Below are 72,089 nucleotides of genomic sequence, written 5' to 3' on the forward strand. Positions count from 1 at the left end.
GATGGAGATTCCACAACCTCCCTAGGCAATTTATTCCAGTGTTTAACCACCCTGACAGTTAGGAACTTTTTCCTAATGTCCAACCTAGACCTCCCTTGCTGCAGTTTAAGCCCATTGCTTCTTGTTCTATCCTTAGAGGCTAAGGTGAACAAGTTTTCTCCCTCCTCCTTATGACACCCTTTTAGATACCTGAAAACTGCTATCATGTCCCCTCTCAGTCTTCTCTTTTCCAAACTAAACAAACCCAATTCTTTCAGTCTTCCTTCATACGTCATGTTCTCAAGACCTTTAATCATTCTTGTTGCTCTTCTCTGGACCCTTTCCAATTTCTCCACATCTTTCTTCAAATGCGGTGCCCAGAACTGGACACAATACTCCAGCTGAGGCCTAACCAGAGCAGAGTAGAGCGGAAGAATGACTTCTCGTGTCTTGCTCACAACACACCTGTTAATACATCCCAGAATCATGTTTGCTTTTTTTGCAACAGCATCACACTGTTGACTCATATTTAGCTTATGGTCCACTATAACCCCTAACCCACTATAACTCATGCAAGTATGGAAAACAGTTCAGCATGCATTAAACCTCCATTTCAAATTCTGAGAAGGATGTAATGTTTGTAGTTGCATAGATTTTCTGTTAAAAATGCACAATCGTGAAATCTAGGCATTTTAAAATTAGAAGTAATTTCACTAATTACACTTTCTGCTGAATGCCTTTTATTTATTTCTAAATGTTTTGCCCCTATTGCTGTCAGACCCTCAAAGAAACAGGGCAAACTAACTGCATAAAGGGGAAAGAGTGAAATTGACACCACACACACGACAAATACAGGAAGCTCTTTACGTTTGTTCTGTAAATATTCAACTTATACCAATTAGCTGTTATTTGCAACAGTAGGTAATGTGTATGTTTAAGTACAGTGTCCCTTTAAGTCTAAAAAGCTCTGGGGCTGTTTCAAACCAAGACTGCTACTAGCCAAAACCATTTACAGGAAAGGAAAACCATTTCTATGCTAACCCATTGGAGCTGCTGTTGAAGAACTACCAATAGGAAACCATCTCCTCAAAGAAGGAATGCTTCCATTGTTCAGATGCCAACCAGGAATAACATTTTGCACAAAGTATCAATTTTAATTTAATTAGGATATACTTCCTGGTTAACATTTATCCTTAAGCTCAGTTTGCTTGAACAGTCATTAATCAACAATGTTACTCTGCATTTTAAAATGTTCATCCTACATCTTAAAAAAAATATCCACAAAGTTTTGCAATCTTATTTGGTTATTCCTGAACTTTATTTTGAAACATGGTTAAGGATACAGAATTTAAGAATATTTGAGAGTTACAATTTGTAAAGTAAGAATAGTAAAAAGTTGAGCATAACAATCGATATTTATATACTTTACCATTTAAAGCGCTTCTTTAAGGTTTAATGCCAATATTAGCTAAACTTGGTTTTCAATTGGCTTTTTTTTGCCAACAAGATTACTTGAACAAAAAGTACACTACCACTAAAATAGTCAATCTTCTAAATATACTGTTCTAAATATATGGTTACAAAGAGAAGGCAATAAAAATACTTATTTGTCCGAAAAGGAACATACAAAGAGCAGCAATATGTTCTAAATCATGGATAACTGATACTATCACGTGCAGAAGAAACATGTATTAGTTTCCTTTAGTTGCAATGGCTTATAATCATAGAAACAGTAGTAAACTAGAGTAGCATGATCCTACAGAAAAAGAGATCAGCAGAACTTTGTTGAAAATTTCACATTTGTAAAATCAGCATTAGACTACAAATAAGTCTTACAGTTGTATGAATAAACAAGATAACATGTTGAACTGTAACATTCCCAGCCATTATATATAATGTAAATGTTCAATGCAGCATATCTCCTCTTGGCCTCAAGGAAGGCTCATGTGCAGAATCCAGAAGTTGCTGAGCAGAATAGCCCAAGATTAGCCGAGTTCTCATTACAGATGCATATACAATACAATGGCTTTAAATTTAGACTTCAGGGATTGTATGGTCCATCAGACTTTTCATGATGCCAGAAGCCATTCTGGGGGAGGTGGAAAAAACAAGTCTCCTTTACTAAGTTTAAAAAAAAAACCCAAACCCTTACTTTGTTATTAAAAATAATGCAAAGAAAGCAAAACTAGAGAATACATGACACAGTTTTAAATCAAAGCGTTTTGTCTTACTAGAACAGAACATTGCAGCAAATGATATAGAAAACTAGCAGGCAACTGTGCTGTTGGCATTTTATTCTACCTTGTATGTTACCAAAGAAAATAGAATATTCTAATATACCTTGTATATGGGTGCAGAACTGGGAGGTGTATTCTGTCGGATGTCTACTATAGAGACACTGCTAAGTGTAACAGATAAGGATAACTTTTTTTTACATCCTCAACATTGAAAGCAATACGTTTTTGTCATACTGCAACCAGAACAGGTGCTCAGGTAGTGGCAGTGGCTTAGATCACTAATGAAGAAGATGGCAAGAATGTCACACTTTTACATAGAGAATAGTGGAGTCTAGTCCAGCTTAACAGAACACTTGTCAGCTGAAACAGCTCAAAAAAATTAGATTAGGGATCTTGGATAGGGAGTTTCCTACTGGAGTTGGGTTCTTGGTGCATAGCTGAAATCATATATACTCAAATACTTAACAGAAGCTGGACTAGTTTTAGTGCATCACCATGGTCTAACACAGCGGTGGGCAAACTTTTTGGCCCGAAGGCCATATCTGGGTATAGAAATTGTATGGTGGGCCATGAATGCTCACAAAATTGGGGTCAGGGTGTGGGAGGGGGTGAGGGCTCTGGCTGGGTGTGCAGGCTCTAGGATGGGGCTGGGGATGAAGTGTTTGGGGTGTAGAAGGGGGCTCCGGGCTGGGACCGAGGGGGATCAGGGCTGGGGCAAGGGGTTGGGGCATGGAGGGGTGGCTCAGGGGTGCAGGCTCCAAGCCGCGCTTACCTCAAGTGGCTCCCGGAGGCGGCAGCAGCAGCAGCAGGATGGCCCCCCTCCGGCTCCTACACGGAGGCACAGCCAGGCAGCTCTGCTGCGCACTGCCCTGTCCACAGGCTCCACCCTTGTAGCTCGCATTGGCCATGGTCGCGACCAATGGGAGCGGCGCATTGGTCGGGGGCAGTGTGCGGAGTGGAGCTCCCTGGCTGCCCCTATGCGTAGGAGCCGGAGGGGGGACATGCCGCTGCTTCTGGGGGCCACGCAGACAAGCCCCAGACCCCGCTCCCCAGCAGGAGCTCGAGGGCCAGATTAAAATGGCTGGTGGGCTGGATGTGGCCCACGGGCTGTAGTTTGCCCACCCCTGGTCTAACAGGCAAGTTACTATGCAACAGGATTCACACCCCTCTAGTGCACACTGCCTCACTGTGTAGGCAAGCCCTTTCTATTTATTGGACAATCCTGTTAATACACGCCAGAATGATGTTAGCCTTTTTCACAACTGCACCATATTGTTAGCTCATATTCAACTTGTGATCCACTATAAATCCCAAATCCTCTTCTGCTGACTACTGCCTAGCTAGTTATTTCCTATTTTGTAGATGCACATTTGATTTTTCCTTCCTAAGTGTAGTACTTTGCACTTATCTTTATTGAATTTCATCTTGTTGATTTCAGGCCAAAATTTTACAATTTGTTGAGGTCATTTTGAATTCTAAACCTGTCCTCCAAATTGCTTGCAATCCTTCCCAGTTTGGTGTCATAGGCAAACTCTCCACTCCATTATCCAAGTAACTAATGAAAACATTGACTAGTACTGGACCTAGGACTGACACGGGTCGGATTCCCAAACTAATACATCTCCCAAACTGACAGCAAACCCCTGATAAATATTTGAGATTTCAAATACATTGCTATATTCAAAAATCCATTACAACTCTGAAATATTATTTGGCTAAATTTCAAAGAGGGCTGTTACTTTGAAAAACGTTAATGAAGCAGAAAGTTACATATTACAGATTTTTTGTATATGAGATGTATGAGATCTTTTAGTCTGACTGGGTTAACAGGATTAAAGGCAATGATTTCCCAGTCCCAAAAGACTCCATTTCAGGTTTACAATTGTTTGAAGTAAAAGGTATTTCTCTAATCAGCTACTCTAACATTACACATGAACTCTGCCTGAGTCACAGCAGGACTGAAATGAAATACAAATACTGTTCTACAATAATCTGAGATCTAGTCTAAACTGTGGGAATTTTTTTGTTATACACTTCCCCCATAAAGCTATTTCAGTGCCCTAATTCCTTGCCACTAACTTCTTCTGTAACAGTTTACTCTGTTTTGTTTGCAGAAAACAAGTGTTCAAACTTTTGTCTTAAAAGGATACCATGGTCATACCCCACAAATTGAGATTTAATATCTTTTTAGTGAACTGAAACATTACAGCAAAGCCCTTAGTGTAAATGCATTTCCACAGCATGCCTGATGCCAGATTTGGCATTTTCTTGACTCAAACACATAAAATGCATTTGTGTTTGAGAGTTAAAATTTACCCTAGATCCAAAGGAGTAATCGTCCATTGGAATATTATTTCCACAACACTTAAGAAGCAGATTTGTGCAACTAATTAGCTATTTTTAAAAAATGATTCAAAGTTTTCTTGCTTACCTCTTAATTATGTGTTCAAAGATATATGAAGGCATGATAGTAATTGTCACAACATTCCCAGCTGTTGCCAATATATCTGCAATTTGGGAGTCCTGTTAATGAAATACAAATGAACAAAACCTCATGATCTGAATCCGTGAAATCCTTCCGCATCTGCCTAGCAGCTACGAACTATAAACAGGGCACAAAGAACCGTTTCAAAATGTCTGCAAGGAAGCACTAAGGGAAGATATCCAATGCAGACTAGGACCAAACAATAGCTTTTACCATTATTAAAAGATCCCTGGTCTTGGAACACAAGGGTCAGCATGTACCCTGACACAAGAAGGAAACCCTGGACTGGAAGCCATAAGTTTGCAGGGCAATCACTGCCAATGTTGATACTGGCAAGTGAACATCTAGCAAGCTGTACCTCATGTCTCCAGATGGAGCAGGAGAATAAATACCATGCACACAATTCTTAGCGAAGCTATACTAAGGCAGAGAGTTTAAGAAAGTTGATGACAAAAACCTAAGGATAAAACTAGTTAAGAGCCTAACTCTATTTATAGCCATTTCTACCTGCTAAGACACACAGTAAACTGGAATAATCAGATAGAAGACCCTCTGATATTGAGATGTTAAAATTTTGTTGAACACTCTTGATTACATTGACTGGTAAAAAGTCACATCACTAAGTGTTCAGAATGACTCTCTCATACCATACTTGAGATCTTCTAAAAGCACCACTCCCCTCTCAGAAGAGTACGAAGATAGGACTATTGTTACGCTGAATTTGTTTTTGTAAAACACATTACTTTACCTTCAGTCCAATTACGTTCTGGCCATTTATTTCACACATGTTGTGCTCTGTAAGAAGTCCATTTCTAGCAGCAGAACTGTCTTTTACTATTGAGGTTACTTTTCCATTTTTGAATATGAAACCAACATGACCTGTGCTGTCCTTATGCATAGTAAGAGTTCGTTCAAAAGGCCTGTAAGAAATATGTTCACAACATATTATTGTACTATATTCAGTAAGTATTCAACATATACTGAACAATTCCACAAGAGATTAGAGTTACTACTAAAAACCTGCAGAGCTGTTAGTGCATCCCATAATATATTATAACATTTACAATATCTTTGACCTACAAGTATTCCTTTTGTCTGAAATGTCTGTTCTCAATATTGGTACTATCCACCTTGCTAGCTAAAATATTTATAAAAATTATACAGATTAAGATCAATACATTCACAGAATTCAGTTTTGATTATTCAATTGTATGAGTAATTGCCATTTCAGTTTCAAGTTATGATTCTAATACAAAATGCAAAAAAAAAAAAAAAAAGTTCACTTCAGTATTGAAAGAGACTATGGTATTTTAGGTGACTAATGTACTCTACACACCCTTACATTCAACTAGATGCTGAAACATCTTGATATAACCAGCTACTTCACTTAATTTAAGCTTATTTTTCCACTCAAGCTATAATCATTGTTCATTGGCTTTTTACCGATAGTCCCCTATGCCACAGGAAATACGTAAGTTTCCCACCCTCTTTAACATATATACATTTACATTTTAAATTACATGTTCTTGTAGAATGGATTGGTCTGCAAGTGTTACAAGGTAACTAAAATAGCATTGGCACATATCATCGATTAGATCACTGGTCTCCTTTCTGAAGGCCTAATACTCGCCCACATACAAACTTGCACTGGTGTGTTTTTAAACCAGTTTAAGTTAACAAGTGCAAATGTGTATGCAGACACTTATTTCAGTTTAACTAACAGTGTAAAAAACACACCGCTAATTAAAATGGCACAAGTTTGTATTGCTAAAGACAAAGTTAAAGGAGAACTTCAAAGCTTTCAATATGAAAATTAAGATTCCAGATCAATACCAAAATACTGTATGCGTTTATATGTAAAGACATATTTTAAGGCAAAAATCTTGGAAATAATTGAATATCAGTGGCTCTGCCATGAATAGCTCAGAACTTTGAACTCAGGACTAGACAGATAGTAAATGAAATTGTCTTAAGATACTTGTATACTTTTTTCTATTCAAAAGAGGCCTAGACCAAAGTAGCAAAAACCTAAGCAGAATTGCATTGGCAGAGTTTGCGAGAAACTTTGCATAATACCTGCCTATGACAGAGTTAGCCCTTGCCAACAGTCTTAATTTAACAGATTTACTCATGAAATATTAGACATGAAAAGGAAGCTTCTGAACTACTTAGACTGTAAGCTCTTTGGGGCAGGGATAGTCATTGTTATGCATGTTTGGTGCTTAAACACAGAAGAATCCCATGCCTGGACTAGGGGCCCACTGTGCTACTGCAATACAAATAAATAATAATGAACAATCACTTTCCATTTTTACTTGATAGTTTTACCTGTCACGAATGATCATCGAAATTCTCTCCCCTGAAGCCTGCTTGAGAACTTTATGGGATTTCTCAGAGCTCCATCCTGCACAATTTTCACCATTAATTTGCAGAACTTGGTCCCCAAACCTCAGACCAGCTAAAGATGCTGGAGAGTTGGCTTGTACTAACTGGACAAATATACCCTAAATGGAGTGATAGAAATTTATCATTATTCTTGAATATTAACAGTCAGAAAAAGTTCCCAGTGCCTATTTTATACATTACATAAAGTATACATAAACAGCAAGCAGAAGATGGGTTGAACAACTGCAACTTTTAAAAATACAGATACACTGCAGGAGATGAATAGGCAATTTTTTTTAATACATACAAAGGTGACCTACAAAAGCTAAAAAGCTTATTAATCCTTTTCTGATACAATGAAGGCCTGAAATCTTGTTTTTCATTTTTAAAAATGAAGTATTACCACCACAGAACTATCAGGAAGAGATAGATAGAACTGCAGGATCTCTTGGCATCTCAAAGCAGGTTTATTGTGAGCTTTAAAGACTTACATTAAGTGGTGAAGGACGGTGACTCTTTAGCAATGGATTTTACGTATCTCAAATGCTAGTCTGAGATAAACAGGTGTTAACACAGTTGACTGAAAACCCCTTCCTCTTTCAACTACTCAGCTTTGATTCCTGCGAGCTTGTTTTAGTAGTGCTTCAGGTCATCATGGACCCTGTCTACAGTTAGAAAGGAAAACTAGCAATACTGGGAGCCCTAATGTAGATAGGGTTGTGTCTGCAATTATGGTTATCAACACCATGCTATTAGACTTGCTCCCACTTCACTTTCATGAAAGGGTGCTGAATGCTAAACCCCACCTGTGCTGGGGCACACAAAGATGCTAACACCTGTTCAGTTGACAATAGTGGGATGTTTCCGAAATGCAGACAAAGCCTTAGAGACTTCAAGGTAGACCACACCAGAATTTCTAGTTTAAAAAAAGCCATAAGATAATTAAACTTTTGATACCTTGGACACAAGCCCAGTTTCTCCTGATTTTGCAGGTCACTTTTTAAGAATGCGACAAGTTAACATGTCTGTTTCACAGTTGGGAATAGTCAGAGGCCACAATAAGGAGAGACTGGCTGCAGAGAAGTTAAAATGATTTCTTTGCACCTTTGGTCACCACAAAGGAGAGTAACAAAAGCAAACTTTGGCGTTACTCTTTGTAGATAGTGTAGGCCAAATCAGAGCTTCACTTTACCTAATGTTCCCCATCAGTAGTATATTGTCCTAATCTAAAGGTGATGCAGGCACTCTTACTAGTGGTTAATAGCACAATGAGAAATTAAACTACAATGTGTTACCCATTGAAAGTTTAGGAATAAAGCCTAAAGCTACTGAGCTAGTGACCAAAATGCCATTTAACAAGTACAATAGCAGATAACTGAAAGGTGTCCAATATCTGTGTGACACTGCACCCCGTATTCTTCATAGTGATATTATTATTATCTGATTATAGCATAGTTACGATGCATTTTGTACAAGATGGGTCATGTGAGGTGTCATTGGAAAAGTTATGATTTGCTGAATATGATTTGTATGCATGTATCATTTTTGTATCTAAAATTAGGAACATTGACTACGTATCTGTATTTCTGTCGTGCTTACTTTGGGTGAGACCCACAACTAGCCTTTCAAATACAACAATGAAGAAGCCAGACGGGGGCTGATGGCTTATCAGCAAAGACAATGGACTGTGAAATAGATTAACCTTCCTGTGGGCATTTTGGCCAGCCTGTAAGCAATGGCTGTTATAACACTGCAAGGGCATGCGACCAGAGCACATGTCTCTGGACTCCATCTTGGATGTCAGTATTTTTCCACAAACCAGTCTGGGAACCAAGTTTTGAAACAAAGGGTTCCCCGCCATATGCTAAAACTATATAAGGTAGAGGAGTGACATCATCAGTGGTTCTTTGCTCCCCACACAAGACAACTCCTGGAAACACCTGAGCAACAAAGACTGAATTGGGGGAAGTGCTGGATCCAGGCTAAAGGGATTTCTAGCCTGTATATGAAACTGGGCATGCCAAGTTGCAAAGCAAGTGTCGACTCTGCAGCCCGCTTGTATCATCTGTAAGGGTGAGATACTGTTAATTCAAATCCTATCTTTCTGGTATGTTAAGCTTAGTTTGCATTTTTGTTTATTTACTAGGTAATCTGCTTTGATCTGTTTGCGATCACTTATAACAACTTAAAATCTATCTTTTGTAGTTAATAAATGTATTTCATGCTTTAATCTAAACCAGTGAGTTTGGAGTGAAGTGCATGGGAATCTTAGCTCAGAGGGGCTGTTGCATTTCCTCTCCACATTGCGGGAGGAGGTGAACTGGATAATAAATTCATACTGGGTTGGGGTTTGTACCAGGGCAGGACAGTACAGCTCTGGGGTCCTAGGCTGGGAAAATGGTGGTTATTTTGGCTGTAGCCTCTCTCTTGTTGGTTCACATGCAGTGGCTGGTCAGAGAACTGCAGCTGGGAGTGGTTCTACCTGTGTGAATGCTGGTGGAAGTGTAAGACCGGGAGCATGTCTGCAGCTTGTCACAGCAGCACAGTGTGAGAGGGAGCCCAGGCTGGTGGGGCTCAGTTGTACCCCAGGGGGAGGGAAACCTGTCACAATCTGTACTTACTATATAAAGAGGTGCTATGTGTAAACTTGGGTACTAAATGTACAAGTAGTACATAATGCCAGTTGCTTCTATACATTATATAACAGTAAATCATTATGTAGTACTTAAGTTTAGATCTCTAATCTATTAGTATATTTTGAAAGCGTTAACAGAAGACAAAACAGCAGCCATAGATAAAAAGATACTAGAAACGTTATATACTTGGTAGAAGTTTACCCCATTTTGTATTAAACACAAATACATGCCTTTGCATCAGCAACTTCACACTCCCATACAATTTAATTTTGATTACAACAGGATTCAGTTACTGATCTACAGAACCAAGTTTCCATATACTTACATTGTCTATAGATTTAAGACGAAGTCCAATTTTTCCATCCTGATCTTTACACACAATTATTTCACGGATGCCTTGTTTAATCTCTGCTCTGCGAATTCCAACATCATTTCCAGTTACTGGAGCCACCATATAATTCACACTGGAGGGTCTTGTTACCAGCTGCTGATGATTAAAAACCACATAATATCAAACTACTTAGAACAGCAGCTTGTGTACAAGCTGAACAAGACATGTCAGTCAAAATGAAATCACATTTTCACACAAATAAATGAAATTTTAAGATGTCTTACTTCGTTATTTTGGGGATAATAAAATTGTTAAAGTTTAGTAAAAATGTCTTTATACAAAGTTCTTACTGAAAGGTAAACTCTAGAGATGGAATGACTTAGCATCTAAAGATCATTAATCCATCACTGGTTAACTATGGTAATGACCAGAAGTATAATTCACTAAATAGAATATGTGGAGTCCTATTTTTAAGAGCAAGTTATTTTGTTAATAAATATCCTGTCTCTGTGTTTTCTAAAAACCAGGTTTACTTGAATGGTACCTACCCCCTGAGATTGTGTATCTGCAACCAGTGGCAAGTTTTTCTGTACCTCTTCTTCATTAAGACTCAGACCCATGTACTCAGAAAGTTCTGGGTATAGTCTGGGATAGAGGCCTAGTGAAAGAAAAAAAATGCAAAGTAAATGATTCACTATTTAGAATATAGAAAATGTTTATTCACTAAAATACTAAATATTTACTGATTTACTAGAAGGACACTGTAGATTATGTTCCTATATGTTACTTGTCTGTTCCAGTACTTTACCTCACGGTCAAGTGAATCAATAGCAACAAACTTTGCCTCTGAAAGCACATGCAATATCATCCATTAGAACAGTACTACTATTTTGTCACCCATCTTAAGATACTTGGCTACTTCCACATTTTACATAAGACACTCTCCATTGTTCAGGTAATTTTTAGCCTTTTTTTTTTTTTTTAATCCCAGTAGAATCTATTTCACACCATTTTTAGTTTCCAGTGATTCATGAAAACAAGGGTGAAGGGATTTGACATCACAGACATGAGGTGAGAAACCACTTAAAAGCTCTGGAAATCTCTGAGCAGAAGGCATGCACTTGTGTCTCCCCAGGCCTGTGCGGAAGTGGTGGGAGGGGGGACCATTTCCCTTTCACCCCATTCCCAGGACTATATGAGGGACTCTGCATTGGGAGGGACCCAATCTGGATGGGCATGCACATGTTGCAAGGGAGCAAAGTATCAGATCAATAGTTCTCTCAGAGACTCAGGGACGCCATACAGACTATCCTTGCTTTTTGAAGATCCCCAGGTACCTGTGGAGTTTTGGAAGGCAAGAGGCCATAGCCATATCCTGTCAACAGGGGAAAGAAGACTAAGCCTAAAGGAATTCCCTCCCAGTATACCTCTTTCCACAGGTTTTACCAGAAGCATGTCCAGTGTGACCCTCAGTTATTTCAACTTTCTGGGGTGGTTGTACTGAATATGAGTAAGCAAAGGTTAGAAAAGCATAAACTATTCATTCTCTTCAATACCTATTTGTTTTATCACTTAAATTAGTTGATGCATAAATTAAGATTGAAAAGGATGATCTGTCCTGAACAATAGTAATCACATTTTAACTAACTGTGTTGTCAATTTCCCTAGGGCAACAAGGTATTTTAATTACTTAAAATATTTTAAGTATAAATTCAGTATTTTAAATTACTGATGAGACTATTAAGTACCCAGATACACAGTGTGTAGTACCAGCAAGTTAATGGCACTATGAAAATCTTCTGAATTTCCTATCTTGCAAGTTCAAAATGCTGAGTGTTACACAAAGGATTTTGCATTTAAAGCTACTGTGAATTTGCTTTTCATTGTACAATGTTTTAAGTGTTTCACTGTACTTAGTGATTAATATATTTCTGCTTTCAATAGTATCAGCTGACAGTAAACACATCTTGATAGTTTGCTCTAACACAATTCACTTCTGACAGCTATATGAAACCGAGGCACACAATCCACTTTATAAGACGGTGTTTGGCTAAATCTTTCATGGGAATAAAAGCCTTCAGAAGGGCCAGAAAGCTATTAGTTGCAAGTCAGTTTCTGTGGAATAGTAACATCAAGGGAGCAGAATGTGCTTTCCCACAGAGCAAACAGGTATTATTACATCATGGCAAAAACTGGAAGAAGTTATTGCTTTATTACAACAAGAAGAGTGTCAGTTTTGTTGATAGGAAGTGGTATAAAAATATTTTAATATTGTGTTGTTGGTCACTGAAAATTTCAGGAAAGCCATGAAGATGGTTTTTTAAATCAAAAAGAACGGTTCCAAGACATTTAACACTTAATAGTTTAAAGCCATAAAACTGTACTCAACTATGATGGAGAAAGCGCCAATTTTTTAAAGAATAGTTCTGCTCAATAGCAGTGCAGTTGGGTGACCAAAAAAAAAAGGGCAATTAATTATGGTGGAGCAGCGGCACCTCTATAAGGTTGCTCCACAATATCTGTTTAAAGGTTACCTTTCCTAAATCCTCTAAAATTGACATGTTTAGTCAGATCTCTTTGAAATTTGGTATGCCTTGGGAGGGTGTAGAGCAGGACTGGTGACCCAAATGGAGTCATTTGAGCCCACGGTGCAGAAATATAAGTCCGCCCGCAAAAAACAGCAATATTTAAAAAAGTTTCTAGGTGGGTGTTTTTTGCCCAGAGCTAAAGAACTATTGACAGAAGGCGGGTCAAAATAATCTCAATCTGTCAAATCTTATCCAAGATAGTGCATGGCACCCATGAAATCTCTGGGGGAAGACCCAAACTGAGAAAAGTAGTAAGAAAAAGCACCAATACAGAAAAAGTGCTAGATTTCCATTACTGCCATTCATAAGCTTTGAAGCTCCACTCTTGCAAGTGCTCTCAAATTGAAACAGTTAACCGGACTGCTCTGAAATTTGGTGTGCCTCATGGTGGCGCGGGATAGCATTAGGTGATACAAACTTGGGGTCACCTGACCAAGGGATTCCTGCATTACAGCCCCCCCAAAATTGTTTCCTTTTGTTGCCCTATACTGTTAAAGTGAGAGGTGCTAAGGATGGGATGAATCAACAGAGCTCTGGATGGCTGTGAATTCAACCTTCAGTTAACAAAACTAAAGATAAGTTAATCACAAACCCTCCACCTAAGACAAAAGAAGTTATGGATGAGTGGCTGGAGGTTGTTATAATCTGAGAGTCACGGATGGCAATTTTATTTTGGGGATAATGTAATCAGTCACTGAGTGAAAAACTTAGACATGAGAATGCTTCCTAGGAGGGAAAGCGTATTAGGGAGGAGAGGAATAGAGGGGAAAAGGGGTTAGGGCTGCAGAAAAGAGATGAGGGTTATGTGGATGGATGGCACCTGCAACTCTGCCAGTACATCCCAAGCCCTGTGCACCACTAATACTGCCAGTACATCCCAATCTGGATGGAATGCTATGAGTGACAGTGAACAGGTTGTAAAAGGAGACAAGGTGCTTCTGCATTTCAGGAACAGTGGGGTGGGCAGAGAAAAGGTGTGTGTTAACAGGGCATACTGGGGCACTGCTGAAAGAGAGCAGAGTTAAGGTTGCATGGGCAATCTTAACTCTGCATTTCCTAGTTTTCAGAAGTTTGAGTTTTGCTCAACTCAATGTTCTGCAAGGTAACAACATTCCACCAAGCAAACTTAATGCTGCATTAAAATATTTAAAGCCATTGAATCTTATAGTGACTAGTTCTTCAAGATGTTGTTGTTCACATGGATCCTATGTTCGTGAAGTCAGAACCTTTGAATAGCAGTTTCAAAGCCATCCTTGTGCATCCCCACCAGAGGGCTCAAAGGCCAGAGTGGCTACAACCCACCCTTAGTTTTCTTTACCTGGGATTTTGAAATGGCAAGTGAACGCCAAAGAAGCGGGGATAGGGTTTGTGGGATCTATGTGGACAACAACCCATTCTCAAAGAATCAGTTACTTTAAGGTAAGTAAACTGTTTTTCCTTTGAGTGTGTGTGCACGTGTGTGGACTGCACTCTAGTCAGGGTGACTAATAAGCAGACATGCCAAACCTGCAAAAAAAAAAAAAAAAAAAAAAAAAAAAAAATGCAGAAATTGGCTTGTTTTTGACTTAATTGGCTTGGGAGTTGCTTGTTGTTTCTTTTTTTTTTTTGTTTGATCGGCTCCTAGCAAGCGGGGCAAGGGGGGGCAAGAGAGTCAGGGGTGCACTGCAGGCCCACCATAGTCCCAGACAGCACACCGGGGGGATCTAGTCATATAGAGTGTTGGGGTTCTTAGGGATTGGCTTGTTTTGAAATGGGATTAGCTTAATTTGGGGCTTATTGTGAAAATTGGGGTGCTTATTTACCACAACTGTGCTAAAAAGCAGTATGGAAGATGGGACTGAGGAGTCTTAACTGCCACTAACAGTGCCTACCAAATCTCACATCTGATCTCATAGCCAGGAGAAGGACACAGTTTTTAACAAAGGTAAGGGGACTACCACAATTAGCTGCCTTGCAAATTTTAGATATGATGATATGTCCAAAGCATGCACAAAATGCAGCTTGTGCAGTAGTAGAGTGAGCTTTAGCATTTGAAGGAAAAGGTGTATCAGCCACATTACTGCAGACTGAAATACATGCATAATTCTTTTTTATATTCTCTGGGAGACAATGGGTTGACGCTTAGGAGTACCAGAGATGACAAGAAAAAGATGGGAAGTCTGTGTAAAAGGCTTTGTCTTATCAAGATAATATAACAAGATCTTTGAAACATCCAGGATGTAGAGTTTCTTTTCTTCTGAAGAACAAAAGAAAACAGGTAAATTAATTGTAGTTCAAATGAGTGTGACAAGTTTGGGAATAAACTTGCAATGAGGTCTTTACACCAATTTATCTCTGTGGAACGTTGTGAGAGAAGGGTCAGCCATAAAAGACTGGAGTTTGGTCACCCTTCTGGCTGATGTAATGTTGACTAAAAAGACCATCTTGAGGGTAAGGTAGTGTAAAGTACACTCGAAGAGGCTTAAAAGGGGGGCTTGTAAGGACAATGTGGAATCTTAGTTCTCTAACTGCTGGATAAGTATGGAGTAACTACTTTAGAAATCTAGGTACTGTGGGGTGAGTGAAAAATGAACATGATGGTACAGGGGGATGGCATGCTGAGAACACTGCAAGGTGGCTTTTGATAGAACTGAACAAGAAGTCCAGTGCTTTAAGTACCAAATATATTATAGGTTTTGGGGTTGTTATTTTTTGCATTTTTCCCTTTTGTCTGGAGGTGGTCTGGGTGCATATACAATGCATCTGTGATTAATGTCTTTGTAGGAGGAGCAGAGAAGGGAACCTGTCTGAATATTTTTGGGGTCTAACCACCCATTCAGTGCCAATAAAATATGTGTCCTGACACTACAGTCACATGCTCATTTGATGTCCTGTAAGGTAATATACTAGGTTTAATCAGCCTTTTAATGGACCCAGGTGAAGTCTGGCTAATAGTGTCACATAAAAGCAAGGTGATGTGGGCTAAAAGTTTGAGGCAGTTTTCTTACTGTAGTTGACATTCAATTTGACACTGATCATCATATGAAGAGAAAAATCTGCCTTCGGTAATATATGTTTTTGCGGATTTGGAATCCACTACAGTTCTTATAAACTATCATTTATGATGGATTGAGACACAATTTTTCATAAGTTACCATGAGGCCCAGCTATCTGAACAAGACAACATAATTTAAGGCTGTGATGTCTCCTCAGATCAGCCAATCATCTAGTTATGGGTAGATGTGAATGCCCTGTCTTCTTGGATGTGCCACCACTACAGTGAGGCATTTTATAAGGCCTAAGTGCTATAGAGAGACTGAATAGTAGAACCTTGAATAGGCCCTACTGTGCACCAGTGGATGGCACTATAGAAGAATGTGTCTTCAAGGATGACAGCCAACCAACCAGTTTTGAGCATGAAGGGACAGGATGATGGAGGCAAGACGCCATTTCTTCCTTTAGGCGATTTTCATTAAAGGACAAGAAAGGGGATGGGTAGGGGTTAAGGACTGAAACGGGATGGAACAGCCATGGGAGATAACTTCTAATACCCATCTGTCTGTTATCATGCCCCAAGTCTGATGGAAGAACAAAAGCCAGCATCTAAAGACAGAGTTTGGAGATGGCTTTTGAGTGACTTTAGTGTGGTTCTTGACCCTCACATCAAACCTGCTGTTCTGGAAGCAGCTGTAGACGGCTCAACAAACAAGGAAGATTGTCTTGTCCAACAGAATCTCAGCTTCTCCCTGGTTAGGTACTCAGAAGACCATTGTTGAGAGAAGGCAAGTGGTCTTCTGCCTCGACTGACATCCTAGTATCTGAAGATCTTACAATTTGGGGCTGAGGTGTAGATGCCCCCAAAAAACTGTGTGTAGCCCTGGAATCCTATAAGGAGTGTAGTGATTCATCTGTATACAAGTTAAATAAATCTGTGCTTTCAAATGACATCCTCAATTGCATTTCACTGAATGCCAGAGGCTTGCAGCAATGAAGCTATGGGCAGTTGCCACAGCAGCCACAGATCAAGCTGTGTCCTATTTATTTGTTGCTGACTGTAACAATGTTTAAGCCACTAGTCCTCTTCAACTATGCCTTTCAATTCCCCACTCAAGTCTCAGAGGAGTTTAGCTAGATGGAGAATACCTGATCCCACGTGAGATATTTTGCATTTAAGCCCTGATGATTAGCAACTCATAGTTCCAGTGACCCTGGCAAATAGGCTTTTCTCCAAAATAAATCTAATTTCTTGGGTGTCTGTCTTTTGGAATGTTCTTAAATTGCTTGGTCTTTTCATGGACCACATTAATCATCAACAAACCCAATGTTGGATAGATCCAGAACTGTTCAAACCCCTTTTAGGGTAACCAATGTGTCTTTTCTGCTGTCTTAGCCAGAAGAGGCAGTATGGCTGGTGCCTGTCAGAGTCTTTGCTGGATCTAATATGCCCTCATTAATTGCTGTCCTAGCCAAAACAGAAGAATGTAGAAGACCAAAGAGCTTGTGAGCTTTTTCTTCTATCACGGATGTTCTATCTTGAGAGTCTCAACACTGAAGGAGAGCAGCTCCAGCCGTGCTCTAAAGTCATCAAAGGCTGATACATGAGTTGAAGAGAAAGTCTCATCAGGAGAAGATGAAGATGGGTCCCTGGGAGATGGTGTGTTGCTCAGGGGGCACTAATGCCCATTCCTCCTTGGCCAGCTGCTGATGTTCTTCCCTGTCTGCAGATAAAGATCAAGACCCTCTATACTTCCTTCTAGATCATTCAAGAAGGATCAGCCCCTGGATGCAGGTCCCCGGTGTGCCTATAGGTAAGGCTTGTCCCTATAGGGTTGACCAGGCCATTGCCCTGCCAGACAGGAAGTCCCTGGTCTGTAGAGAGAGACCTTAGTCTGATCGATCAGAAAAAGGTTCCCTGCTGGATAGTGGAGAGGTGGTATGTGCTGGAGATGAAGAAAAAACATCTTCTAGAGGCAGTGCCAATCTTCAAGATAACCTCAGTACTGGGAGGTCAGAAATATGCACCAGTATTGAATGTAAACACGGGTGCTAAGGGTGGTACTGGGGCATAATTATCTCCTTCAACATTGAATCAGGTGGTAAATTTAAGGCCTTCATTGACAGGGCTGATGTTGGCACGGGTGCCAACGTTCATGCTGATGTTTACTAGTTACCAGTATTTTCAGGTATGGGTACCAAATGTGACTTCAGTTCAATGGCCACTGCTATTCAAAGATTTTTGACCTGAGGAGCATGAGGTTCATGCAAAATTAGATGGGATCCATGTGGTCACATACTCTAAGAAGAAACATGTTTTTATCATGAAAAGTGGCAAGTCAGTTTGTATCAGTCTTTAACACACGCCACCTCTCCAAAACACGGATCTTAAAACATCAGCAGGAACTTCATGCAGAAACTTCATACTGTCACACTATTCCACTTTCCAGGCCTCTCCCCAGTACTAGAGATAGGATCCCTGCCCCGTCCCAAAATTCCCCCTCAGTTTATGATTGTGTGTGCAGGGACAAAAAATATGCAAAGATAATGCTGACAGCCCTCAAACTTGCAAATCTCCCACGGATTTCAAAGGAGATAATGGCACAAAGAGCAGGCATCCCACTAACTCCCCAGCTTCGGAACTGTAATCACTTGAAAGAGGTATCCGCAGTGAGGGAAAGGGAAGAAAATATTTATTAACCACACAACTCCCTCTAATTACTTCATTTTTTAAAAATTCTGTAGACTACCAACCAAATATTTGCATTTCCAGAGGACACAGTTTGACCCTTAGTTAACAATGAAAGAATTATTTTGTTCTCCTATACAGTACAGTTTGACTGTACTTCAAGCTCCCCTTCAAAAGAGTGTTTGTTTACAAAATTTCAGGATTTTACAGTTTTTTTCAAAACATCAACTTTTTGTGTAGTACATAAACTTACTTCCATCTTGAGGGATGGGAGCGGAGGCTTCAGACAAAATTGCTGAATTGGCAGGGTTTGAAGAAAAGGCAGTCTGGGCCTAACAGGAAAAAGGAATTCACATGCATTATTCTGTACAAGAGAGACTATTAGATAGTTACTATGCAGTTGCGAGGTCAAATGTTCAGGTTTTTAGAAAGTACAGTTCGTTATATTAAAGGACAAAACTTCGGAACTCATTCTTGGATCTGAACACCAATTAATATGGATCGGAACACTAATTCATATAAATGGAATCTTTTTCAATGGTGTTAAAATTGGTTAATTAAATTAAATATCACTTGTCAAAACAGCTTACAGCTGTGACTTTCTACAGGGAAAAAGCAAGGGCAACAGCATAAAGAGGTAGTACCTTATAAAGAAAGAGGGTTGGTAAATTTATTAACTGTAAATATACTTACTGAAACAGACTCAGAATTTAAGACATTTACACTAAACTTCTCATCTAGCATACAAGAGACACTAAGAAGTTTAAGATGTTCTGAGATGGCACTGTTTAAATGCAATATGAAATTTATAAAACTTCTACCCCGATAGAACGCTGTCCTCGGGAGCCAAAAAAAAAAAAATCTTACCACGTTATAGGTGAAACCGCATTATATTGAACTTGCTTTGATCCGCCGGAGTGCACAGCCCCACCCCCCCAAGCACTGCTTTAAAGCGTTATATCCGAATTCGGGTTATATCGGGTCGCGTTATATCGGGATAGAGGTGTACCCAAAATAGTTTACTTTAATTCAGTGATTCATAAGCACCTTCAGAGTCTAGATGTGTCAAACTCATCCAATCACACCTACCTCTTCTTGTGCGACCTACAGGGATTAATTGTGACTCAAAGCTAAAATGTCAACAATCCTTTAACATTAACAGCTCCTATTCAGAGAAGCAGTGAACCTTCTAATTAGATTTGTATACAGAACTCAAAGAAGTGGGTTATTACAAGAGAGGACACAATGTTTACAGCAAATGCCCCCCAAAATACTCTATTTATAAATTAGTATTTGCTAGTCACTGGAAGAGAGTAAACGATAAGCTTATTTGTAATGCTAGGTATTTCCTTCCTTTTCAGTCTCCCATCTTTTGGTAGTTTTACAGAACCTAGCTAGGTTTTCTACGCCTCTGAATGCAAGCCAGGTACTACTGACTATTTAAAAATTACCTTTAAATCAAACTAGTTGCCACAGTTCATGGTTATCTGACATTTTACAATAAAGTTAAAAGAACACAGGCATCAATACAGTGTAATGCATTATGATTTAACAACCTAATGCAACACATTGGTCAAATTAACCAACAATTTAAGAAAACATTTTAAAAAAATAAGCCACCACTAATAATGCCTTCTCTAGAAAGCTGTGGATTAGAAGTCAAACAAGTTGCATTTGAAAATAAATTAAAACAATTGTAATGGTTTAATACGACAAGCCATTTAGGGGTTAGTTTCCAGTTTAACTATCCCTGTTGTTCAAATCTGTCCGTTTAATCTATACTCACTGGCTGAGACTAGAGAATTTGCGTTTCTTCAAATGAAATTATTGATTTGGTTGTAACACCAATCACTAACATGGTTACAGAACCATCACTGGTAATACAAAAGAAAAAACATGTTCGAACAAGATGCCTCTAAGTGTAAAAGACAACCAGGCTACTGCATAGCTCAACTTCTAGCGTGGACAGGCCCTTATAAAGGCTGGTTAGCAGGATTCATTAAACTTAAAACTTTACATCAGACCACATGCTGGAGCACCAAATAGTTTAATCTTTATCACTGAGAGCAGCAGTGAAACTGGAGTGGTCCAAACCTAGAACATTAAGCTCAATTAACTGTCCCAAAAAGAAACCACATATTTGTTCAACACAATATTCCAGGATGCAGACTGTGCTTTGAGATCAAAATTTCAAGTGGGGGTGGAAATAACAGTACTTATAGTCAAGGGGTTGTTTTCTTTATTACACACACTTTAAGTGAGACGTGAAAAGTGTGTCTACTGACCTATCTAGCAGAGTTGAATAAAAGTTTTAGTTTTGTTCTAGGAAGAGAGGCAGTTTTTAAATCAGAATTTTGTTACTCAATGGTTTACTGTATGATCTAACTTTTATTTGCTGCAGCCTTTATCCTTAAAATAAAATGTACATCTGTAATCTTTAAATTGTCATTTTGATATAAGCAGAGAAGTTGCTATCAACTTTTAGATACCAGCAAATAAACAACTATTTGGTTAAAAAGGATAAGTGTTCCATATGGATCACATAAGATTTACATTGAAATATTTGTAAGAGCAAGCTCTCCTAATTTAAGAAAGTATTAATATCCAATCCATCCAAATAGGTGGCAAAGTACCCAAAAAAAATAAAGACTTTATAGTAATTTAGTCAAGTATTAAATGTAGTACCCACACATTTAACATGAGAAACTTGTTTTAGAAATGAAATTAATATTAATTGAACTGTTCATTTATAACTAGAATTCATCTCAGAAAGAAGTCTATATATTTCACCATACCTGAATTACCTTGTCCACTTTCAGATCTTCCAGAGAAGGATAGAGAGACATTTTTGTGCAATTTCCACTAAAGAAAAATAAGAACATTATTTTAAATAATCAAGTTATTTTACTCCCAACAGTATAAAATGCCAAGTAAAGCTTGGAAGTTGGCTATGTTAAAAGCTACTGTCCAGAAAAGTGAATTTCTGTTAGCATCAAACAAGAGTAAATCATGTTATAGAAGAAAGATGAAACCCTCAGTTGATCTGTAGTCTAAAGTCTTGCTTAATGTTGAACAAAAAACTTCAGGATAGATTGATGCATAGGAGCATTACTAACATTATCATCAGACTTCTATTCTACCAACCAAAGAACCTCCAAATGTTCAATTTTACTGAAAGATAGATCTGGAATGTAAACAGAACTTCTAATGGAGATAACGGTGTTCCAAAAGAAATATTTTATTCTATAAAAGGTGGATTTCTAGGAAGCCAGAATTCATAGAACCACAGGTTTAGATGGGGCCAGAAGGGTCATCTAGTCTAACCCCCTGCTAAAATGCAGAATTTTGTGTGTCAAAATCATCAAAGACAGATAGCTAATCCAGCCTCTTTCTGAAAACCTCCAGCAAAGGAGATTCCACAACTTCCCTAGGAAGTTTATTCCATTGTGCTACTGTTCTTACAGTTAGGCAGTTTTTCCTGAGATTTAATCTAAATCTGCTATGCTGTAGTTTGAACCCATTGCCTCTTGTCCTGCCCTCTGTTGCAAGAGAACACAATTATTCTCCATCTTTTTATGGCAGCCTTTCCAGTATTTGAAAACTGCTATCATGTCCCCCCTTAATCTCTTTTCCAAACTAAACGTACGCAGTTCCTTCAGCCTTTGCTCATATGGTTTGCATTCTATCCCTTTGATCATCTTTGTTGCTCATCTCTGGAATCTTTCCAGTTTCTCTATATCATGATCAAAATTGGACACAGTAGTCCAGCTGAGGCCTAACCAGCAGCAAGTAAAGCAGTACTATCACTTCCTGTGACTTGCGTGCTATGCCTCTGGTAATGCAACCAAAAATTGCATTTGCTTTTATTTGCAACAGCACCACATTGTTTACTCATGCTGAGGTTGTGATCCACCACAACTCCCAGATCCTTCTCAGCAGTGCTGCTGCTGACAAGCCAGTTATTCCTCATTCTCTATTTGTGCATTCGTTTTTTCTTCCCTAAGTGTAGCACCTTACATTTGTCTTTATTGAATTTCATTTTGTTGTCTATAGCCCAGTTGTTCAATTTAAGAGCCCCTTGAATTTTAGTTCTAGCCTCCAAAGTGTTTGCAACACCCCCTCCTCCTCCCAGCTTTGTATTATCTGCAAATTTAATCAATTAATTAATCTAAAAAATAATCTCTATTCCTACATCCAGGTCATTAATAAAGAAGTTAAATAACACCGGACTGAGAACAGATCCCTGTGAACCCCACTTGAGACCTCCTTCCAATCTGACATTCTATTAATAGTCACTTTTTTTGCAGCTGGTTAACCAATTATGTATTCACTTAATGGTAGTTCTATTGAGCCCACCTTTCTCCAGCTTACTTATGAGAATGTCACATGGGACGGTGTCAAAAGTCCAGGTGTATTATGTCCACTGCATTCCCTCTATCCACCAAACCAATTACTTTGTCAAAGAAGGAAATCAAGCTGGTTTGGCATGACTTCCTTTTAGTAAATCCATGCTGGCTGCTAGTGATCACCCCTTCACCCTCCAAGTATTTGCAAATTTAATGTTTTATACCCTTGCGTAGCTTCACAGGTATCAAAGTCAGGCTGACTGGTCTATAGATCCACGGCTTCTTCTTTCTCCCCTTTTTAAAGATGGATACTATATTGTCCTGGAGGACTGGAGAAGGGTTCTCTCCTGTCATCCATGAGTTTGCAGGGCTACAAGATTTCTTCAGCTAATTCCTTCAGCACCCTGGGGTGAATAGTATCAGGCCCTGCTGAATTGAATTCATTCAAATTAATCAGAAGATCTGACGTGTTCTTTACTTATCCTTATCTGCATTCCTTCCCTTTTATTGTCTATGATAACTTTGTCAGTAATCCTGTCATGTTATTTTTTATGTGAAGACTCAAGCAAAGTAGGTATTCAGCAGCTCTACCTTATCTTCCATAGTCAGCTCACCTTCTCCACTGAGTAGTAAACCCACACCATCCCTGATCTTTCCTTTTTGCCTGACATATTTGTCAAAACCCTTCTTAGTCTTGGCTTTCCTGATTTTATCCCTACACACTCATGCTATTCGCATGTATATTTCCATAGTTACATGCCCCTCTTTCCATTTCCTGTATGTATCCCTTTTGGTTTTTAGATAACTAAAAAGCTCCTTGTGCTGCCACACTGGTGTCCTGTGGCTCTTAGCTTTCCTCTGCATTGCAATAGCTTGATGCTGAGCCTCTAGTATTACATCTTTTAGGAACTGCTGGCCCTCTTCGACACCTTTTCTTCTTAATTGGTCTCTCCCCAGGACCTTGCCTACTATTTCTCTGAGTTGAAGTCTGCCTTTTTGAAGTCCAGTATCCTTGTTTTGCTGTTCGTGTCCTTGTTTCTTTAGGAACTTGAATTCTATCAGAGCATGATCACTTCTTCCCAATTTCCTAACCACCTTTGCATTCGCAACTAATTTATCCCTGTTGGTCAAAACCAGATCCAAAATGGATGACCCCTCGTTGTTTAGTCAACTTTTTGAATCAGAAAGTTGTTCCCTACATATGGTAAGAGCTTGCAGGACATATCATATTTTGCTGTATTAGTCTTCCAACAGCTATCAGGGAAGTTAAAATCCCCCATTAATAGAAGCTTGTGTATGTTAGCTAATCTTGTTACCTACTTGAAGAATGCTGAATTAGAAGTTGTGTCCTTCTAATTAAGTTGAAAAAAAATGTAAACATGAAATTCCAGAAGTGCCACCTTAAGTGCAGCCCTATGAAATCCATGTTAAGGAGAACAGGGACAGAATTGCTGAATCAAAACAATAACACCGAATCCAGGCTCTCCCTGGCACTAGGACCACAGCACAGGCAGGCAAGGTGGGCTGCACAGCTGAACTATGCGTAGCCACTGGAGGTAATAGAGCATTGGGCACGGGGTGGGGGAGTGTAGGGGCTAGGGGAGAAGTGCTAACATCTGGGATTTAAGGGCAGCTTCTGAGAACTCAGTTCTTTGCTGTGTCAGTTTCATGTCAGGAGTTGCAACTCCTAGGCAGACTCCAGCCATGCAACAAAACATTGATCAGTACAACAAACTACCACCTCCCCACACAGTTCTGGTGAGGGGTGGAGAACAATGGTTGGTGTTTCTGTAAACCACTCAGAATGAGCCCACCTCAGATCCATGGGATCTTTGCGCTTACTGGAAGGTTATGAAGGGACGAGTGCCTAAAGTAGCAGAGGTTACCCTACCTTACATCTTCCTTGTCAGCTCTGTAGACACAGAGAGAAGCTTTAGTAAATATAAAAATCTACTTATAGACAAGAGGGAATCACTTTCTGAGGAAAACACTAAAAGGCTAACCATAATGTATCACAATGGAAATGTCCACCAGAGATGGCAAAAACAACAACATTTAAGTTTATGAATTTGTAATGCTACTCAGCAATAAACTAAATTTCAAACTATCAAATCAAATTTAAAATTAATTTGAGCAGGAAGGAAGGAAGCTTAAACGTACTGAGTTTAATTTAAAATGGCAACAATGAATGCTGCAAGGATAGATTATTTTGTGTTTGGTACTTTTTTAATTTTTTAATTATTCAAATATTAATTCAGTTAAATTGACAGTGTACGAGGCTCTTCTGTGGACTTCTTGTGCTACTGTTCACCAATGTCAGTTTGGTCATATTACCAAGTGCTACTTTAAAAAGCGATTTAAAATGTGTTACTTTTACCATATACTGCATATCTGCAGGATTTGTTTAAATTGTACGCTTTTTTCCTAAAGTTATTTTTTCCCATTGCAATCCAATTCTGAACATTTTAATGTATTTATTTATAGTAGGTCCACTTAACTGTTGTCAATGCAAACAATTTTGATTAAAAATCAAAGACAGAATTTTTTTTTTAAATGGAAAAAACAAAATCAGAAAATAAAACCAAAAACCCACAATAATAAAATGGATTTCATAGGGCCCTGCTTACATATTTCCATAGCTTCTGATTCCTATGACGTTTATAAGGCCAACTCACTGAATAAACAACTGGATTCTACTATCCATTAAAGCCACTTTGTGCCACATTAGTAATAGTGAGTGACCTTAAAACAACCAGAATTAGTCAGTGGAGAATTCCCCTTATGTAAGTGAACTTCACCACGAGTGGAAAGCTGGCAGAAGTGGCTAGACCGGGGGTTCTCAACCTTTTTCTTTCTGAGCCCCCCCAGCATGCTATAAAACCTTCATGACCTACCTATGTCACAACTGATTTTCTGCTTATAAAAGCCAGGGTTGGCATTAGAGGGTAGCAATCAGGGCAACTGCTTGAGGCCCCATGCCACAGGGAGCCCCATGAAGCTAAGCTGCTCAGGCTTCAGCTTCAGCCCCAGGTGGGGAGTATCAGGGCCTCAGGCTTCAGCCCCATGCAGTGGGGCTTCAGCTTTCTGCCCTGGGCCCCAGTGAGTCTGATGCTTGCCCTGTTTGACGGACCCCTTGACACCTGCTCACGACCCCTCAGAGGGGCCCGGACCCCTGGTTGAGAACCACTGGGCTAGACCTCCTCTTGCAAAACACCCCCTTCACCCACAGGCTAAGGATAGGAAGGGGGCAGGTCATTGACTTTCCAGAGCCTCATTTCACCACATGTGATTTTCCAATGGATCTTATGGAAGTTAGAGTAGGACCACCTGCAGCTCTAACTTCTGCCAGGACTAGGTGGCTGAAGATCAGAGAGCCACAATTATTGCATATTATCTGCACATGAACTCCCACTGAAGTCAAAAGGAACTCCATATAAAGTTTGGAAAAACTGGACCCTAAAGTTATTTGTGCTTTCCTTTCTTAATAAAAAGTATATGAACTGTCAAGAAAAAGAGGGTTTTGCCATGTAATCTGGCATGCATGGTTCAAAACTTTCTGTTCTCATTTATGCAAGTATCAAGTGCCAGTATTAAGTATCAAACTTAAAAGATAGGATTTAAATCCTATCAGGTCATTAATCCATAACTTGTTGATTAACTTGGCTATTTACAGAAGTTAAGTTCCTTGTCTGCTTTTAAACAGATTACTTGTATACATCTTCTTAACACTATCCCAAGTGCATAGCCTAATTTTGCAGCAATACAATAGACATGCCTATGCCAGTGTCATTCCAATCATTAACAGATTTTTGTGATTCAGTTAGCTACCTGACAGACAGCTCCTACAATGTCAATTTGCACTATAATCAAGCTTTAGAAAAAAATGCTTAAAATTCAATATCCCTGTGCACTACATGGTACAATATGTACAGTAATATCTACCTATTTCTAGGGTATCAGTAGTGTATCTAAATGCTACATCTGTGTCTAACTGTTTATGGTTTAAATTAAACCAACAAGGAATTGGGATTGAGCCTATTTCCCAAATCTCTAGCTCAGAGGACCCCAAACTGTGGAGCAAGCCCCTACAGAGGGGCCCAGGCCAGTCCCCATGGGGGGGCGGGGAAGGACCACCAACCAGCCCTGCTCCGGCCCCGCCCCCAGATGCTGCCCAGCTCCCAGCCCTCCCTCAGCCTTGGCCACTGACCATGGCCCAGATGTACTCGGCCCCGCCCCTAGTTTCTGGCCATGGCTCAACAGGCCACATTCCCATCCCAGCCTCAGCCCCCTTACCCTGCCCTGTCATCTCCCCCCCCCCCCCCCGGGAGCCACATCCCCAGTCCCGGCCATAGGGGGGGGGAGAGCACAACACTGAAAAGTTTGGGGTCCAGTGCTCGCTCTAGTTGTTCCAATTGAAGAGGATGTAACTTCAGCATTAAGGCCTTAAATTCACTGAGCCAGTGTACATTTAACCAGTTTAGAACTCTCTTTAAAACCAGAGTTAACCTGAACCAGTTAAGTCTTCTTTTCCCCTCGCAGCCAGAGTGGATGAGCTCAAACAAAATCCTGCAAAATCCTTACTCATGCAAGCAGTCCTTCAGACTCCTGCTTGCACCAAGTAAGCCAATAAAGAGAAAAAGAATCTCAGCTTTCTTATAATTTTTTTTAGCAATGTTACCTGATCACAAATAGGAGGGGAGATGGTCCCTGCAATCACAAAGAGATGGGAAAATGGCCTGAGCAGCATGCTGCTAGAATGAGGTTCGCAGTATGGAAGAGTTTGAGAATTTCTTATTTATAAATGTAAATTTGCAATGATGAGTCAAAACGTAAAAACCTTAACTGCAACCACAACATCAGATAACAGTAATCACTGAATGTCTTGGTCCAAGCTTCTAAAGAAAATTCTACTAAGAAATGGCATCTTTAGTAATACTGGGTAGTCTAATGGACTAAAAATTCCAATTATTTAAAGAAAAAAGTCACGTATTCAGCTGAAATTTATCATTAAATGGTCAGATTTATACAAATATTAAAAGCCACCAAGATGAAAAATCTTGAAAAAACTCCCCACTGTAATTAGCTATTGCAGTACATTGTGTAACAGCAGACAACTTCTACCACAGACTTAGTAGCTTGTAGCTAGTTTGTTAGTTAACATATCATGACAAAAGTATGGACAGAAATCACTACCCTATTATTAGAGCTATTTAAAGTTATGAGAAACACTGAGCAGGAAAAGGATTCTGTCTCCTCACACAATCACTTAACTTGATTTTTGTACATTGATGACTCAGTCCATTTTTGTTTATAAATTCTTGCATGCTGGTATGGGCTGCAAAACCCAACAAGGGGGCGGGGGAAGATTAGAAAAGTGACTCAAAGACAGGGGTGGGGGGAGAATGGTAACTGAACTAGTTTTAAACTTTAAAAAGCTTTTCATTAAAACAGATTGCCCCCCCTTTCCCAAAATACTGGCCTGTCGATGTGTCTTGTTGCTTCTCTAATATCTGTCCTACAGACTCCACTGCCAGCAACAGACTGAGGACAACCAGCTGTACATCCCCTAGTTCACAGACTCCATCAATATAATCTCTATCCCTAGAGATCAGCCACTGGTTCAAATTCAACCCAGCAAGACCAAAGTTATACTAGTTGGAAGAGAGAAACACTTCCAAGAACCAGCCAAGCAACTGTTCTCATAATTCCATCAAGTACACCTGCAACCTATTCACTAAAAAGATTTGAAGCCTCATGGTCTCATCTTAATTGCCACTTAGTCTGGAGTCCAAGGCAGCATCAGTGATGAAAAAGTCTTCTTATACCTTCAATTTACTGCTAAATTACTCCTTTCTCAGACAAGGAAGATATGTTGCAAAAGTGCACCACGCATTCATCGCAGCTCCACTCTGGATTGCTACAACTACTAGCATCTGCATTTGAAGCTGAAGTTTCAGCTTGTGCAGAATGCAGCAACCCAATTCTCCAGTGCCACTGCAAGGCCTTAGTTATCATTAAGGACATTCGTGAGTCAGGACGCAGTTATATCAGCAATCATCTTCATCCACAACCCACTAAGTAGGCAGTCCTTCTCTCAAACAATTTAGATTACAAATCCAGGACAAAGTGAGAATCAGAGTGAAGTCATTCTCAGAAGAGGAGTTACGGAGTTTTCAGAGGAAAATAGTCTAATCCAGAATAGTACCATCTTCAGAATTATTTGGGGACCTACACACAAAAGCAATCCTTCAAGAAAACAAATAAACCTTCCAACCAACTATAGTCCAAGCCCATCCTCCTCTATCAAGGCACAAGAAGATTAACAAACCTAGTCATGCAATCCTCATCACAAAGCTCCAGGTAGGTTACCTGAGAAGCACTTAGGCCTTGGCTACACTCGCGGATTCACAGCGCTCTCCGAGGGGAATAGCGTGCAGCGCTGATTACACTGGCGCCTTACAGCGCTGCACTCGGGGGGGGTGTTTTTTCACACCCCTGAGCGCAGCAAGTGCAGCGCTGTGAATTGCCAGTGTAGCCAAGGCCTTAGATTCTGTAGTGACAGGCATGGGGGGGGGGAGAAGAGAGAGTGGGGGAAACAGGGCTGATAACTAACCACAGACTAAAGATCTCTGCCTCTAAGAATATAGGCATAGATAAATATATACTATAGATCCTGGGTAAAAGAAACTTGTGGTCTCAATAGAAAATGAAAAGCAAATCAGTCAGCCAGTACACAAATGAAAAGCCAATTTATATAGGCAATCCTAACTGACCCATTGTTGCAAGGAAGTTAGTTGAGCCTTACTTACAAACAGACAAGTATTTATTCATCATCTTCTATAGTGTTCAAAGTATCCATAAATTAAAACTTTAATCCCAAATAGTTTTACCCAACCGCTGCTAAAGTAAGAAGCTGAAATACAGTAGTATCTCAACCTTAGCCGTGTTTTCAAGGGGATAGTTAAGGACTCTGTCTAAACTGTCGACATCCTAGCAATAAAATCTGTTACTAAATAGAGAAGTCAAAGCAATTTAGTTTGTAAAAACTAAGAAGATTAATCAAGTTATGGCACAGAAGCCTGAATTAGCCACTGGATGGTTTGTAAAGAACTACAGCGCCAGCTGCGGCCCTCCCTGTCTTGTGAGCACACCAGATCTATCCCACTGACCCTTTCAAGGGGAGGTAAAAGATTGCCAAAGATACAAAAGAAAAACCACCTTCTCCAGTAAACCGAGCCGAGCAGATTAAGCACTACTTACTCTCGCTGGGTAATCACCAGAGAGCCCAGGGGAGCAGGGGCTCGGCCCAGCCCAGACCCCCCCAACCCTGAAGCCAGGGCTGCCTTATTGGGGGGGGGCCTGTGGGAGACTTGCAGGATTTCCCATTGCGGCGTCTCCACGGTGCCCAGGGCTGGTGTTTGCCTCCTTCAAGGGGCAGGAGATCGAGTAAATAACACGCCCCCCCGCTGTGTGTATGTGGAGGGACCCCCGGGGCTTTACTCCCCGCCCCGCCCCGCCCAGGAGAGGTGGGGGAGCGCGGGGCCCAGCGCCTGCCCGCAGCCCGAAGGTAACAGCCGGGCCGGGCGCGCTCCGTACTACCCCCGCCCAGCCACTGCGGCTCTCAGGGTGGGGCGGCAGCGGCGACCGAGCCGGGGAAATGGGGAGGGGGGTGACACCGCCCCGAGCGGAGGGGAAGAGCCAGGCTGCCCACCCCGACTCTCACCGGCCGAGGCGGTGGCGGCAGCTGCTGTTCCCAGGCCGCTATCGGCTCCGGCTCCTGACGACGCGGCTCTGCTAAGGCAACGACGACGGAGGCTGCGGAACAACGGCTTAGTGCGCTGCTGTGCGCATGCGCCGCCCTCGGGGCCCCGTGACACGGGGGAAGGAGGGGGCGGGGAGTCTCTTGCCCGCTGGGGGAAGGTTCTGTTCCCCCCCCCACCTCCGTCATTCCGGGGCAGGCACCCGCCCTCTTCGCGCGTGTGCGGGGGAGGAGCGGCCCCGGCCGGGGCGGGGACTGCCCGAACCCCATCGTCTGCAGCCCGGTCTGCAGGGCTGTGCCCGCCCAGCGCGGTGTTACACCAGGGCCGCCCAGAGGATTCAGGGGGCCTGGGGTCTTCGGCGGCGGGTCCCGGGGCGGAAGGACCCCCGCCGCCGAAGTGCCCCGAAGACCCGGAGCGGAAGAAGCTCCGGGGGTCCGGGCCCCACGAGAGTTTTCCGGGGACCCCGGAGCAAGTGAAGGATCCCGCTCCAGGGGCCCCGAAAAACTCTCGTGGGGGCCCTGCGGGGCCTGGAGCAAATTGCCCCACTTGCCCCCCCCCCCCTCTGGGCGGCCGTGTTACACCCCCTCCCCGCCCTGGGCACAGCAACGCGCCCAACTGCGTCCTCATCCCCCAGCGCCCTTCACCCGCCCCCCAATCCCCCAGCGCCCTTCACCCGCCCCCCAACCCGTGACTGGAGCTGTTGGCTCAGCAGCATGATGACTCCCCACTTCCTTCGGTAACCCCGGCGCGTGACAAACCGCGCTGGGCTCTGGTTTAACCTCGGAGGGGGCCGCTCCCAGTCCCATTCCAGCGGCTCTGAGCCGCTGATTGCAGCGGTCCCGGAGACCCTGGCCCATAGGTGCTGGAACTAGCGTGCTGGGGGTGCGGGAGCACCCCCGGGGTTGAAGTGGTCCCTATCATTTACAGGGTTTACAGTTTTGTTTACTGGCTTTCAGCACCACCGGCTGTAAAAATTGTTTCGGCACCTATGCCCTGGAGGTGACTCAGTTGATAACGGAGTTAACTTGAGTTCATCTATACAGCACAGTCCTGATTAAAGAAACGAAACTCCTCATCACGGCCTCTGTGTCATGCTGGGAACAAGAGAACTGATTTTACATAGTGTCACAGCCCTGAATTACGCCCTTCTACTTTCATAGCCTTGAGGTATGATTTTGGCATGGGGCTGACAAGAAAGCATGTGACAGTTGTGCATGAGTGAAGGGCTGTTTTTTTTTAAATAGCTAAAAGGTTGGGATAATCTCTCCGTCCCTATTCTTCAAAGCCGATAATGATGACCTGTACAACGCCAGTTCCCGTTTGCATTTTTTGAGACTTTTACGATCTTCAGCAGCCTGTGGGAGCTTTTCGGTTCGAAATTTCTCCAAGTCTTCCTTCAATTTCATTCGTATGAGCTTGCAGAGAAGGGAGTATTCTAGCCTGTTGCTACCACTTCTTTTCATTTTCCTCCTCTTCTCCAATTAAGGGCTGGTCTACACTGGGGCGGGGGGGGTCGATGTAAGGTACGCAACTTCAGTCAACTTATTTCGACTTACCTCCCGTCTTCACAGCGCGGGATTGACGGCCGCGGCTCCCCCGTCGACTACGCTACTGCCGCTCACCCTGGTGGAGTTCCAGAGTCGATGGGAGCGCGTTTGGGGATCGATATATCGTGTCTAGACGAGACGCGATATATCGATCCCTGATAGATCGATCGCTATCCGCCGACCCGGCGGGTAGTCTGGACGTACCCAAAGTCTTTGTATTCTCCGAGATTCTTCTGCTAGCTCTTCTTGGTCTTTCACATTCAGCTGATTTCATACACCGTTTCAGTCTCTTACTGAAGTTCTCATAGTTGCCCTCTAGGAGGCTCCAATCTTCCCTAGAAATGTTTTCCTTCAGGATTGCCTCATCGAAAGCTACCAGTTGGTGCCTTCTTTTCGCCATACTCAGCGCCTTTTTCTCCACCTTCATAGTGAACATGAGTCTGGCTCTCAGTAGGCGATGATCACTACCGATATTGAATGATGGCACTACTGAAATATCCTGCATGATGCGTCGTCTATCGATCAGAAAGTAATCAATTTCATTTTTTGTCTTCGCGTTCAGTGCGATCCAGTTCCATCTTCTGTTGGCCTTCTTTTGGAACCAGGTGTTACCAATGAACATTCTCCTCATCTCTGCCAATATAGCTAGTCGTTCTCGTGCGTTTCGTTCTCCGATACCGTACCTTCCTATGAACTTTTTTCCCTCTTCCAACCTTGGCGTTAAACTCTCCCATCACAATTGTATATGTGGAACTCTTAACGAGAGTTTCCTCCAGTTCCCGATAGAATCCTTCCACATCATCATCTTCACATGCACTTGTGGGAGCATAGATCTGGATGATTTTGAGGGTACTATTTCGGTTCAATCGGAGGTAAAGCAACCCGATACGTGATGACTTCAAATGGCATGAGACAATTTTCGAAGACCATTCCTTGTTTATGATGAATCCGACTCCTCCAATGGTCTTTGTGCCTTCTCCTTTTCCTAAAATGACCGTGCTTCCATCCCTCCAGCTGACCTCCATCTCCTTCTTTCGTCATGTTTCGCAAACACCCAGCACATCGCAGGCTGTTTTTGCCTTTTCTTCCATGAGATGGTTTATCGATTCCTCCCTCATCAGTGTTCTGCAGTTATAAGTGCACACAGAGAAATTTAATGTTGAAACACCTCAAGGATAACTTGGAAGAGTCCTTTGAAATGTGTCTTCTGGCCTTCCTGAGAGTGATTCAGCTTCATAGCATGGCATCTGTACACCATCCAGGTTTTGCATACATACCTCAGAGTTGGCAACACAATGGTTTTGTAGACCTTCAGTTTTGTCTGACCGATGTCTCTTCGCTCCCACACATTTGCACGTATTCTGCCAAAGGCCACGCTTGCTTTGGAAAATCTGGTGTTGGTTTCATCATCAATGTGAACTGCATGTGACAGTGTACTGCTGAGGTAGGTGAACCATCTTCAGTATGATTTTCTCTGCCATCCTTCCAGATGCCTTTTGTGACTGATGCCAGGATTGGCATCAGATACCAGACTAATGGCAAGCTCTTCAATTTGAAGAGACTATAGGAGAAGACAAAAGGTACAGGAAGTGACTGTTCGTGATCTTCTATTTGCTGATGGCTGTTCCCTGAATGCCAAATTTGAGTCTGACATGTAGCGGAGTATGGATTATTTTTCTTCAGTTTATGACAATTTAGGTCTCACAATCAACATCAAGAAGACAGAAGTGATGTTCCAGCCTGCACCAGGAAAGCCTTATGTAGAGCCTACTATCACAATGAATGGCCAAACCCTCCAGGCAGTGGACCATATAGGTAGTATGTATGTATATTCACGGTTACAGGGCTAGCTGAATCTCTGATCTGTTCAAGTGCACTCTTAATGGTATCAGGTCTTGTTCCTTTACCTGTCTTCAGGGTAGAATCACACAATTCTCCTTTCTTCAGACCAGGTACTGGGCTGTAGTACCCTGTGGATCAGCTGTGCCTTCCCAGCAGGTCTGAGTGGGTTTGGGTTCCTGTGGTTCTTCCCTTTAGGAATCTGTGACCCGTGGTTTATAGTGACCCAGAACTGCCTTCTTAAAACAAAAGTATTGTTTATTTAACCATAGAAACAACACAAGGGTTACTTGCTTATCTATCATACCTAGTGTCCTAGGCATGCCTATCTTACCTCGGACTCCTAATCTCGGGTGGCGGGGGGAGGAAGGAGAGGGGGTTGAGTGTCAGTTTCCAAAAACCCAGGTAAGTCCTTATGGAACTTTCCTGCTATGGTTCTTTTTTCCACAGTTTTCTGGACTTGGACTTACTGCCCAACATCAGTTTGGTGAGCTATACAGGCTCAGAGGTAGAACATACAAGCTGATGGCTCTTGTATCATTCCTGAAGTGTTTGCTGAGAGGTGTATATTGAGATCCACCTCCCCTTTCCTGGGTGTATTTCCTGACAATCCTGCTATTGAATTAACTCAATATATGCATACAGTAAACCGCACAGTAACCAGGTCATACATAATATTTATAAATTCATACAGGAAATCCAAAATTCATCACAACCAACGTAATTCATAGAACTGGCTGGAAAACAAAAACCTATATTTGTGAACAAATTTTAAATTGTTTTGTTTCAAAGTTTTCAAAATTTTGGGGGGAGGAGTTGAACATTTTCAAGATTTTTTTTAACGCATTTACTGTTTTAGCTTCTGCTAGTTTCTGCTGTGCTGAATTGGCCTTGAGCAATGACCTTTCCTGAATTGGAGAATAAGAAAAGAAGATAGAAGGAAAAAGTGGGAGTGTCTTTAACAATTATAATTTAACAAGCCTCACATACTGTGAAAATATTTGTATAGGGATAAGTACCTTAGCAACCTGAGATAAAAATATATTACGCAAGATAAATGTAATAGGCTACGTCTACACTACCCGCCTGAATCGGCGGGTAGAAATCGATCTCTCGGGGATCGAATTATCGCGTCTCGTTGGGACGCGACAATCGATCCCCGAATCAACGCTTGTACTCCACCAGCGCAGGTAGGAGTAAGCGCCATCGATGGGGGAGCCGCGGAGGTCGATTTGCCACCGTCCTCACAGCGGGGTAAGTCGGCTCGGATACGTCGAATTCAGCTACGCTATTCGCATAGCTGAATTTGCGTATCTGAAATCGAACCCCCCTCCCCCCGTAGTGAGGACATAGCCATAGATATTCTCACTGTATGTATGACAGAAATGTCATCTAAATAGCTAAAGGTAGACTTCTAAATGTTATTTTTTTTAAATGCAACAAAATGCAGTTAAAATGCTTTTAGTGTATGTAAACAGTTAAAAAAGGGAGGACTTGCAAGCATTACTCCCGAGTAGTTATACTTTACCCTAGCGCACAAATCAGATAAATGTAGTATTTTTAAAGGTGTATTTAACTCAGCTGTTGTAGAACTAAAAATAGCATATTTAAAACTCTAATATAAAATTGTTTCCTTTGGTTTTGAATAGCAAGATCAAGTAGGGCTGGTTGCTTTTCAGATTAACTGTTTATGGAGAGGAGTCCTTAATTTCTTAGCCATTGAAGTTAGCAGGAGTTTTGCTTGAGGGTTACAGAATTAGATCTATTGTTTCAGAGCAGAGCAAACACATGGTGAAGTCATCAGTTTTTTGCTCACTTAAATTGCAACCAATAGCTTGGAAATTTTTCTGTTGTTGAAATACTTTTTTAAACAAACCCTGTTATTGTGCTAACATCCGGAGAATAACAGACTCTACCCATGGGAAATAACTAGTCATCAGCAGCTGAAGAATTCCTAATAAAATAATCCATGGCAGATAATGGGGGCATTTTCCTCTTGGAACTGGAAATAGACAGTATTTTGCACATGAGAAAGCTCTCTGACCATCCAGCAGCGAACAGTTGTGAAGAGTCACTTGGACTTTACAGAGAGCAAAGACATTTTGTGTGTGTTTGTATATGGCAAAGAGGGATCCAGCATGTATGTGGCAGATATAATTATTAAAAAAACTAAATTAAAAGAACATTATTAAGGTTGCAAAGTCAAGCACTCAAACGTTAGGAAATGCCAGAATGAAGGTTGCCTTTGCAATGTTAATTTGACCCTCTTGTGCATATCCATGATGATACAGTCTTTAAATCACATGATCATGTGCTATTTTTTCCACTTCTGGCTCATTCCAAGGAGGGACAGTGCTAACTGAATGAGCAGCTATTCAGTTTTCTCCTTGTTCAACAAGTAGCCCTATGACTTATTTACTGCACACTAATCAACCTGGCTTTGATGGCGGAATTATTAATTTCCTCATAGGCTTTTCTGTGTGCTTCACAAACATTAATGAACTTATTTTCAGAGCAGAGAGATGAGGGAGTATTATTATTCCCATTTTACAAATGGGGACTGAGACACAGAGAGATTAAAGTAAAGAAAAAAAAGTATATGAATTTTGGATACCCAGTTTGAGATGTCTATAGCCTGTTTCCCCCCCCCTGAGAAATTTGCATCCTGCATCACTTTATTGGTCAGTACACACCTGCCTCCAGATTTTTACTGAGGTTCTGGCTGCATTTTTATCCCATGCCACCTGATTTATGCACATCCCATCCATGGGCCCACAAAGTCACAGAACAGCCTTTTCAACCTCCTCTTAGCACTGGCCAACATGGCCATTCATCACACCAGGTGGAGGAAGCTAGACGGGGGGTTTCTCTGTAACTGGGGCCTACTTCCATTCCCTTGTTCGGTCATGTCTCTAGGCTGAGTTCCTCTGGGCAGTGTCCACTGATTCCTTGCACACCTTTGAGGAACAATGGGTGCTGTCCAGGGTTCTCTGCTCAGTGTCCACATCTGGTTTCTTGATTTTCAATCTTGAACCTCACTCCCATTTCTGTTTTCTCGTTTGTTGTCCTCTGTAATTAATTGGAGCCTGGCCTTGGTGGTTCCTCTCCCTTAGTTGTGGGGGATGGCCTTTAGTTTTGGGTGGGCCTAGATGCACCTGTCCCTAGTACTTCAAATACTACATACTTTCCAACTCCAGAACCTCTTGCGGAAGTTCTGGCTGCACTTTTCCTCACATCCCATGTGTGGTCCTATAAAGTCACGGGACCTCCTTGCCAAACTCCTCTTGGCACTGGCCAAGGCAGCTGGATGGGGGCGGTGCTCTGCAATCATGGGGCCTATTTCTGATCCCTCGTACGATCATGCCTCCAGGAGAGTTCCTCCGAGCAGTGTCCACTGAATCCCTAGCTGCCTTTGAAGAGCAGTGGGCTCTGTCAGATTCTTTGCTTGGTGTTCCCTTCTAGATTCCTGATTCGTTACCTCTGACCTCCTTCCTGCTCCTGCTCTTTCATCTGTGGCCCTCCATAATCTACTGAAGCCTGGATTTAGTGGTGCATACTTCTTAGTTGTGGACAAGGGCCTTTAATTTTGGGCAGGCCCAGACTTGCCTTTCCCAAGCTTGTGTAACAAATGAGACAGGAGCCCTACAGACAACAGCCTCTTTCATCACATGACTGATTTATTCCCTGTGAGAGGAGACAGAAAAGAAAAGTCAGGAAGTGGGTGGAGTGAAGCTCTGCACTTGTAAATAGAGGGGCTTATTGTGCCTTTTCTGTAACTAAATCACAGGTGGGGTTCCAGTGGAAGGGATAGTGACTGAATGAGCTAATATGCCTTTTCCATCTCCTACCTTGTACGAGTTCACGTTTTAATATGATGAAGGCTGGAAGCTGAACTAGACAGATTAGCATTGAAATAAAGCTCACATTTTAACAGGGTAATTAACCATTAGAACAACATACAAAGGGATGTAGTAGATTTTCAGTCTCTTGAAATCTCTAAATCAAGATTACATGTTCTAAAAGATCAAACAGAAGTTAGGGGCTTGATGTAGTAACTACTGGGTAGGAAATCAGATTAGATTATAATGTAGCCCTCAAAATAAAATGGAACAATTGAGTGTTTCTCTGCATTCTGCCGGTAGTAGAAGTGTAGCAAATGCTACATTCTATCCAGCTGAAACTGCAGTAGTGGTTTAGGTAGAATGTTATTAAGTGAGTTGGAATTCATCCAGGACACTGGGACTTTGCAACTTTTATGAAAAGTGCCATGGGATCTTTAATCACTTTAAGTGGTCAGAACCTCCATTTTATAACTCAGTGCCTCCCCTCCCCCCCCCCCATCAGCAGCACAATGACCCTGCATACTTTCCCAAAGCATAGGGTTATCATATTTTGAGTGTCCAAAAAGAGGACACTCCACAGGGCCCCGGCCCCGCCCCCAGCCCCGCCCACGCCCCTGCCCCAACTCCACCTCTTCCCCAAAGTCCCCGCCCCAACTCCGCCCCCTCCCCTGCTTCCCGCGAACATTTGATTCGCGGGAAGCCTGAAGCAGGCAGCAGGTAAGCTGCGGGGGTGGGGGGAGGAGGCACGGCCCAGTCTGGCCCCCTCCGGCGGCCGGCCCCGGCCCCAGCATCTCCAGCCTGGCTCGGCTCGGGCCCTGGGGTGCCGGCCCCGGGCCAGCCCCCGGCCGAGCACCCCCGGGCCAGCACCGCCGGCCCCAGCCCGCGGCCCAGCCCAGGCCCCGGCCCAGCACCGCCGGCCCCGGCCCCCGGCCCAGCACCGCCGGCCCCGGCCCGGCACCGGCCCAGCACCGCCGGCCCCGGCCCGGCCCCCGGCCTCGGGCCAGCCCCCGGCCCAGCACCGCCGGCCCCAGCCCGGGCCCCGGCCCGGCCCCCGGCCCCGGGCCAGCCCCCGGCCCAGCACCGCCGGCCCCAGCCCAGGCCCCGGCCCGGCCCCCGGCCCCGGGCCAGCCCCCGGCCCAGCACCGCCGGCCCCGGCCCGGCCCCCGGTCCCGGGCCAGCCCCCGGCCCAGCACCGCCGGCCCCGGCCCAGCACCCAGCGGCGCCGGATTTTCCCGGACATGTTCGGCTTTTTGGGATTTCCCCCCGGACGGGGATTTGAGTCCCAAAAAGCCGGACATGTCCGGGAAAATCCGGACGTATGGTAACCCTACCAAAGCACTGTCTCAATACTAACTTAGAGCAGAGGGAAGAACACTGTATTAACAGTACTTTCTGCAGCTCATGGGTTTTTCTTGGAAGTCTGCCATCTAATTACTGACCAAACTAAACCTGTTTAGCTTATAAGTTCAGAAGCCTTAGGTATGGCTGCAGGAACACCCATGTGAACACCAATTTGTAAAGAAAATAATTTCACATATCTAAATTTTCCATCTGTTTCTATTCAGTCTTCTACCCCTCTTTTCATGTCTCCTCACTTTGTGTAGGAACATATTAGGAACAAAATATACCACTCTTCCAGCATCTACTAGTTTTTATTTCTCTCTTCTATTCCCTCTTCTTTCAGTATATTTTTTCCCCTCTCTCCTCTTTTTCCTTTGGTTGAAGTCTTTCTCCCTTCAGCGCATGCCCAGATATAAGCATGCTAAGCGCTAGTTCTACAGCCTTTACCAACTTAAAAGAAAAAAAAATAGAGAGACAAAAAATTCTAATGATTTTGGTACCAACATCCTGATGTTTACAGGGACAAAATAATTTGTTTACACACAACTGTACAACAGCAACATGCAGTGTACTTAGTTTGGACAAAGGACAATTTAGCTGTGCATTTTTTGTTGCTTTTTAAATTTGTGGAGAAACTGAAAGAAAGGCTGCTTCTGAATTCCTGCTCCATCTGCTGGAGCAATACAACATGGCTTGTCACATGCTTGGAGCAGATTAGGATCTTTTTCTGTTGTTTTTTTACATAACTTCTTCACTGTACAGTAATTTTTTCATACTAATAGCTACCATTTTGTGATTTTTTAAATTTTGACTTTTTTAAAACTACTTTTTTCTCTGTTCAACTGAGTGCTTTTAGTTATTCACTTGAAACTAATGAAAGTTATTTTTTAAATATGCTGTTTTAATTAGGGCCTCATCTTTAAACAAATGATATTGCACTAGTTTTAAGAGTACACTTTTAAAGTAATAACTATTAGCCATAACCCTTCTCTTCATGCTACATTTTGTGTCCACTTCTCCAATTCTGTGTCATTTGCTACTTCTTCTCATTTGTTTTTCTCTCTTTCACCCACTTGTACTTTGCTTCTGCTTCACTGGCTATTCCCTCTTTTCAATTTGTTCTGAAGTTAAACTTAATAGAATCCTGATCCTTTGCATCACTGTTTGCCAATATCAAAGATCAGGAATTGAGTAGACTCCCTTTGCTACCAGCTGCCAATGGAAAAAAAATAAAGCACAATAAAATCATTTAAAAACAAAAGTTATAAAATCACAATGCTAAATGTTATTAAAATCTGCTTATTTGACAGAGGGGAAACTATCTATCCAGAAGTCATATTTCATATTGCTTGGAATTATGGAGAACAAATGATCCCAGTCCAGGGCATCTGCACCTATATTCCCCCTCCACGGTCACTTGAGGACATTGACTCTAGGCTCCAGACTCCTCAGCGATTACCTCTCTTGGGTAGAGACCTGGGTTGGTCTGTCTCTCTCTCTCCCTCTCCCCCTCTCTCCTTCCCAGGTTTTTGAGGCTGCACAGTTCCCTGCTTACTGTGATATCCTCAGCAAGCCAGGCTGTCTAAACAGGCCAGCGTCTGTGTTTTCTTTCTCTTCTGTAACTGCCAGCAGTCATAAATGACTACCCAGCCTTTTTGTAAGCAAGCACATTTATTCTTAAAGTAAAAACATTACAGAAAAAAAGATTAACAAAAATAAAAGAACCTACACGTTAAGAAACTTACCAGAAGTCATGCGTCAGTCTTATTGGGCCTTGGTAAGTCAAGTCCTTGAAAAGGAATCCTATCAGAAGTGGAAACATGGAAAAATTTCTAAGGAGGAGTATAGCAGAATTGCATAAACATGTAAGGACAAAATCAGAAAGCCTAGTGCACAGAATGACTTACACCTAGCAAGGGAGATAAAAGGAAACAAGAAGCAGTTCTTTAAATACATTAGGACCAACAGGAAGATGAAGGAAAGTGTAGATCCTCTACTTAGTAGGGAAGAAGAGCTAATAACAGATAACATCTGGGCAGTTCTATGTCTATTTTGATTCAATCTTCACTAAAATGTTAATGGTGACCAGATACTCAACATAATTAATATTAACAAGGGGGAAGGAACAGAAGCCAAAATAGGGAAAGAATAGGTAAACAGTATTAGATAAGTTAGATGTATTCAAGTCAGCAGGGCCTAATGAAATTCATCCTAGGGTACTTAAGGAACTAGCTGAAGCAATCTCGAAAACATTAGCAATTATCTTTGAGAACTCCCAGAGGATGGGTGAGGTCCAGAGGACTGGAGAAGGGCAAACATGTTCCCCTTTTTAAAGATAGGTACTAAATTGGACCTGGGAAATTATAGACCAGGCCTGCACAACACGCGGCCCGCGGGCCGCATGCGGCCCGCGTGGGCCCACTGTGCGGCCCGCGGGCAAGCGGTGGGGGGCGATTTCCGGGTTCACCCCCTGCCCGGGGGGCCCGACCTCACAGCCCCGCGCGCCGCGCTCTGACTGCCCTGACAGTCAGAAGCGCGGCTGCCGGGTTCGCCCCCTGCCGGCGGGGGGGTGGGGGGCGACCTCAGCCCCGCGCGCCGCGCTCTGACTGCCCTGACAGTCAGAAGCGCGGGGCAGGGGGCGAACCCGGCAGCCGCGCTTCTGACTGTCAGGGCAGTCAGAGCGCGGCGCGCGGGGCTGTGAGGTCGGGCCCCCCGGGCAGGGGGTGAACTCGGAAACTGCCCCCCACCGCGGGCTGTGAGGTCGGCCCCCCCCCCGCACACGCGTCGCCATCTCCCGCGCCTCCTGCCTGGCGTCCAGCGTCACTTCCGGGGCTGCTGAGGCGGGAAGCGCTGGCTGGGCACGAGGCAGACCTGGTAAGTCCGAGCGAGGGGGGAGGCATCCGGCCTGGGCTCTAGCCGCAGCTCACGGGGGCTGGGGTCAGGGGGATGTCCGGGTCAGGGGGATGTCCAGCTCAGAGGGGCTGGGCTCAGAGCTAGGGGTCAGGGCTGCGGGGGGATGGGGTCGGGGGGGGGGGTGTCTGGCTCAGAGGGGCTGTGCTCGGAGCTGGGGGTCAGGGCTGCTGGGGGATGGGGTCGGGGGGTGCTTAGCTCAGAGGGGCTGGGCTCGGAGCTAGGGGTCAGGGCTGTGGGGAGATGGGGTCGGGGGGGTGTCTGGCTCAGAGGGGCTGTGCTCGGAGCTGGGGGTCAGGGCTGCTGGGGGATGGGGTCGGGGGGTGCTTAACTCAGAGGGGCTGGGCTCGGAGCTTGGGGTCAGGGCTGGGGGGGGGGCTGGGGTCAGGGGGTGTCAGGCTCAGAGGGGCTGGCGGTCAGGGGGGTGTCCGGCTCAGAGCTGGGGGTCAGGGCTGCTGGGGGATGGAGTCGGGGGCTGCTCAGCTCACAGGGGCTGTGCTCGGAGCTGGGGGTCAGGGCTGGGGGGGGATGCCCAGCTCAGAGAGCCTTACCATGCTGCTAACCCCTGCCTCTCCCGTCTCCCAGAGCCCCAGCGCGCCGCGTCCAGGAGCGGCCCTGGACAGCGCTGCAGTGGCCTGGCTCCAGCGGGACGTGAGCTCCCGCTGCTCGGCTGCAGCTCACAGCCCCGCCCTCTTACCACACGGCTCTGAGCGGGAGGAGCTCCGGCCTCTCTGGAGCAGCGCCGCTGCAGCGCTGTCCAGGGCTGCTCCTGGACGCGGCGCTAGGATGACCAGACGTCCCGATTTTATCGGGACTGTCCTGATATTTGCTTGTTTGTCCCGCGTCCTGAACGATGTTCGGTCGGGACACTGGACAAACAAACAATTTTGCCCTCTGCTCCGGCGCACAGGCGGAGCCCGGAGGGGCTCTCACGCCCCCCGCCCCACTCCGCCTCCTCCTTCCCCCATTGGATCCCTCCCCAAATCCCTGCCCCCAGCCCCGCCCCCTCACTGCCCCATTGGATCCCAAGCCGGGCCTGGGGAGGAGATGCCCCTGTGCAGCAGCCTGGGCACACGGGCCATGGCCGGCCGGGGCCGGGAGCGCTGCAGTGCAGCGCGGCGGCTGCTCCAGCCCTGCAGCCCACGGGGCAGCACGGTGCGTCCGGGGGCAGCGCGGAGCGGGCAGGGCCCGGGTGGGCGGCGCGGCCCGGGGGTGTGGGCCACCCATCAGAGACACGCGGCGGAGAGGGGCTGCCGGGGCGAGACTTGTCCCAGGCGGGGTGGCCGGCGTACAGGGGCGAGGAGCCGGTCAGGGTCCCCCAAACCGATAAACTTCCCCGCCGCTGCCGGGGAGCCCCGCACCCCTCCCGCTCGGCTGCGCTCCAGCGGGCCGGGGGGCCAGAGGCTCCGCGGGGAAGGCAGCTAATGCCCCCGGACCCTGCAAAACTTTTTTTTTTTTCCCCTCCGCCTCCATTTTTTTTTGCCCCCCCCCCCCCCGCGCGTCCCGATATTTCATCCCTGTGATCTGGTCACCCTACGCGGCGCACTGAGGCACCGGGGGATGGGGGAAGGCGAAGGCAGAGGCGGGGTGGAGCCTCCAACATTCTCATGGGGGATCCTGCGGGGCCTGGGGCAAATTGCCCCACTTGCCCCCCCCCTCCGGGCGGCCCTGTGTGTGTGTGTGTATGTTGCACCTGCCCTGCCCCGACTGCTGCCCCCTTCCCTGGTCCAGGGACCTTACCCCTCCCTGGACCCTATCACATTGCTCCCCACCCCCCCAGGCTCCCTGCAGCCCCTGTGTTTGTGTGTTGGACAGTCACATCCAATCCCTTCACACTGCCCCCCTTTCCTCTCCCTGGCTTAGTTCATAGCCCCAGAAAATCCCTTCAAACTGTGCCCATTTTCCCCTCCCCTTATTTCATGGGGGGATGACGAACTGAGAGGGTGGGTGGGCAGGTAGTGGCGGCAAGGCTTTATACTTGGGGGGAGGTGAGGAGGCGAGCGGCGAGTCGGTGGCTGGAAGGAGGCATCCATTTTCAGTATTTTAATTTTTGGTACTGCTGTGTGCAGTAATATAGTGACCCCTGGGGATTAAAGAGGGGTGTAATGGTGGGGCTGAGCAGGGAGGGGGCGGGTCCTATTCTACTGCTGTGATCTGGTTACCCTATGCGCACCGTTTCTTTCCCCCTCTACAGGCTTCCACACACTGTCAGTGCCTTGCTAGTGTGCCACGCGCCGTGAGAGATCTCTTCTCTTTGTGTGTGACTGAGTGTTTTCCTTGTGTGTGAATTTATTCAACAAAATCTTGAGCTTCATAATGGCTACCATGAGTGAAAAGAAAAAGAGAAAAATAGAATCAGAGCACAGAGTTTTCAACACTGAATGGACAAATAAATACTTATGTACTGTTTCCAAAGACAAAATACTGTGCCTTGTGTGTCGCGAAACGTTAGCCGTTCCGAAAGAATACAACCTTCGGCGGCACTTTGAAACTAAACATCCCAATCTCGCCAAATTGAACCCAAATGAAAAAATAATTAAAGCAGCCAGTTTAGTGAAAAACCTTAGTGGAGAACAGCAAATTTTCAAGAAGGTGAGCACTGAGAATGATACAGTTACTAAAGTAAGCTTTCAAATTTCTAAGGAAATTGCTGCTGCTGGGAAATGCTTCACAGAAGGCGAGTTTTTAAAAAAGTGTATGTTGATTGCTGTATCTGAGTTATGTCCAGAAAAGAGGGGAATATTTGAGAATGTCAGTCTATCACGCATGACTGTACAGAGAAGAATAGCTGACATTTCTACTAATCTAAGTGATCAGTTAAAGCAGAGAGTCAGTGAATTCTGCTTTTACTCCCTAGCTATGGATGAAAGCACCGATTTAAAAGACACCGCCCAACTTCTTATTTTTATTAGAGGTATTGATAAAAACTTTGAAATTACTGAAGAACTTGTTGGCATGTGCTCCATGATGGGTCGCACAACTGGAAAAGATATCTCCAGTGAAGTGATAAAGTGCATGAATGATAAGTTGGGAGTAGATTTCACAAACTTGGTGGCCATTTGTACTGATGGTGCTCCAGCTATGTGTGGAAAAAATGTTGGAGCAGTTACTCTTCTTGAAGAATTTATCGGGAGACAAATAACCAAACATCACTGCATTATACATCAGCAGGTTTTGTGTAGCAAAGTCTTAAAATTTGAGCATGTAATGTCAGTGGTAGTTTCCATTGTAAACCTCATCCGTTCTAGAGGACTAAAACATAGGACATTTCGAGCCTTTCTTGAAGGGGAAGACGCCGAGTGCAGCGACTTAATCTACCATACGGAAGTGAGGTGGTTGAGTCGAGGAAGAGTGCTCCAGCGTCTCTCTGCTTGTAGAGAGAGAAGGGTCTGGCTGCTAGGGAGTTGAGCAGGGTACTGGGAGTGGAGCAGGGCTGGGGAAGGCTAGAGGAGCTGGGGAACTCCAGCCTGGAAAACCCCCAAGCTGCGGACCTAGCTAAGGGCCTAAGACCAGTACCAGGGCTGCAGAGGGGCAGCCCAGCTATAGAGGGAGGCAGCAGGTCCAAACCCAACCTTGCCTGTGATGAGTGGCTGATATACCCCAGGACGCGGGGGCTAGTTAGTGACTGGCAGTAGCCTTATACTGAGGTGAGGTGGGGATTAGAGGATTGGGGGTTCTCCAGCGAGAGGAGACCAAGAGCCAGAGTGTGGGGGTATTGCCAGGGGGCAGCACCCCAGATCAAAGGGCACCAGGGTCCAGGAGGGACACAGAGCCAGCGGCAGTGGGACACCGGCCTGCAGAGGTCGCTCCAACGGCTGGATGAGCTAATTCCCGAGAAGACCAGCAGGAGGCGCCGCCGGGGTGAGTCCTGCTTGCTTACACGGGGGCTGGGCGGCGCTGGGGGGGGGAGATGGGGTTCGGCGGGGCTGGGTGGCGCTGGGGGGGGGGGGGGGGCGTTTCAGTACGGCCGGGGGGTTTTGGCCCTCGGCTATTTTCTTTGGAGTAATATGGCCCTCGCCGCTTTACGAGTTGTGCAGGCCTGTTATAGACCTATCAGCCTAACTTCAATATCTGGAAAGGTATTGGAACAAATTATTAAACAATCAATTTGAAAGCATATAGAGGATAATAGGGTCATAAGGAATAGCCAGTATGAATAAAATGTGTCAGCTGTAAATATTATAAGCACAAGCTCCACTCCATTATCCAAGTAATTAATGAAAATATTGAACAGTACCAGACTCAGGAGTAACGCTTGCAGGATCCCATTAGATATGTCCTCCCAGTTTGACAGAGAACCATTGATAACTGCTCTTTGAGTATGGGTTTTCAAGAAGTTGTGCACCTACTTTATAATAATTTCATCTACACTGCATTTCCCTAGTTTGCTTATGAGAATATCATGTGGGACTACTGTGTCTAAAGCCTTACTAAAATCAAGACATATCACATCTATTGCTTTCCCCCGTCCACTAAGCTAGTAACCCAGTCAAAGAAGAAGATTAGGTTGGTTTGGCATGATTTGTTCTTGACAAATACATGTTGGCTATTACTTATCCTATTATCTTCTAGGTGCTTACAGACTGATTGTTTAATAATCTGTTCCAGTATCTTTCCAGTATTGAATTTAGGTTGATTGGTCTATAATTTCTGGGGAATTCTAGATAGAACATAGACATCAACCTGTTCATTCTCAAGAAACAGTGGTCTATACAATATTCAATTAAATTTGAAATGTTCAGTGACTACTATGTTTGGAACAGAAGAGAAAGAAAACCACTTCTCAAGATTGGACAGCTTGCTTGATTGTCCCAGTGCAAATATAATTCATTGTAGCAGAGTACTAAAACATTAACGTCTAAGATTCTTCTAGGTATAACTGGATGAAATAAAGCAGGTCACCTGGTCTCAGAGGATGTGAGAGCTGCACCTTTGCCACATTTCCATGGTAAGAATCAGACAGGATTTGACAAAGAGCATGAGAATAACACAGAAATCTAGAACTAAGAGCATCATATTTTCTGGTTTCTTTTGTGTACCTTTAAGGATTTGGGCTTGCCTATGAAAAACTAGGGAGTCTTGGGCTAGGTATGTTTCTTTCTACTATGTATCTTTCATTTCATTTTTTTAGCCTTTTTTGATTTTTTGCCCCCCAGAAATTTTATTTTCTTTAAGAGAACTGAATCCTAGAATGAGCTTTTTACTACAGTCCATCATAGGAAAGGTAAACAACTTCTGAGGAGAGGTGAAAAAAGAGCCTAGTCTGATTGGGTTATCAGTCAAGTACACAGACTAGAGTACACAGTTGACACACAATGTCCAGAAAAAGCCTGAAACCTCAGACAAGAGAAGAGTGGAGGGAAAAGATTGACATTGATTTTGTTATAAGAACATAAGAACGGCCGTACCGGGTCAGACCAAAGGTCCATCTAGCCCAGTATCCTGTCTACCGACAGTGGCCATGCCAGGTGCCCCAGAGGGAATGAACATAACAGGCAGTGATCAAGTGATCTCTCTCCTGCCATCCATCTCCACCCTCTGACAAACAGAGGCTAGGGACACCATTCCTTAACCATCCTGGCTAATAGCCATTAATGGACTTAACCACCATGAATTTATCCAGTTCTCTTTTAAACGCTGTTATAGTCCTAGCCTTCACAACCTCCTCAGGTAAGGAGTCCCACAAGTTGACTGTGCTATGTCTACACTGGCAACTGAACGACAAAACTTTTGTCTTTCAGAGGTGTTAAAAAAACGAACATACAGCCCCCCCTCCCCAAAAGACAAAAGTTTTGCTGATGACAAGCGCCGGTGTGAACAGTGCGTTATCGGCAGGAGCGCTCTTCTGCCGACAACGCCAACGCCGCTCATTTGGGGGTGGAAGGTTTTTGTCAGCAAGAAAGCTGACAAACAGCAGCTACACTGCGCGCCTTTTAGCGGCATGGCTGTAGCGACACAGCCCTGTCACTAAAAGCTGCGTAGTGTAGACATAGTCTGAGACTTATACCAACTGTTAACATAAGGCCTGGTGACGTTTGTCACAGATACCAGGCTACCTGCACCTGACCCCCTCTGGTCTCTGAGTTCCCCTCTCAGGCCTCAAGCCATCACCTCTTTTGGGGCAGAATCACGTGATTCGCTCATTCTCAGACCAGGCCCAGGGCTGCAGTCCCCTCTGTACCAACTGTGATTACATCAGGAGGCCTGACTTGTTAGGTTCAATACCTGCAGCTCTCTACCCTCCTGGAGCTAGGACCACTGATATCCAGTGACCAGATAGCCTTCTTAAAGCAAAGGATAGTTTATTTAGAACCAAAGCATTTCAGAACAAAAAGACTGCACAATGAAGAACAGTTTACACCCATGCCTATCTTGCCTAAGGATTACCATTGCCTGGAAGTTTGGGAAGCCCCCCCCCCGACTGCTTCAGATATTCCTGCAGTCTCTGTGACTGTCCCCTAGGTGACCAGCTCGCTAACAACTCCTCACCCCCCTCCTCCGCAGCCCTCTCTCCAGGGAGTCTTTTTAACTGCTCAATGTGCCAGTAACTGAGCTGCAGCCTGGAAGTAGCATTTTCACTGCTAAAAGGTCAGCTGTTTTGTAATCATTCCCAAGTGTTTGTTAGGAAGCTGTTTATCTAAAACCATTGTGTTGTCTTCTTCCTTGTCTATCCAACAGCTCCCTGTTAAACTAAAACACCACTTTCATACACGAAAGCCCAGTAACCCAATATAGCTATATAATGACTGACCTGATTAACCAGGTCCCATACTGTATTCATAAGATTCTTACCCATCATTATTTCTAGATCATTACATAGCAGCTGCACATCCACTACAATTTTTTCATCAGTGAAACTGAAATGTTGCTGTATAAAATGGTCAATGTTCTACTTCTTATATGGAAACGTTCATAAGCAAACCGGTAAGTAGGTGCTAGAGTGGCTGAAATACTTCTCTGGTGGATTGTATTTACTGAGGGACTACCTATCCTAAATTCTGAATTACTGAGGGACAATCTACACTCATTGCTGTATTTGTTTTCCACAAGCTACTATTAGTATAACCTTTTATGAGTGATGTACCAGAATATTTGGATGCTAATATCTAAACAGTATTGTTAAATGTATTAACCTTAATTTGGGATAGTGCAGATTATGTACTATATGTATTTTATTACTTTTAAACCAAACTTTGTACTTTTGGATAATTTAAGCATTATACCCAGAAGTATATTATTCCTTAACCTGTGTATTAGATAATTTTAGCATTTGCTTTAACAAATTTTTAAAGGTCATCTAGTACTTTACCAGGGCAATGCAGGATTGTTCTCTATGGCATATTTGTTAGTACTTTACTCAGTCTCCTTTCAAATGCTTGAAAAATGGGTCTTCTCCACTTCCTTTGAGACTGTTCCACAGTCTAAGGAAGAAGGCGAAGACTGAAAAAGAATAGTAAGCTAGTTTTTGGTCAATTTACCTCTGATATCACAACCCTAACACATAATCCAAAGGTAACAATAATCTATTATGGGGCACCAACAGAGCCAGAAGGAGGCAGAGAAAATAATGGGGAAGTGGAGGATGCAACAAACTACCTTTGATGTCACAATCCCATCTCCTAACAATAAGTTTTCCCTTTGAAATGGGGAAAATCAGCAGAAGTTGAAGTGCAATAGGGAAGAAGCAGACTAGTGCTGATCATTCCCTCCCAGGATGGGCTATTAGTACAGACCGAACTGCTTGCTCATTACTAGAGAGGAAGGAGGAAATCCTGGCCCTATGGAAGTCAGCAGCAACTCTTGCATTGATTCCAGTGAGGCCAGGATTTTATCTGAACCCTCAAAGACAGAGGTGAGCTAAACTGGCACTGTAGTGTGGGGAAGGCTCCCTTTCCACTACCTGCCTAAACTACCTTTAGTCTGACTAAAATAAAGACTTCCTTCTCAAGTGCTATTAGTACAATAAACTTTCAAAAGCCCTATATTTATTTTACAAAGAAGAAGAATACTTTTAAAGGAGGATACAATTATCCTTCCAAAAGGCACTTATAGTAATGGAAATAAACCCCACAAATATCAAGAGGTAAATTCTATTACTGCTAGTTCTAGCCCACAAAAGCTTATGAAGCTTATGCCCAAATAAGTTTGTTAGTCTATAAGATGCCACAAGGACTCCTCGTTGTTTCTATTATTGCTGTAGAATACATTATTCAAGTGCCAGTTCATGGAATGCCACTAGGTGGAGATGTTATGTAATCAGTCACTTTACAGGCAAGTAAGAGGATGCTGAGCTAGAAGCAGATATCTTGCGACTGTTCTAAACTTTTGTTTCCCGCTTTCATTCTTTATTATTCAAGTTTCCAACATAGGTTTTACATATTTCACTGATGTAATTGTATCTTCTGGTTGCAATGCCATAACAATACAATCTGTTGCTTACTGTGAGCTACAGCTTTCTTTTTGTATTGCTTTCTCTGGCTCTTTTGATAGCTGATGTTAACAGAGATCTCACAAAATATATAGGGAAAAGCAGCAAAAGGCAAAGTGTCTCTTCACCAGGGACATTTGTTATCAACCATCACTGCACAAACAGAAATTATAATAAGCAGCATCTAAGTACATTGCTTATTGCCACTTCTCATAATTCACTCCTTTCCCTGCTATGCTCCACTGCTCCCGAGTTATGAGGCTATCACTAACGGGGAACAAATTATGCCCATTTTATACACTCTCTCTAAATATTATGGGTCAAATCATGACATTACTGGTGGGAGCCGTGAGGGCAGAGGAAGCAACGTAGTCTCAGCTACACATAAAGCTGGACTGTTAGGGGCTCCTGAGCAGCTGCACACAGGTGAAGAAGCTCCCCTACACCTTGTGTAGGTTTCTAGGGAACAATAGCAGTTCCTTTGCCTGCACTGTGGCGAGAGCAGGGACTACTTGCTCAGGCTGCCATAAGAAATTCGTGACCTTGCTTGCTCCTCCGCATTGGCCCACAGAGTAGAGCAGGAGCATTCTCGGCAGATCAATGTCTGCTGCAAGGTATGCATCATCCCCCATGTGTAGGAGTGGCTCCAGGAGAAATTGGCATAATCTCTCTGGTGCTCTTTTTATGGGCAGTATAGCTCCACATCCCCTCCTCCTCAAAACTGTGACATTAAAGGCACAATTTAACCCATATACTCTGTGGCCATTCTGCCAGCATTGGCTCTGACTCATGGCCAAGATGGAAGTGCTGCTAGTTATATCTTATTACTGCTAGTATCGGCCTCTCGCTAGTGCATGCTATCAATCACAGTATGTGCACTGACTCCATCTATATCCTCTAGTGGGCTTTCCTGTTGGGTCTGGGGTGCACTGTAGTACCAGGAATCCCTCTCCATGTTGTCTTTAGGGCTGGACAGGTATTCACTGGATAGCACAATGCAGAGCAGGACTGGGACCCTGTGGCAGGAGAGGCTGTTAAAAATATTTGTTTTTTCAAGAAAAGGTTGAATGAAATCCAATTGCTTAAAAAACAGAAACCCTGTTTTCTAGTACAGTTTAGTCCATACTAATTGTCATCAAACAAATCAATGTATTGCAGATCCGCACCACTCTTTCTAACCAATATTTCTAAGGCACGAGCAATTAAACTGACAAACCCTATTAAAAATATTAGGGCCAAAGTCATGCTAAAGGTATACCATGACTACTTTTTTTAAAGTAGAAAGTTATTGGCCAAATAAAACAAGGCCCTGGCCTGCACTCAATGTGATGGCATTTCTCTGTTTGTCTGCCTGTAAGGCGATATCTTTTGAACACGGCATCCAATCAATTCCAAAACTCCAGGGAATGTTCTAGGCATCAAAGGGCAGAACCCTATTAATTTTGGTGAAAATGGAAAAGCTAGAAATGCCTGGTCTGACCAGAGTCCCAGAGAGAGGGCACACTGACATTGCTCAGAGCAAATTGCAAAGAATGGGGCAGACAATCCCTCAAACTGGTGGTTATTCTAATACTTAGGCTTTGTCTTCACTACCCGCCGATCCGGCGGGTAGCAATCGGTCTATCGGGGATCGACTTGCCGCGTCTAGTGAAGACGCAGTAAAATCGATCCCTGATCGCTCTGCCGTCGACTCCGGAAATCCACCTCGGCAGGAGGCGGCAGCGGAGTCGGCGGCAGCGCGGCAGCGGTCGACTTTCCCGCGTCCTCACCGCTAGGTAAGCCGACCTAAAATACGCAACTTCAGCTACGGTATTCACGTAGCTGAAGTTGCGTATCTTAGGTCGGACCCCCGCTGTAGTGTAGACCTAGCCTCAGATTCAACAAGCTTCTATAATACCTTACTGGTTACCCAGAAGCCAAAAACCACAGTTCCCTTAAAGCAACCCAGCCTTGAGCTCCCACCCAGACAGCCAAGTCAAATATGATGACGGTCACTGAAAATCTTGTTCGTCATATAAAAAGTTCTACCAATCCAAAAGGATTGGACACATTACCCACCAGGTTAATAAATATCTTGGATCTTACCCAAATACACGCTTACAGCTAATTCTTATTAATTAAGCTAAAATTTATTTTAAAAGAAAAGAGAGTATTAGTTAAAAGATCGTTATACATACAGATATGAATAGAGTTCTTAGGTCAGCTTCATAGTAGAGATGGTGAGCTTTAGAGTTGCAAAGAGTTCTTTCAGAATTAGTCCATAGGTTACAGTCCAATGTCCAATATCAGGGTGATCCAGATGGGACTGAAGATCTCAAACTTCCTCTGATGAAGCCTAAGCACATCTGAGATAAAAGGATCAGGGCCCAAGAGTTCTTTTTATAGAACTCTGGCAGGCTATTGACAGCCTCTTGACAAGAGGTGTTCCTTGGGTGAAGCATTGTGACTTAAGTAGAATCACCTATTTTCTATGTATACACAGGTAACTAGTTGCATTCATTAGCATATGGTAATTATCCATTAAGCAGTTCATAGACAATTTACTACAAAATTCAAAGAGAAATATAGACAATGAAATTATTACATTCAGGTTTCATCTAAATGTTAATATTCCCCTTTGATCTCTGAATCAATAGATATAGTAACAGACAGGAACCATCTGTTTATATGGTTAACATCTAACAAGATATAAGTTAATACATACAATTACTATTACCTCTAATTCTCTAACAATACAGGTTTGCATTTCAAAGCTTTAGTCTATTTAACATGAAATGGCCCTAGTTACCATTTACATACTTTTCTAACATGTCTCTACAAGTTGAATTTGGGTCATTTAGCTTGCTAGTCGTTTAACCCTTTCTGGCTTAATATCACACCTGGTTTCCACTTGTATAAGCGAGAGGGGGAAAAAAATAAAAAATAAAAATAAAGGCTCCCAATGGCCTATTGGGTGCTGCCGGCAGAGGAATCTCTCTGGTGTCTTTTGCTGCTGCTTACACATCACAGGCAGGAGTTTCATAAATTAATCTCTTTCCTTGGGTGTACAGCAATGGTTTTCAAAGTTTTTGTATTGATGACCCCTTTCACACAGCAAGCCTCTGAGTGTGACCCCCCCCTTATACATTAAAAGGGGGGGTTAATTTAATTTAATGGGGGCTCGGGGCTGTCAGCTCCACAGAGCTGACAGCTCGCGACCCCCATGTAAACACCTTGCGACCCCTTGAGGAGTTCCAACCCCCCAATTTGAGAACCCCTGGCATACAGTGTGGCTCACATAAACAACATGTGCAGCCCTCTAGTATTATTGAGTACCCAATAATTGTGCTAGGCATATCTGTGCGATCAGCCATAGTGGTATTTTATTTGTGGTGTTACAAAATATTTTCTCTTAAGAAAAAGTGGGCATGAATTTGACTCCCCTGCCTGTAACAGCAATCGAGGTAGGCTGTGTCACTGACCGAGATGTGGATGGTCGTACCAGTGGCTAGGGCAGGAGTCAGGCTTCCTGGCCAGAGCAGAAGTTGGTAGTCAGGAATCAGAGCCCAGAGTCAGAGGCAAGTCAGAGTTGAAGTGAAGAACTGGAGCCAAGGGTCACCTGGAGTGAGGCCAGGCAGGGGCAGTGCTGGGAATATGCAGGCACAGGAGCTATTGCAGACACAGCTGAATGCTTTGAGCAGCTGCTGAACTGTTGCTGGGCTTCAGAGCTGGTCTGCTGACTCTTCCAATCAATCGGGTGGTGTAGCCAATCAGGCAGCCTATTACAGGCCGGCTGCACTCATTAGGTTGCCTGGAGACTGATTCTGCTGCAGGCCATGCTTCCTGACTGTAATCCCCTGCCTGCTCCAGGGCGCCTCTAGGCCTGGTTTCTTGGGGTACTTCCGATGGAACTCTTACAAAAAGGTCTAGGGCATGGATGTTCTCTACCAGTTCCCAAGAATCACAGAATCATAGAATCAGAAGGGACCTCGAGAGGTCAGATAGTCCAGTCCCCTGCATTCATGGCAGGACTATCTAGACCAGGGGTAGGCAACCTATGGCTCGTGTGCCGAAGGCAGCACGCAAGCTGATTTTCAGTGGCACTCACACTGCCCGGGTCCTGGCCACCAGTCCGGGGGGCTCTGCATTTTAATTTAATTTTAAATGAAGCTTTTTAAACATTTCAAAAACTTTATTTACTTTACATACAACAATAGTTTATATATTATAGACTTATAGAGAGAGACCTTCGAAAAACGTTAAAATGTATTACTGGCACGCGAAACCTTAAATTAGAGTGAATAAATGAAGACTCGGCACACCACTTCTGAAAGGTTGCTCACCCCTGATCTAGACCATTCCTGACAGGTGATTGTCTAACCTGTTCTTAAAAATCTCCAATGATGGAGATTCCACAACCTCCCTAGGCAATTTATTCCAGGGCTTAACCACCCTGACAGTTAGGAAGTTTTTCCTAATGTCCAACCTAAATTGCCCTTGCTGCAATTTAAGCCCATTGTTTCTTGTCCTCCTCCTTATAACAACCTTTTACATACTTGAAAACTGCTTGTCCAGACCATAACCTTCCCAGTCCACCAGGTACTGGAGCCATCCCCTAATTTGCCAAAATTGAGGATCAACTTCCATGGGTTCAGGTGACAGAGAAGGGAGTAGTGATGGGAGTGCAGAGCCAGAAGGCTGGCAGGAGCCAGGAGGACCATCTTTTTTCTTGGCTGCATTCAGTCAGGTAATTGTCAATCTTGATGCATAGTTCAGCTAAGGGATCCAGGCTGGATGGGGATTCCACCCATGCCAGTTCATCTTTAAATATCATCATTTAGGCCAAGCTGGAAATGATAATGCCAGGCAGCCTCATTTCACTTGGTATCTATTATCAAGCATGGAACTCTGCTGCATATTTAGCCTCTCTGCGGCAGCACCTGATGTGTGGCTTCGGCCATATACTCATGTCTCAGATCACTGAAGATCACTGCCAAAACTCAAAGAATGTCCTCAAATTGTCCCAGAAGGGGGCTTGAGTTTTCCAGGAATGGAGACACCCAAGCCACGGCCTCCCCAGTAAGCAGGCTCATAATCAATTCCACTCAGGCTTGGTCAGTGGGGTACAACTGTGGTCACAGTAGAAATAGGAGCAGATACCGATTTAGGAACCCAGAAAACCCAGTGTGGCAATTGCTATTGAACTTGTCAGGTATGGGGAGCTTGGGCTCACTGGCAGTGGGGTTTGGAACTGAAGGAGGTTTGGCTTGAACTTGCATGACTCCATTCTGCACCTGCAGGGTGGCAACATGGGCCTGCGAGGTCTGTAGGGCTTCCACTATCTCTGTCAGAGAGATATTGTCCTTTGTAGAATCCAGAGTCACCAGATCAAGGTAACTCCTCAAGGTGTCAGTGACCAGGATATGGGTGGTTGTGCCTAGTTACCTGGAGTGAAGCTAGGCAGAAATAGGAGCTACCACAGCCATGGGAAAATGCTTTGAGCAGCCAGTGAACTGCTGCTGCTGCTGGGCTTAAGAGTTGGTCTCCTGACTCTTTCAAACCAATCAGGTGGTGAAGCCAATGAGGCAGCCTGTTATAGGCCAGCTGCGTTTATTAGGTTGCCTGGAGACTCTCAGCTGCCAGCCCTTCTTCCAGACTGGCTCTGCTGCAGGCTCTGATTCCTGACAGACTGGCATCAAGTTTCTCCATAATTCCCTGCCTTGCACAATTTGATTTCTATAGTACATGGAGAAATCAAAAGGCTGCTACTTTTAGACTTGCTGCTCCTTCTTCTGGAGTAGCTGAATCCAGTTTGTGAAAGGCATAATGACATTATCGCATTGTACTGTACCTACACAAGTCAGGAAATAAGGAGCAGGTGTGACAGAACTATCTAGATGTATGTATTATGCTGTCGTGAGCCAATGATCTTAAAATAAAATAGGTCAATATCTGTTATATGAATAAATCCTATTACTGCTAGATGACCTTCCAGCTCATAGGAGGCAGACATTTTCGCAGACATGCCCCTTATTTATTGAAAAATGTTTTGCTAAACAAAAGACTAAGACCTGTACATGGGAAGAAGAGAGACATTGTTTTGCATAAAGTGACATCCAGAATTGAAAGGGTTTTATCTTATTGCTCAATGTGCAAATTTCCCATAATGGAAATTACCAGCTTGGTAGAGTGGGAGTAAGGAACATGAGTCATACAAAGTGGTGGCCAGAAGAGGATATAAGGAGTAGCCTGTAAGCTTAGTTACAAAGGGATGTGAGATCGAACTTTCAGCTGACATGCAGAAGGAGACAGCCTTCAGACAGAGAGAGGGAACTCTTTTTGTTAAATGATTTTTTTCTTTGTTAAAGAAAATTTAAAATTGCCTCAAATACAATAGCATAGTTAAGGGCTATTTGCAGCCCCACAGCCTGCCTGTAATTTGGAGCAAGGGGACATGGGATAAGGAGATTTCTATCCATCAGATTTTCAGTCTGCTGACTCTGGCTTTGCTCTGGGAGTTTTGCCCAAGGGCCAAATTCTGCAGTACTTACAAAAGGAAAACTCCCACTGACATTTCCACTATGCTTCTGGAGCAAATCTCCTGAGTGGGAAATTTCACATAGAAGTGAATTGCACAACATGATATTTAGAAAGGAAGAAAAGTCTCTGGGTCCTCAAAATTTCATGGTTCACAAAATTAGATGAATATTAAAAACCACACAATGAATCGCCCCAAAAATTCCTAAAATCCACACTAGTTTTACACAGTTCTAACCAACTCATCACTTTTGTGTGGCGTGGTGGGAATGAGAAGGTTGGGATGCTTTTCATGTGGTGGAGAAGAGTTAGCAGGGTTTCTGAGTCAATTAGGACTTTATGGAAGGATATGAAGCTGGTGGGCTAAGTCCTCTGCTACATCCAATAATTATACTGTAAACAGCTACCACACCTGTGATACCCTCTAACAAAATGGTAGTAGATTGTAAATGTGTATACATTTGCATACATTTGCAAAACCATTAGAAGCACATATCTTCTAACTATATCTTGCAAGTGCATATCAGGAATTTCCATTTACATACAAACCAGATAATTGCTATAAAACATTTTAGTGCCAGGGCTATTTCTCAACACATGTTCTAAGTAGAGGGAAATACTGTTGTGTCTTAGACAGTAAAGCTTGAGAACTACTGGAAAATGTTGGCATTTTAATGACAATCACCGTATAGTGAGCTGGGATAAAGTGCTCACATGTACCCAATTTCATGTTCATTTACTGTAAGGGCACATGCAAAAATAAGCACAGAGGTGAGCCTACAAAATGACTGTAGATCTTCAGCTTTTTTTAAAAAAAATAAGTGAGGTCCCAAATGACTGATGAGACATCACTTACTATCTGAATCTTCTAAATTGTCCAAATGCCATTGCTGATATTGGTGGGATGCCAAGATTTGAGCTCCTATTGGCAAGAGTCTGAACTACAATCAAAGCTTAATTTGTATTGATTACAGTTGTATTATAACAGCAATATTACAGCCACTCCTTTTTCCGCATTGGAGATCCAGTGTCCTCATTGTGATAAACTACTCTACCTTTGGTCTTGTAATGTATCACTCAGAAATCAGACTATTGACAAGAAAAAGCAGATGTGTAATGACACGGTCATATCATCAAGTAGCCCTTTTTCAGTGGAATTCCCTTTAAGATTAGATTGAATTTCCATTTCTTGAGAATAGGCCCCTAAAACCTACCATTGAGTCACTAAAGAATGCAAAGAGTAGGTGACTACTCTGAATCCTTACCCCTCTCTAAGCAGAGGGAGTACCCTGATATCAGAACACACACACGCACACATACTGGATTAGTGCTCAGACTGACCCTTCTCCCTGGGTTCTTCTTTTATTGGGAGTCAAAATAATAATAACAGAATAAGCTAGGCTGCTCTTAGGAATTCCCTCCAGAACCTCTCTGTCTCAGACCCTAGTCACCTGTGCTCAGAAAGCCACTCCCACTTATTTTTATCCAAGATGGTGCTAGTGAGCCAGCAAGAATCAGTCAGCAGTCCCAGACAGGTTCTAACAGTGTGTGTGTGAGGGGTAGGTGGGTACAGAGTGGTAAGGATGAGAGAGGAACAGTTTCTGAGTCAGGTGGGATGGAAGGATGTTTCTGAGCTCCAGAAGTTCTGCTTCTATAGTGAAGTAGGTAGCACAGGAAAAGGTTTTGAGCCTGGACGTTTAGATGAACAGGACCTTGGATTTTGAGCCAGAGGGAAGAGTGAGGTCAAAGGGGGAGGGGCTTCAGAGCTATATGTGAGATGAGTAGGAAAGGATGAGTTCTAGGTTTTGAGCTAAGGGGAAAGAAGATCTGGAATATTGTGGGGTCAGGCTGAAGGAGATTTCTGAGCAGGAATGGGTTAGGTTAGATGGAGAATCTGATGGGGTCAAAGTTTCTGAAAGGGGAGGGAAATGGCAGAATTGAGTGTAGGTGAGTGGAGAGAATGGACCAGAGTGCCCAGAGAGAATGGACCAGAGTGCCCAGATCCAGCCAAGATCTTGACTAAATTGGTGGTGTGCAGACAGGGGGGAAGAAGATAGATCAGGAGGTAAGAGCTAGACTGGAGGAGGGAGAGGGAGGCTGAGACTAGTCAGAAACAGCAAAATGAGCTAATGCTGTTTTCTCCTACCTCTGCCCTCTGCTATAACTGTGTCAATGCTTTTCAGTTTGACAGTGATAGATGATTGGAGAGGGAAAACAGTCTTTTTCTTCCCATTTTCCTATTAATCTCTCATTCCCAGCCAAAATCTTCCCCTGACTCCCTTGAAAATTTAGTCAATCTGCAGGGAGAGCATTAGGTGAGTAGGGTACCGTGGCAGAAGAGTCAGGGAACTGTGGTAAGTACTTGGGGCACCAGCTCATGTATTGCTAAACTTGAACTATAAACTATAGTTGATAAATCTACATGATAGATCAAAACACACCTGAGAGACCTTCAAATTATCAACTATTACAGCTCTTTGATTACTTTGGAACCTCTACTGATACCAGCTCAAGGCCATCTCTGCAACTGTATAGATTAATCCTCTCAAGTTTTTTTTATGGAGATATCAGTCAGAATGAAGACATAATAGCTTCTGTCCAGAAATGGTTAATTAATAGCTTGCCTAGGTTATTTAAGTTCAATTAAGTAAATTGGTGCCCCGATCTATATAAAAAGTGGCTGTTTGATTTGTCGTTTGCATCACTCTCAGTCTTTAAAGTGTACCAAGCTACTCTTTTTGACTTGAAATTTCACTGTAATTGCCTGAAATGTTAGCAGCATCTTTGATCTGGGGAATAGTGGTGATACTATGCTGTTGTTTTTGGTTTATTCTGGGAATAAGAAGGAGGTAAGGTTTCTTTTTAAACATATCCCAACGCTAATTTCTGTAAAAAGATAGTGTGTGTATATAGCTGAGATAAAACTAGTCTGAACATTGGCAGATTGATAAGTAAAGGATAATAGTGGTGATGCTGGTGTTTGTTCTTTGAAATCTTTATATTATAATGGCATTTTTGTGTACATAAATTTTAAAAAAACAAAAACCAAGCAGGCTATGCAAATCCATATTCATGACTAACAGAAGACAGAGATACAAAGAAAGAGGAATCCATTTGTAAATGAGATTATAAATAATCATAATTTGGGTCTGATTTTCAGAAGTGCTTAGTATGTGCAGCTTCTGTTGAAATCAATAGGATCTGCAGGTGCTCACTATTTTTGAGAAATCAGATCCTACATGTTTATGCTTCTGATGTACAGATGACTGTTTTATTCCTTATACCTTTTTCCATTTTATTTTCTGTATCAATGTAGTTTAATCTGGACTGTAGCAATATTGAACTCCTACTTTTAATGCTGGTTACCATTTGGCTTGTTTACTGTATTGAGTAAATACTCTCAAGCCTTTATCCTACTGGCATGTGCTCTGTACAGAAACAAAGAAATTCATGAATATATTTACTATAAAAAGTGGCTCTTTGACTTGTCTTTTGCATCACTCTCTGTTTTTAAAGTGTACCAAACGGGTAGCTACTCCTTTCCACTTGAAACTCCTGAAATTTCACTCAGATTGCCTGAAATGTTAGCAGCATCTTTGATCTGGGGAATAGTGATCTTCTGTAAGTTGTAATACTTTGGCTTCATCTTGGTTGTTGAGTTTAGTGTACAGGTGCTGGGTGGTGTTGTGGCCTATGCTATACAGGTTAGATTAAGAGGTGATTGTAGCAGGATGGTCTGCCCCTTTAAGGGCCTGCAGAGCTAGGGAGCAGCAGGCTGTGGTTTAAAGAGAAGCCCAGCAGGCAGCTTTTGGGAACCAGCTGATCCAGCAGGGAATCAGATCCAGTCATTAGCTGCTGCTTAGCTAGATCAGCTAGTTCCCAACACGTGCTTGCTGGGCTTCTCCTTAAGCCACAGCCTGCTGCTCCCTAGCGCTGCAGGTGCTTAACGGTGCAGACCGCCCTGTGGTCCCTTCTGACTTTAAACTCTATGACTCTGACACGTATTATTTAAAAGTTATTAGTGACTTACTGTGGGTGTCCATATCCAGGAATATAGTTGTTTGGATCCCAGTTCAACAAAGCACCTGATCACATGCTTAATTTTAAGCACGTGCTTAAGTGCTTTGTTGAAATGGGGCCTGTGGGCAAAACTCCCATTGATTTCAATGGTGCAGGATCAGATCCAAGTAGAATGTGCAAACAATACTGTAATACTCTTTCTTTGGTGGGGTCAAAGGGCTCAGCGTTCAGTGTGCTAGAGAATTTTGCAAGCCAAAGACCGACCAAATAAATGAAATAATCCCATCTTCATGTCTCTGGAGGTCCAAATGATGCTTGTTCATCCATCTTCAATTCTTCCTTTCTTTCTGTCCATTAGAACTGTTAGTAATAAGTTTGTTTTTTATACAGTCTTAACTGAGTGTGTATTTGAGGTAATGTTATCTATTTTAGAATTTGCAGAGCAACTAAGGGGCTGATTCTTGCAAAGTGCCATGCATCCTCAACTCCCAAGGGGTATTGAGGGCACTGAAGCAACTATCAGGTGTTCAGCAACTCCTAGGATCAGGCTCTAGAGGGGCTGAACCTACGCTACTTAAGGAGCTTTGCTACTGACTTCTGCTGGAACAGGGTGAGGCCCTCGGTGCTCATTGCCTGATAAAGTCAATGAGAGCTGAGCCAATGACTTTAATGAGAGCAAGTGTGGATTCTTACTTACAGAAACTACAAACCAGAAATTCTAGATCTCATTCTGCAAAGCATTACTCACATGAGGATTGCCTATTTGCCTGAATAATCCCATTGAAGTCAGTGGGACTACTTGCATGTTATAAGGAAGAGAATGGCAATTATTTTTCACAACACATTTTCAAAAAAGTCGTTGTCTTTAAACTTTCCCATGAAAATTTTGTATAGTTTCCACTGAAGAGCTGAAAACCAAACACTTTTCATATTCAAAACCCATGTACAGCAAACATTTTGGTTTTCAGTATAAACTTTTAGTGTCCCCAAAAATGAATCTTAATTTGTTTGTTTTTTAACACAGATTTTTTTAATTTTTTTTTTAAAACATAGAAATTTTTCAGGTTTCAAATTTCTTGTTGAAAAACTGGAGAGTTTCTACCAAAAGTGAAACTTTTCCTGAATATTTTCATTTGTTTCAAAAACCATCTTTTGGGAGACCAGCTCTCTATACTCAGCTCAGGATGGGTTGGTAAGACTGGGCCCTAAAGCAGGTTACCTACAAATCAGAAATATCAGCAGACAGGTTGTCAGGAAAAAGCAAATAAAATGACAAAAAAACAAACAAAAACTGAGTAACCAAAAGATAAAGCAAATAAATGTCCCTTTCATCATGCCATGAAAGCTGCCAAACTAGGGCTCTGGCAGACTGTCCTGAGAAATCAGTTCAGGTAGGAGAGCTCCTGTACTGAGCAAGCTTTGCCACAGGTCCTGAAAAGTACTGGGATGGGCTCCAACAACAAGAATATCCCAGGCAATATTAACTGCTGGGATGGGGTATTTATTTAAGGCACAATTACTTAACTGCTTGCAATGAATAGAATGTTACATTTTAAATGGTGAAAAAGAACCTACCCAAATGTAAAAAATAAAAGCCAGAGTGATATAGCTTAAGTACATTTTTTGTTATTATTGGATTCTAATAAGGCTTCTGTAGGTTTAAGGTCATTCTTTCTAATATACTATAGACCTCATAATGGATTTATTATGAAAAGGAGGGCAATTTCCCATTAACACTGATAGAAACTGAATGTTATAAATAGGCTGGTATCACAAGCTTATTTAGCTGGCCAAACTGAAGGACAGGTCTTAATTTATAACCCTAATTTGTAACATTTGTTTGTAACTTGTAGGCGTCCAGGTGAGCCGCCAGTGGAAAATGGGCTACTTCCATATCTGGGCTGCGCTTTGCAATTTGGTGCCAATCCTCTTGAATTTCTCAAAGCAAGACAAAAGAAATATGGGCACATTTTCACTTGCAAAGTGGCTGGAAAATATGTTCATTTTCTCACTGACCCTTTTTCATACCATTCAGTGATGCGCCAAGGAAGGCATTTGGACTGGAAAAAGTTCCACTTCGCTGCTTCTGCAAAGGTACTGCTTTACAATAACTGTAGTACTTTAATATATTTTAATATTTACTATGAAAAAATCAACATGGTCAAGTCATTCTGTACCTAGTTAATCTATATGTGACTTTTCAGTATGTCTGCCTGTCTGAAAGATAGTTTGTCTCCTGGCTCAAATCATAGAATCATAGAAGATTAGGGTTGGAAGAGACCTCAGGAGGTCATCTAGTCCAACCCCCTGCTCAAAGCAGGACCAACACCAACTAAATCATCCCAGCCATGGCAATATGTCAGATATTTTATTCCTTAATATAAATAACAATGGGTTTTGCAAAAACAGATTTAGGTTATCCAAGAATAAGGTGACCAGATGTCTCGGTTTTATAGGGACAGTCCCGATTTTTGGGTCTTTTTCTTATATAGGCTCCTATTATCCCCCACTCACTGTCCTGGTTTTTCATACTTGCTGTCTGGTCACCCTATCCAAGAATGACATTATTTAGTTATGTAATCTCACAAAAATACTAGAACAAAAGTACAGCACAAGATGATTTGCACTACTGTGGGGCTATGAAACTGCAGTGTAGACATTCAAGCTAGCTGATCCAGGCCAGTCGTGGATGTTTTACTGGAGTGCAGACATACCCTAAGTGATCGTACTTATTTATTTATAAGCATATATCATAGACTATTTTTGTGTGCTTATTCAATACTTACGAAGACTTGTAGCCAATTATCACTTTACAGAGTTGACAGTTCTTACTATATGTCCCTGTGTTAAATTATGAAGATGACATATTGGCTATGATTTCCCTTGTAAATGATTATTTACCAAGATTGTGATGATCCTTATTTATCTTACATGCAATTTATTTGGTGGCAGGCTTTTGGACATGGCAGTATTGACCCACGTGATGGAAACACCACTGAAAATATGCACCAGACTTTCATTAGAACCCTGCAAGGTAATGCCCTGAATTCCCTCATTGAAGCTATGACGGAAAACCTACAATATGTCATGCTGCAATCAAGTACATCTAAACTGCATTCCAACAACTGGGTAACAGATGGGCTTTACGCGTTCTGTTGCCGGGTGATGTTTGAATCTGGCTTTTTAACGCTTTTTGGTACAGAGTTTAATTCAACCCAAGACAAGAATCTATCTCAGCGGGAAACCCAGAGAGCACTTATTCTAAATGCTCTTGAAAACTTCAAGGAGTTTGATAAAATCTTCCCAGCCCTTGTCGCAGGCATGCCTATCCATGTATTCAAGAGCGCCCACAATGCACGGGAGAAGCTGGCAGAGGCTCTGCTCCATGAGAACCTCAGAAAAAGGAACAACATCTCTGAGCTCGTCACTCTCCGTATGTTCTTAAATGACACTCTGTCAACTTTTGATGATAAGGAAAAAGCAAAAACCCACCTGGCTGTACTATGGGCTTCACAAGCTAACACAATACCTGCTACTTTCTGGAGCTTGTTCTATCTTATTAGGTAAGTAGCAGTGTTTGCAGTTTCCGAAGTAAAATAACTTCTTGGCTTTGTTGCCACTCAGAAATTGTCTCAGCATTAAGGGTCAAATTCTGCTCTTGGATGAATGTCAAATCCAGGTCCCGCTGATGTCAATGGCAAAACTCCTATAGATTTCTGCAGGCCCAGGATTTTGTCCTGCACGAGTAAGACCCCCACAGAAACCCCTCTCATGCAGCCCAGGGAAGGAGATGGTCCCACATAGGGTTTTTCTGCATTAGAGACATTTACTAAAAATGTCTCGTCCAATGCTGTGAGCCCTGGTATAGACAAGACTCCTGCAGCCACAGATGCTTTTAACGCTATGTCAATTAAACCTTCAGAGCAAATCTAAACAACACAATATTAAAATCACCAGTGGCGGTGGAAGCCTTGATTACACTAGGGCTCCCAACATTAGGTCCAGTGGGACATTTTTAGATCGTTTCCCTAGAATAGACAAGGTTTTATTGCACACTTTTGTTTATCTGCCCATCTGTTGGATTCACAGATATATATTGGCTGCTTTACAGAAAAAAAAAAAGCTAGGCTTCTGCAGAGCCTATATTGATGTAGCACTGTTGAAGTTAATGGAGCTTTACCAATTTGCACCATCTTAGGATCTGACTAATAGGTCCTAATTCTTCACTCTGCTACCCTGTTTTCACTTTGATTTAACTCCACTGCATCCAAATCCCCTACATGTCTTAAAAAAATCTCAGGCTAAATTTCTAAATCTGTACTTTTCAAGATGAGACTTTACACCGCCTGCCTATATTTCTGTCATAAATTGATTTAAAATTAAAGAACACCATACCTACCTGCTAATGATAATGATTGAGCTTTAACTAGCACATTTCATTCAAAAATCCATAAGGGGTCTATTAATTTTACAAATTCTGATCCTGAAGTCATTGGGCACACCCACTGATTTCCATGGAAGTTCTGTGCCCCCCCAAGGACTGTGGGATTACAACCTGTATATCTGTTTAAAATCATGTCATCCATTACAAACATCTGCCATATCTGTATGGAAGACCAGAAAGTGAAGGCTACGTTATTTAATTTAAACTACGGGGAGGTATTTTTTTTATTTATTTTTTTGGTAGGCAGAATGTAATTATCCAACTGGATACAAGCCAGGGCAGCTGATAATGTGAATGTGATCTATGATCTCTCTCCTAGATTTTTAGCTGCAATGGGGCTATCTCCTAATCTAGGATTGATCACTATATTCCTTATTCTTGGCATTGCTTAACCGAGATGTCATTAGTTAATAGCATTATACACATTAATTTGGTCTTGCTCAAAATTGGATACTGAACCAAATCTTTGAAGACCTTTTCAGTGTTTTGAACAACCAGGATTTTTCCAATATAATAAGTATACTTATATTTTTACTCTAGATTCTTACATAGTTTTTTTGTTTTACCAGGTTACATCCATGGATTAACAAACTACACTGTAGACAGGAAAAAATGAATATCATATTTAACAGCAAACCTTTTGTATATTACTTAAGTTACAAGTAAGAAATATTTTTGTTTCTGGTGTATTGATTTTAGGAGCCCAGAAGCAATGAAAGCAGCTACTGAAGAGGTGCAAAAAACACTGGGAAATGCTGGTGAAAAGATCGACTTAGATGGCAAATGTATCTCCTTGAATCGAAAACAACTGGATAATATGCCAGTATTAGGTATGGTCATCACATGTAACAGTACCAGGAACACCCAGATATTTTTCTATCTATAGTCAATAAAACACTTGCTATGAAATGCTAAATGACTATCCAACAGCAGGATAATAAAGCTACACTATATCCTTAGTTAGCAAAGGCCAAACTTCTCAGCAGTCCTGAGGTCTGTGGTGTGGGGATTATCATAATTTTGAAATGAATCCCATTTTTCCCCATATAATTTCATGTATGAGTTATGCTTAAGTACTATGTCATGCAGCACCAGTGATCTATAGGTAAGTCAAAGTAAGGTTGTATTTTGTTTTTGTTTTTTTTAAAAGGGCTAAGATCAAACAGAAGGATCTTACCATATTTGGAGTTGCAACTAATGCTTGCGGAATGTTAAACAATGAATTTCTAACATGGCTAAAAGCATTATTATTATGATGCATATTTTTTAAAATATGGGTAACATTTTCCAAAGCACCCAAGTGACTGAGGAGCTCACCCGCAAGTCACTTAGACCCCTGTTAATTTCAATGAAAGTTAGGAGCCTAAATACTTGTGAGGATCTGGGCCTTACAGCTATTGAAATTGTTGCCCTATAATTACTGGTGGGGGGAGGTTCAATGTAACTTTTTTTAAAAGCATTGTTCCTTTTTGTCAATATCATTCTCCTCCCTTGAGCACTAAGGCTTAGGAAGATACTGTCACAGTATTCTGATTTTTTTTCTCCACATCTTTCTCCATCGTCTTTATTCCATTCCACATCTCAGTGCAGGATCATTCCCCAGTCTCAAGTATTTTGTGCCTCCAGTTTCTAACGTTTCCCTAGGAGGAAAGTGGAGTGTCCTCCCAAGATGATCAGCACAGAGTGTTACCTCTGCACAGATCTCACCACTCCCTCATAGGGCAAAGAGATGTCAGCCACCTCTGCTGCAGTATCCTCCCATCCCCACAATCCCCCAGAGGAGTAGGAGCCCACAGCTGGAGAGTGGTTGGGTAGGGGAGAGCTGAAGGTAGGGCTAGGAGCTGCGTATTGAGGGACCTGCAATTTCAGGCGGTGGAACTGTTTCTTTTTCCACAATGGTGAGGAAAATCCTGCTGAAGAACAATTCTAGAGGGAGGCCACAAAGGGATCTTGTCAGTTTTCTCCCTATCCAGCCCCTTTCCTTGTTTGTTTCCCTGGGAAGAGTGATCCAGGACACAGTTTTCTTTTTAGGATCAAATTGACTTTTAAACACTTGAAGTTGGCATGATAAACAAAAATAGGTCTACAAACTAGGGTCCTTGATTTCAAAAGGGAAAACTTTAAAATATTAAGAGAATTAGTTAGGCAAGTTGACTGGACAGAAGTCAAACTTCAGAAAAACTCATAGGGAAGGGTTGCAGACCAAACTGGATGAACAAGCATCTGAAACGGGTTATTAAGAGAAAGCAGAAAGACCACAAGGAATGGAAGAAGGGATGGCTCGGCAAGAAAAGCTACCAGGGGTCACTGAATGAAATTAATAGGCAGCAGGTTTAGAACAAACAAAAGGAGTACTTCTTCACACAAAGCACAGTCAATGTGTGGAATTCATTGCCAGTGGATGTTATTGTTATGCTCATACAGAGCACACGGGATCTTTATAGAGGAAGGTAAATACACACAGTGTTTATTGAGAATTCCACAGTTAGCATATGCTTTTTAGACACACACACACACACACACACACACACACAGAGTCCTGCAGTGATGTTTATAGTTACCAGTCCAGAGTCTGGATCAATCTAGTGGCTAGCCAGATTGGTCGCAGAGGGGAGCGGGGTTCTATCGGTCTCGATCCGATGCTCCTGGAGTGTGGCAAGACGAACCCAAAGTCCTATGGCAAAGCACCCTGTTCTTATAGGTTTTCTTCTCTGTTGAAGCCTAAGGATTTTGCTGTGTCACTTTGTGACCGGTTACTTCTTAATTGGTGTAAACATTCCAATACACCTCCGAGAGGGTCATCCTGTTCTTTGTTCCGATTTAATCAATTGTCTTTAGGGGTGCCAGCCTTTACCTCAGGGTCGTCAATCTGTCCTTCATTATGGATGCGTGTTGATGATTCCTTGATGTTCTTTAAGTTTCTTCACTCCTTCTTTCTTGACTCTGGCTATAACAATGGCCTTTACACCTTATCTTTTTTTAATGCGTACATTCCTCATTCACACAAACAGATTGAGAATACAAACAGTAGTATTTTATATCGAGCAAAAGGGCATTGCAAATTAAACCTAGCTAAGTTTTACAATTAATAACCAAGACAATTTACATTGAGACCCAGGCCTTCAATATTCCTCTAATCTACTTAACATAGACACAATCCTGTCTCTTACTTCCTAATTTGTAATACATATAGGAAACCATAGTAGCTTTATAACTTATTCTAAAACAAAAGGATGACCATAATTAGTCATAAGGATTGTTCTGGTCTGTTATTCCTTTCTGCTATTCAAAAAGGGTGGCTGACAAGATGAAATCGAATCATACATTAATTCTTATAGTACATTATAAAATCCAGCTCCTACATTATGAAGGCCAAAAGTATAACTGGATTAAAAAAAGAATTAGATAAATTCATGGAAGATTAGCCATTGATGGACCTTTAGCCAAAAGAGTCAGGGTCTCAGCCCCATAATCTGGTGTCCCTAAGCCTCTGACTGCCAGATGCTGGGACTGGACAACAGGGGATGGATCACTCAATTGCCCTGTTCTGTTCATTCCCTTTGAAGCATCTGGCACTGGCCACTGTCGGAAAACAGGATACTGGGCTCGATGGACCATTGGTCTGACCAATTATGGCTATTCTTATGTTCTTACCTCTTGGAAGTCTGAAAGTGTAGGGATAAAGCGAGAACTTCCAAAAGCCAAGCAGAGCTGGATGTTGCAAAGGAAATTAAAACCAATAGTAAAGTGTTCTTTAGCCACATAAATAAAAAAGGAACCAAGAAAAGAAGAAGTGGGACTGCTAAGCCCTGAGGACAGGGTGAAGATTAACTAGGTATGGCCCAACACCTAAGTGAATACTTTGCCTCAGTTTTTAATAAGGGCATTGACGAGGTTGGGGCAGTGGCAGGGTGGCTAATGGAAACAAGGATATGCAAGTAGAAGTTACCAAATCTGAGATGGAAGCCAAACTCAGACAGGTTAATGGGATCAAATCAAGGAGGCTGAATAATCTCCATCTAAAAATATTAAAGGAACTGGCACATGAAATTGCAAACCCAAAAGCAAGGATTTTTAATGAATCAATAAACTCAGAGGTTGTACCCTATGTCTAGAGAATTGCACATATAGTACCTATATTTAAGAAAGGAAAAAAAAGGGAGCCGGGAAACTATGGCTTGCTAAGTTTGACCTCAGTTGTATGCAAAGTCTTAGAACAAATCTTGAAAGAGGGAGTAATTAAAGACAGAGAGATAAATGGAAATTGGGACAACACACAACATGGTTTTACAAAAGGTAGAGCGTACCAGACCAACCCGATCTCTTTCTTTGCAAAGACAATCAGTTTTCTAGGAAAAGGAAATCCAATCTACCTGTATTTCAGTAAAGTATTTGATACAGTTGCATATGGGAAACTATTAGTTAAATTGAAGAAGACGGGGATTAATATGAGAACTGAAAGGTGGATAAGGAACTGGTTAAAGGGGAGACTAGAACAGGTTATACTGAAAGGTGAATTGTCAGGCAGAAGGGAGGTTACTAGTAGAGTTCCTCAAGGATTGGTCTTGACCAGTCTTATTTATTATTTCATTAATTACCTTGGCACAAAAAGTGGGAGTGTGCTAATAAAATTTGCAGATGACACAAAGTTGGAAGGTATTACCAAAGCAGAGTAGGACCAGGATATCATATAAGAAGATTTGGACAACATTGAAAACTGGAGTAATAGAAATAGGATGAAATGTAATAGTGCAAAGTGCAAGATCATGAATTTGGGAATAATAAGAGATTTTGCTGTAAGATGGAGAATTATCAGTTGGAAGCAACAGAGTATTTGTCCATCATAGGATGACTATGAGTCGCCAGTGTGATGCGGCCATGAAAAAGGGTAATTCAGTCCTAGGATGCATTAGGTGAGCTACTTCTAATCGAGTTAGGGAAATGTTATTACCATTTGTTGGGGGCTGCCTGGGTGCCCTAGACTGGCAGTAATGCCTAGTGCCAAGTGTCTATGGCTGCTCTGCCTAGCGGCTACAGATCACAGCAGTATTGCCCAGAGAGATGAGGGCTGCTCTGCCTACTGGCTATAGACCCAAAGGAGTGGGGGTAGGGAAACCCAGCCCCCCCTACTCCACTGGGGCCTGACCCAGGGACCATATATGTGGCCTAGGATCTGGCACACTTACTCATGCCCCCTGGCTCATTTCCTACCCCTGTTCCCTGTACTTCCGTTGCTGTCACAACTCAGTCTTGGGATCTCCCTTAGCATCCTCCCCAGTTCACCTCCGGAGCCTCTTCCCATGGTGACAGTGAGTTGTCACCCTCAGCTCCTGTAATTGATGGGCTTCCAGCAGCTTGCTTAGGAGGCTTGGTCCCAACAGCTTGGAGTTCTGGTGACTTCTCAGTAGGAGACTGCTGCACTCAATTGCTCTCCTCCCTCAGTCAGCCCAGACTGAGCTGAGCTGTTCCTTTCTGAATGCCACTGCAACAGTGTTCCTTACTTTATATTCTCAGTGCTTTGTCCAACAATGGTGCTTCACCAGTTAGTGTCTGTTATGTATTGCAGGCTCTGGTGATACTTAACCTATACATTTTATGCTCCAAAACAATATGAATGGCTAGAACTGATGTGTGTGTGTGTGTGTGTGTGTGTATAAATAAAATCAATGCAAATGTGCTATTCATATACGTATATATGGAGATGCATAATTTCCATATTAGTAATAAAATAGTTTCCATATTAAATGAAATTTGATGGTTGCAAATAAAACGTAGGGGAATTCTTCTCTTTATCAACCTCTTACGCTGTTTTCTTAGCTCTATTCATTTTAGCAGTTTCCTTCTCTCCACAATATTGCATGTTATAGAAGATTACAGGCAATTTAAACTGTGCAACTCCCCCCCACCCCTCAAGGGGATACATAATTTTTTTTCATATTAATCATTTTCTTTTTCTCTCTCTACAGATAGTATTATCAAGGAAGCAATGAGGTTGTCCAGTGCATCCATGACTGTCAGAGTTGCTAAGGAGGATTTCACTTTGTACTTGGATAACGACTCCTACAACATCCGCAAAGATGACATTGTAGCTCTTTATCCTCAGCTGTTGCACTTTGATCCAGACATCTATGCTGATCCCTTGGTGAGTAATTACAGGGACATACAAACTCCCCGTTCCAGGAGATGTTAACCGCCTGTTAATAAGGCATAAGGTTAATAAGGCCTCAGTGCCCCCGTGCTTCACTCTACCACACAGGTCCTGGATTTATGCCTGGGAACTCCCTGTACAGACAGGGATGGGGAGTGCAGTGGAGGCAGCAAAATCAGCACTGGCCTTCCACCACTCTGCAGAAAATTCTTTGGCTGAGAAAAAAAGTAGTGTTGATAGGTTTAAAGGCAGTTCCCTTCAGCCTTCCTCAGCCAGAGAAAGCCACCATGTTGTGATGTTTCAAGTGAGGACAAGAGAAGGGGAAGTCCTTAAGGACATACAGTGGTGATGAGGGAAGTGGGAAAGACTTCCAATTTGGACACATGTACAAAAAGCTAGATTGTAGCTGTCCTCTGTGTGGGTCAGTAAAAGACAAGTAGAGGTGTGAAAAGCTTTCCAACACTGATGCCCTTGCACAGGGGCTGGTATTCTGCTACCCCAATTGCAAGAGCTGCTCAGGGTAAGGGGCCTTGCGGAGGCTAACCTCTCCCAAAAGGGTTTGGCGGACTGGAGGCATGGCCAGCTACAGACAGGGTGACCAGACAGCAAGTGTGAAAAATCGGGACAGGGGGTAGGGGGGTAATA

At 42.9% G+C, this 72,089-nt stretch overlaps 2 protein-coding genes across 3 annotated transcripts in view; one reads left to right on the forward strand and one right to left on the reverse strand.

The window, feature by feature from the left end:
* Positions 1-1,273: 1,273 nt before the first annotated feature.
* On the reverse strand, positions 1,274-30,499 carry SDCBP (syndecan binding protein). Of its 2 annotated transcripts, none has more exons than XM_065398221.1 (9): positions 30,373-30,499; positions 21,099-21,165; positions 18,557-18,635; positions 10,602-10,711; positions 10,048-10,206; positions 7,030-7,205; positions 5,450-5,621; positions 4,648-4,739; positions 1,274-2,068 (listed from the first exon to the last, which is right to left on the reverse strand). In XM_065398221.1, the coding sequence occupies exons 2-9, from the start codon at positions 21,147-21,149 to the stop codon at positions 2,014-2,016; spliced, it is 894 nt and encodes a 297-aa protein (XP_065254293.1). In that variant the 5' UTR covers positions 21,150-21,165; positions 30,373-30,499; the 3' UTR covers positions 1,274-2,013. The 2 variants fall into 2 exon arrangements, with proteins under 2 accessions (XP_065254293.1, XP_065254292.1); XM_065398220.1 differs by having other exon boundaries at positions 10,048-10,209.
* Positions 30,500-59,601: 29,102 nt separating this feature from the next.
* The window catches only part of LOC135874930 (cytochrome P450 7A1), a 12,970-nt gene continuing 482 nt past the window's right edge, over positions 59,602-72,089 (forward strand). Inside the window, exons 1-5 of the mRNA XM_065399885.1 lie at positions 59,602-59,681; positions 62,706-62,946; positions 63,805-64,415; positions 65,996-66,126; positions 71,263-71,438. Coding sequence (XP_065255957.1) covers positions 59,602-59,681; positions 62,706-62,946; positions 63,805-64,415; positions 65,996-66,126; positions 71,263-71,438 — 1,239 coding nt within the window. The remainder of the gene's footprint in view (positions 59,682-62,705; positions 62,947-63,804; positions 64,416-65,995; positions 66,127-71,262; positions 71,439-72,089) is intronic.

The sequence above is a fragment of the Emys orbicularis genome, chromosome 2, assembly GCF_028017835.1.
Source record: "Emys orbicularis isolate rEmyOrb1 chromosome 2, rEmyOrb1.hap1, whole genome shotgun sequence".
NCBI lineage: Eukaryota > Metazoa > Chordata > Testudines > Emydidae > Emys > Emys orbicularis.

Excerpts from the sequence above, each read along its gene's own strand:
- SDCBP (XM_065398220.1), bottom strand. The coding sequence starts at position 21,149 with ATGTCTCTCTATCCTTCTCTGGAAGATCTGAAAGTGGACAAGGTAATT. Across the intron at positions 18,636-21,098 it reads AAGTGGACAAGGTAATTCAG|GCCCAGACTGCCTTTTCTTC; the intron begins GTATGGTGAAAT and ends TTTTCCTGTTAG. Across the intron at positions 5,622-7,029 it reads TCGATGATCATTCGTGACAG|GCCTTTTGAACGAACTCTTA; the intron begins GTAAAACTATCA and ends TATTTCTTACAG.